Raw genomic sequence first — 69,345 nt, 5'->3', positions numbered from 1 at the left:
GAGTTACAGAGAAAGAGAAAATATCCACATCAACACATCATTGGTGTTTAGGAGTACTACACGCAAGTGCATCACAGCAAAAGAGGTAAACAAATGGGTACACATACATGACATTTAATGAAGTTTCCCTGTGGCTTTCTGTGAAGGGATGACTTGCAAACAACAACTTTCAGGGCTGAAAAATAAAGCAATAGCTGAATTGCAAGAAAACCAGTTGCATTTAGGAATGGCTCTAAGCTCATTTCCTCCCTTTTGTAACAACACAGTATGGGGTCACTGAACTGGACCCTCTTATACAATCACTGGTTTTTGTTAGTTCCTTTTTTTCAGTTATTTGTCAAACAATGTGACTCATGTGCAGTTAATTGTACTAACAGACCGTACAAATAGTTTGTGCTCCAGTGAATGAAATTTCAGCTGCAGTAATTAGCAGGTATCTGTGAATGTACAATACAAATCTGAGTGGTTGTTAACTTTCAGTGAGAGGTGAGTAATAGTTAAGAAATACATAATGTAGTTTGAGTCCTGTGTCAGATTGGCAATCTCTCCAGGGTGTAACCAGCCTCTCGCCCCAAGGTAGCAAGGATAGGCTCCAGCCTCCCTGCGACCCTAATCGGGAGAAAGCGGAAGAGAACGGATGGATAAACTGACGATGTCGTTTGCACCTCACAGTGCTAAGAGGACATCCGCTTTCATTTAAATGTAGGCTGGGAGAAAATAAATGTCTCACCATTTTCTCTTCTCTGCACAGGATTCCTTGTGCTCTGAGTGATTTTCCAAGAGAGAGTGTTTTTCCCTGTGAGGACGAGACCCTGTGGATTTGTATATATTAGACCCCTGGACGTGCTATTCACAATTCCTTTAGTGGTCACTTTGAAATTTGCTTCACTGTAATTAACCCACTGCTACTGAATCTGTCCCTCATCCCGAGTCCATCTGGAAAATCACTGACTATGAGAGCCACAAACAAAAAAAGTAAGACATGATGTCTGTTGCCAATGTGCAGTAGCATGCACACAGGACATGCAATTACATCTGTTTGCTGACTGTCCCTGTGAGCGTTTTTAAATCATTTTTGTCTTCATAAAGCCCACAGATCTGACAAACAAAAAAAATGCTTTTTGTCTAACATTCACATACATTCACTATCTGACAAAACGCATCAGGAGAAACTCTGAGTTCAGTATCTTGCCTAAGGATACTTTGGCATGCAGACTGGAGCAGCCAGGGATTGAGCCACCAACCTTCTGTAGCAGATGACCTGCTCTACTTCCTGAGCCCAGGGGCTGTCATTAAAATCCTGCAGAATCCATTTTCTTCATTTTTCAAACACAAAAGGACATAAGTTGATTTCTTGCATATTGTTACAGAATGGCACGTCTACTAATGGAGGACTGGACTGAGCAATTATAAATAAAAATCAGCTTAACTTTACTGTCAGGAAAACAGTATGAGACAGATAGGTGCAGTGTGTCTTGTATTGCCATCTAGTGCCTGGTCAGTAAATGGCTTAAGAGCAGTGCACATCACTGACATAATTGTTTAAAAATGTAAACAGGAAACAATGAAAATACAAGAAAAATTATTAAATAGAAAATACTAGAATCATCTTTATTCACAAAGCACTTTTCAAAAAACAATTTGGTGAAAAACAAGGTGGGGCTTGCCCAGCTTTAAAGTGATTCACTTCTAGAGTTGATCCATGTGTGGATTGGTTGATTATTTTTTTTTTAAATGATTCTTCACCATTCGAAGATATCATAGCTTCACAAACAAAAACCTCGACTGAAATCAGAAACATTCAGGGTTATGCTCTTGATGTTCTCAAGATAAACATCGCAAAGTAAAATGCTTTCAGGTAATTAGCACATGGCTGGTGCAGAGAAGGTTTTTCAGATTGGATTGCTTTTGTTTTTCTGATCATTCACGTTTAACTTTTTTTCCAGTAAAGATCATTCTCCACACTAGCCTTAGACATGAAACACAAATGAGCATCATAAGCAAAACGACGGTCAACAAAAATGCAATGACATCAAGAGACTTGTACACAAACCACGACATTTTGTACGACTGTGTCTGCAGATGACGGGTCCCTTTATGTCTTATAACATATTCTATCCAAAACACTGCTTGATCCAGAGGTTTCATGGGCTGATCTCTGTGCAGCCTGGAGAGCATCTGCATGTTTTCCCTGTAAGTGGAATTGTAAAGAGCTGTCATCAGTGCCTCTGCAAAGCTATCTCTTTCGAGCATAGCGATATCCACAATCACAGCTCCTCCTTTTGCTTTGATCCTGGAGAGATTATCGGGCTGATCAAAGAATAAGGGAAGTCCAACGATAGGCACCCCGTGGTAAATTGCTTCCTGAACTCCATTGGTGCCTCCATGGGTCACAAACACTCTAGTTTTGGGATGTCCTAAGAGGTCATTTTGTGGGAGCCAGTTGACTAGTAACGTGTTGTTTCCCAGGTTGGTTGGCCTTTGTCCTATATACCTCCATATAACCTTCTGAGGAAGTCGGGCAAAGGCTGCAGCAATTTCCTCAGTAACATGTTGAGGAAGCTTTGCAACTAAAGTCCCGAGGGTCATCACAATGACTCCGTGGTCTCCAGAGCTCTGGACAAATGTCTCCAGGTCATCAGGAAGCGCTTTTGAGGGTTTACATTGAAATCCACCCATGTAGACAATATTTGGCAATGTTGGACGTGGGAATTCAAAGACAAAATCATTTCTCATAAGCCATATATCAGCGTCCAGGAAAAACGTTGAGTAATCCACATCAGGCCCAAAGTACTTCATAACAACCGGTTTGTAGTTTGTTTCTGCCATGTAAAACAATGTGTACATGCCAATAATGTAACTCAACATATTCTTTATTCTCTCAGGGAAGGTCATCTTATCTGTTAACTCTGTTCCAGTAAAAGGAATGTATGCCAGAGGTGAGGGAGCAACAAGGAAGTGAGCCTCGCCTTGAATGGTCCATCTTACATTGAAAACCAGAGGAACCTGGAGCCGGCGTGCCAGCATGGCCCCGCAACCGATGCCAGGGTCAGTCAAAAGCACATCGTATTTAGCAGCATGTAAAGACTGCATCAGCTCTTTGTCTTCAAACATCTGAACGACTGTTTCACTCATTCCTTTGTGAAACTGAGTGAACTGTTCTACAACCACATTCCGGATCTGAATTTGAGTCCAGATGCGGGACCAAGAGGACGTAGGTTTTCCCCGAAGCCGGATTTCCAGCTGTTGAAACAAATATGTTTCAAAGTTTTCCTCAAATCCACTAGAGTAGGGAAGTGTGACAGAGGTATAGAGTGGCGATTTCTCACTGATGTACCAACTATCAGATGGCCGAATGACAGTGATCTCATGACCTTTGGCATGCAGTTCCTCTATGAGCACTTTCATGTTTATCCAATGGCTTCCATCCAGTGGGAACACCAGAATTTTGCCCCCAAATGAACCGGGTGGTTGAAATGACAGTAGTGTAAACAGGATCAAAGGTAAATAAAGCATTTTCATGACGACCCTCAGATACCTTAAAAAAATACACAAAAACAAGTCAGTAACATAGTACTGCCTGATCATTTTTGTATAATTTGATATTTCTACTTGATCTCTTGACTATATATGTCTACTCCACTGCAATAAAGAGACAAACAGTGTTTATTTCATTGCAATATTTGAAACCTAAAGTTTCTTTTTACCTATTAGAGATTATAGAAGGATGCTGTGCCCTAGGATTGGGGCTCCCTGTCGTGTTTCTGATGTTTAAGAGTTGTTAGGTGTGTGGGGATTCCTCTACTAATCTTCTCACAGGAATTCACTGAAATAATTTATGTAGATTTAAAGAGTTCAAATTATTTAGTGCATCACAAAAATCAAACATCCTCTAGAAGACTAAAGAAACATGGCAAATATGGCAAAAAGAAACATATGAGTACTGTCTTTTTTTGTTTATTTTTTATTTTTTAATTTATTGTTGGAGCACCCAAACCTTAGAAACCTATGGATTAAGATATTTTGTTGTATTTAAAGCCGTTTTTAAAAAGTAGCTCAGTTTAAACTCATAAAACAGGGCTTCTTATACCTCACTGCATCAGTACTAACAGTATTATAGCATTAGACATTAACATAAATTTTATGTAGGCATTTTAACTTTGGATACTTTGAATATATTTGCTTATAATCTTTGGGTTCTGTGAGAAGCTGGACACATATGTCCATGTTATGGACCAGGCCAGGGTTTGCAACACTCTGTGCTGTGGGGATGTGCAGCTCAGACGGGCAGATGGGCATCAACTGGTCATTCCCCACAGCTCGACCCACAGCTTCCATGTGGGGATGTGCCACACAACCACCGCTGGACTGCTAGTCCACAGTCACACTCCCTTACAGTGAAAAAAAACCCTTTTATACCAGCCTGGGTCTTCATAGTTCCCAGAGAATTAAAAAATACAGAAAGGGATCCAGACACAAAACTTAAATCAAACAGTAAAATTGTAATTATCCACGCTCAGTTTCACAAATAAAAATCTTGCACCAGCCTCACACTTCATAGCCACAGGAGGGAAACATTGAAAACATTCTAGAAATTGAAACTGTAATAACTGAATCAAGTTATAATGAAAAACCGGCTCCGCGTCTTTTTGGAAAGGTCCACAGCCTACATATAATACAATAGAATAGAATACAATAGTCGATCCACAACATGTGATTTGGAGTAGTGGTCTTATAGCAACAGATGTTTTAGGAGAGAGGAAATTCCACAAATGTTTTGGCCACTTTACTCACAGACAACTCCAACTGCAGTTTGCTTGCGAAAGATCACACTGTTTAACAAAACCAAATCCAACAAAGCTAGTCCTGACAGTTAAATCTGCCATTAACATCACAATCTAAAAACAAGTAGGTGTACCACTCCATAATATCTAATTATAGACGTTTGATCATCCAAAATTAAAATAGTAAGACTCACATACGGCTTTGTCAGTTATATACTACTAGTGATATTTCATCATAATGTGCGGATGTTTCTCCAAACATATTTACATTTTAAGCTATAGTAATACTTACCCAAATGCTTCGAGGAGGGAACCCCAGCTTCAAGTTCGCTATCACGGTTATGCAATGTTTGGTGCTGTGTCAAATCCACCTTCTACAGGGTATACTGAGTTGTGTTATACAAGGTGTGTACTGGGCTTTGACCTTCTACTGCCAGAGTTCATGTTAGCTTGTAAACAGAACATATATATGCATGTTTTCTGCCATCTAGTGTCCAATCAGTGCATTACTGTGTGCTGCTTGATTGTTCACCCAGGCCAGAGCATTAAACTGCATGCGTGCATGTAAAAAAAAGTGTGATATAAGTTAGAAATGTCCTTATAAATGCAGTCATATTATGTTGAGATGGTTTATACGTATATAGAAGTAAAAGTTCTGAATGTTTAAACAGGAGCTGTAACTCATATCAGTGGAATAACTTAGTTTATATACACCATAACTAATTCAGTCATTATTTTTTGTACATTTTTTAACATCTTCTTGGCTTCGTAACAATCCCCACACTTAGGTCCATACACGTTCAACACTTAGGTTGAACCAGCATTTGGCCGCTGTTTACTAGAACTCTGAATATGTGGCCCAAAGAGGTGTCAGTGCACATGAAAAACAAAATAAACCTATCAGAGAGACAGCAAAAACTTCTGAAGTGGATAACTCAACAATCTGATAGAGTCTTTAAAAAGTATGTGTCCTGGTCCGTGGGTTGTTGACCCTTGGTTCTGAGTTTTGGGGACTGGTTAGGGGTTTTCTACTTTTGTTTATCCTTATATTATAGTTCTGTATTTTGTATTATAGTTATTCAGGCTTTTGTTATGGTGTTTAGGTTATGGGAGGTTGTTTATTCCCTTTTGTATTCCCATTCTGTTCCCTCAGTCTTGGCTCTGTGTTTTTGGCTTCTGTCTCTGTTTCAAGTTTGTGTCTTTTAGTCTGGGTGGCTTCATTACTTCCTGTTTTATTTTGATAGTCATTCATCCTGTGTGCGTTGTGTTCTGTGTTCTCACCTGTGATCTGTTTTCAGTGTCTTCCTCTGTTCTCTGTTGTGATCGCCTTCATCCCTCCAGCTGTATTTCCTGTCTGTTTGGTGTTCACCAGTTTAGTTCCTAGTGCCTTTCTAGTGTAAGTTGTTGTTCTGTAAATCCAGCAGTAAAACTGAGGTTAAGTTCAATCCTGCTTCTGAGTTCTGTATTTTAGGTCCTGATCCTTCCTGGCTCACACACGGCATTATGACAGAATGAAAATAGCCAAATGCTCCAAACTGAACAGCGCTTCGTAGTGATAATGGGCAATGACCCAAAGCAAACTGCAAGAGTTTCCCAAAGGCAAAGAAATGGGATATTCTCCAGTGACCACATCAGTCACCTGATCAAAGCTCTTGAGCTTAAATCAGGTGTTTTTCTACCATTAAGTACAAGACTGAATGCAGAAACACCCATAAACAAGCAGCAACTGTAAGTGGCTGCAGAGCATCTCACTGGAGGAAAAAATGGCATTTGGTCACTTCGGACACTCACTGACTGCACAGGATTTTGAAAACATAACAGATCTCAATTGGGAAAAAAATTATACTGGATATTCATACTGATATGGACTGGGTAATGCATTAGGAAAATCAGTGAAAATATTATGCAGTAGGCTAGTCCATTTTGCCAAAATTTCACTATAGCAACTCAGAACGATACTCATTAGTTTGTATAGCACCTGCATGGTTGTATGCATGCCTGACATCATCGGTGCACACTCCTAATGAAAGACATGGTGTCCTGGGGGATCTCTTCTCACATCTAGACCACCGAATCACTTAGGTCCTGGAAAGTCTGAGGTGCAACTCAGTGGACCCAAATGTAATGTCCCAGAGGTGCTCTATTGGCCGTAGCGTAGGGGCCGGTCTATGGTTTAGTTTCTTAATGTGAGAAATGCCTGCAGACTCTCACCACATGAGGCCAGGCATTGTTGTGCATCAGGAGGAACCCAGCACCCATTGCACCAGCATAGGGTCTGACAATGGGTTCAGGAATTTCATCCCTGTAGTTAATGACAGCCATAGTGCCATTGGCTACCCTGTAGAGGTCTGTCCCTCCCTACATGATTATGTGCCTTCAATGTAACATTGTTACAGGCAGCATAACATTCTTTTTCACGTGAGTCTTTCACATATGCACAGGGTGAACCTGCTCTCATCTGTGAAAAGCACAGGGTGCCAATGCTGGACCTGTAATTCTATGACAAATTCCAATCTTGCTCCACGTTGCTGGGCAGTGACCACTGTGCCCACTTGAGGATACCAGGCCCTTGAGAAGTCAGTGACTGATTGCTTGGTCAGAGACATTCACACTAGTGTCCTGCTGCTGGAAGTCATCTGGGAGTGCTTATCCTGTCCTTTGATGGCTGAAGGGTTAAGGACCTTCTACAGCTGTGCCCAGCTCTCAAAGTGTAACTGCTTGTCTCCTGGACTCTCCTCCATGCTCTTGAGACTTTGCTGGGAGACAGAACAAACCTTCTGGCAATGGCACAAACAAAGCAAACTGCAAGATTTTCCCAAAGGCAAAGAAATGGGATTTCTTTGCCTTTGTCATACTGAGGAGGAGTCCCACTCTTTAGTATGTCACACTGGAGGAGTGGGACTACTACTACTGGAAACCTCTGTAGGGTCCAGGTATCGCCTTGTGCTACCAGAAGTGACACTGACCCTATAGTTAAACGCAAAAGTAGTGAAAAAACAGTCTAAAAATATGAGGAGGGAAAAATGTCACTTACCTCCACCTGTAAAACCATTCCTGTCTTGTCATTTGCCTCATTGTTGCCCCTCTAGTCCACCATTGTTAATTTCATTAACACCAAACATTGTTATCAGCCAGCTTTGGCCATTTTAACTGATATCAGCTTATCAGCCAATGAGATAACATTTACAATACGTAGTGGTTTATCTACTGTGTCAGTTACACTGGCTAAATGTTTAAAGACAGTGTGATGATATTCAAGACCTAGAAGACTTTACTAAAATATATTTGCTTTCACTGAAGATTTATATGTTTATAAGGAAATAAAGGAGGGAATAAATAACCACAAAAATAAAAGAAATAAAAATATATGGGCCAAACTGTTGACACTGTGACTATTGGCTCAAAATTTGTTAATCAGTTCTTCTAATCTGTTTGACACAGGACAGATACCTTTACCACTTCATTCGACATTACGTTTTATGTACCGGCTTTTGTGCATTTCTATACTTTGTTTTGTCATATTGTAGATCTTTTATTTAACTATTCTACATTAAACTATGTTGTCGTGTTTTCTCTTATATTATATTATCTTGTAGAAGCCAGGCAATACTCATAAGACCACAGGCTTGAGTATGCCATTAGTTTGTGGTCTTTTCATGATTCACAGGTTTGCTTTGTGTGACACTTAATATGTGCTGTTGTGCCACAAACATTCACAATTCCCAAACAGCTTATGTAGCTACATGTCTGATTTGTATTATACACTGATTGATAAATAGTATCAATACATGTATATACATATCAGGACAAAATTATAACCTGCTGCTGTACGATGATGTGTTTTAACTTTGTGATGCTCAAAACTTGAAAAATTAAGATAAAACTGCAGTTTATCTTTCAATTTACACACAATATAAAAACTTCAATATTTCCAATTGAGGTGATAAATATCACCAGACATTCAAAGAGTACAGTACAAAACAAGATTGGCAGAGGTAGAAAGTAAAACTGGTGAAACGTGTGTCTAAAGGCCCCAAACCAACTGCTAAGATTCTCGTAAATAACTTAAATAGCTGAGCCTGCAATTGTAATTCAGTTCAATTCAATTTTATTTATATAGCACCAAATCAGAACAACAGTCACCTCAAGGTGCTTTATATTGTAAGGTAGACCCTACAATAATACATATACAGAAAAACCCAACAGTCAAATGATCCCCTGTGAGCAAGCACTTTGGCGATAGTGGGAAGGAAAAACTCCCTTTTAACAGGAAGAAACCTCAGGCAGAACCAGGCTCAGAGAGGGGCAGCCATCTACTGCGACTAGTTGGGATATGAGAAGGAAGACAATTGTAGTCTTAAAGAAGAAAATAACTAAATCACTGCACAGGAATGGACCCCAAGGTTTCAGACCAAGAAAAACTCTGCTTTTGCAAAAACGACACCTTCTTGCTAGACTGGAGTATCCCCAGGATGACCTGGAGAAGGATTATACTGGCAGTGTGCCTAAAACTAGAGCTGTTTGGCCACAGAGATGCTGCTTATGTTTAGAGAATAAAGTGAGAGGCCTACAACCCAAAGAACATCATCCCCACAGTAAACACGGTGGTGGGAGTATTATGCTGTGGGGAGACTTCAGTGCATCAAGAACTGGAAATCTTATCAAAGCAGAAGCAATAATTAAGAAAGAATGCTGTGTGAAGATTTTTATTTAAAAAAAAAACCTCAAAGAGGAAAATTGTGTCTGCGTCATCACTTTACCTTCCAACACAACGACCCAAAGCATAGGTCGCTCCTGGTGAAGAACTACCTACAGAAGACCAAAGCGAACATTGCTGACTGGCCCACACAAAGCCCTGAATTGTATCCCATTGAAAATCTGTGGGGTGAACTGAAGACCAGAGTCCCTGCCAGACAGAAGACCATCACATCTGAAGGAGCTTGAGAGATTTGCCAAAGGAGAATTGATTGCTCAAGATGTGCTTGTGAGTCTTGGTGAAAACTACAACAAATGACTCCAGGCTGTTATCCAGCAAAATGATACACAACTGACTGTTGGCATTAGGGAAGCTAATAATTTTGACCCTGGTAGTTTTGTTTTTTTCCGAAATAATTTTATAATTTTATTCTATGTGTAAAGTAGTAATCATCCCAAATAAAACTAGGTTGTCTGTGTTTAAAATTCTTTGCTTTGTTTAACAGCATATAGGAAATACTCTTTTTTTTAAAATAAAAAAAAACATGGGGGTGGGGGGCACTAATTATCTTCTATAACACTGAACCTTTTCATGGTATTAAATGGTTCCTTTAAGCAAAAGTCACAACTATGACTCCATCTGTACTGGTGCGAAAATAAATATAAAACAAGGTAAATATATTTATGTACTTATGTGGTGTCACAGCTGTCAAAATGCTGCTAAGAGTCTATGTGCACCACACAGGTTTATATAAAGCTAACTCTCCAGCCCTTTGTTGTTGTTCTCACGCTAATATGCGAGATCCGTACAGCCGACTCGACTGCGCGGTCGCATTCCGCCCCGACTTCCCCTCTGCCAGCGGCCTGGTGGTTTGAGATGAGTAGAAGATGTCGGTTTCGGGGCTGAAGGCCGAACTGAAGTTTTTGGAGTCAATCTTTGACCCAAACCACGAACGATTCAGAATAATAGACTGGAAACCCGATGAACTCAGTTGCCAATTCAACGTAACAGGGGAGAAGCTGCTGATCATCCACTGCAACATCACGGTGAGTCCAGGCCAGCTCTGCGCACAAGCTAACCCAGCCTCTGACTATCGACTGAAACCAAATCGGTCCGCGGAAGGCACCGTGTTTACAAATTAACTACGAATAAAGTGTTCGCTTTCATTTATAAACTATGTCAGGCCATTAAAATCCGAGTAACCCCGTGGATTAAAGCGGACGACACACGAACAGTGTTATGTTCACTTTGAAAAATTATACAATAAAACGTCATTAGTAACGACGCTGCGGTTGCTTTTGCTAGCTTGTTAACTGAAACTAACATTAATGCTAGCTTGTTTTTGTTTGCCAAATTAACTGCGTTACTGTTGAAAGTAGTACAACGGCTAACTTTATCACTTATGGACTATATCTAGTTCAATTTAAACTTAATTTAGTTCAGTCATACGAGGGCTTTCACTACACCCCAGCTGCTTTCAAGCAGTATTTCACTGTGTACGTGTGTTTTTTAAACAGACATAGCGTCGAGGTCCCGTACATGGCTTTAATTGACGTGAAATAGAAGCGGTTTAATGGAATGCTGTTCGGTCGTCCTTTCTGCCTTTTTCAGTAAGTAGACTGATCCCTCTGACGAACTTACTGGCATACATTAAAGCGGTTACGTTAGTGGCTTCTTTATCTCGACACTAAACCATGACGAAAGCGACACAATGTACATGTGAAATGTACGTGACAATATTGTTTTGGTTTTTTTTTGACCAGCTGTTAACGTCAGCGGAACTGTATATTTTTTAGTAACTCAGTTCCCCCCCCAAGAAAAGAAACACGGGCCTAGTATTTATACGCGTTTCACAGCCCGCTCCAGTACATCAGTGATTAAAATCAAATTCAAACTTGCGCAAAGCAGACATTCCCAGCCATCACAAAATGTAGATGAAGGTAGGTGTAATCTATTAACAACTGAGACTCTTTCTTTTCGCTTGGCACTTGTTTTGCTTGGTTCAGGTAAGCAGATGATGAATCTTCCTGACAACCTGACCACATCCTCCTCTCAGCAGAAGCATGCACACACACAGTTACACTTATGCTCATTTTGAGGACGCGTGAGTGCTTGTTGAAACGTTCCGAATACCTTGCCATATTGAGATTAAACCTCACTGTCTGTGTCCTTTTGAGTCAGCCCATGCTAAAGGAAAGCTAGATTACACTCAGGTATATTGCATTTTTCCTGTTCAGAGGGGTAGCTGTGAGTTAAATGTAGCCCCATGCTGTGAACATGGTCATGTTTGATATCATTGGGTATTATTTGAAGCAGATTTCCACGAAGAGATCAGAGCTATGGAGTGATTTTTTTTTTTTTTTTTTTTTTTTATTATTATTATTTTTTATTTTGGCATAATCCTAGCTATGTAAAAGCCCATTAGGTTTACTGCATTGATCGTGTTGTGCACAAACAGTAATGTCACCAAAAACTGGTCAGGATTTATACCAGTGCTTCATTCTTCTCCTGAACTGCATTCGTCTCTGCTCAGACAGAAACCCCCACATCAGTGCTGGTTTAGGAGTAGAAGAAATCAAAACTGGAGGCATCTCCCTCTGTATAATTTGTGAATCTGTGAGCTCCTATACTGCTGTATCATTGAAAAGGTGGTAAAAGTTATCACAGCCGTACATTCATGTCTACCAGCTTTGCCACCAAAAATGTAGATGTACAAGTAGCCTAAATGACAAAGCATGGCTTGAGGCACCACTGTTTGCAAGGGTGACAATACCAATTATAATTGCCCCTTTAGACTGCAGTCTAGGGCCCAGTTTTCGCCACTTAAGTTTGTTTCCGAAAGATGAGACTTTGAAGGAAAATAACATAACAAAACTGCTTCCTTTGCATCCTCCTCCTATACAAGCATTGATGCAGAGGTTTTGTCTGACCTCCATCAATCAGGACAAGATTTCTAGTCTGATGTACTGCAGTGACATCACAGTAGGTGCGCAATGTGGCTACCAATGTAGTGAGCACAAATAAAGCTTAAGGCTACGTAAGCAGCACATTCACAGTGTTATGCTAGCATCTAAGTTGGCAGACAGCCACAAAATATCTGATTTAAAATAGTTGAAAAATTGGCATGGCTGATACTTAAAAGATATTTAAGCCAAGTCATCCAAGGATTAGAAAAGCAAAGTGACATTTAATTCAGTTTTATTTATACAGTGCCAAATCACGACAACAGTCGCCTCAAGGGGCTGTGTATTTTAAGGTAGACCCTACAATAATACATAGACAGACAAACCCAACAATCGTGTGACTTCCTATGAGAAAGTGTTTTGGTGACAGTGGGAAGGAAAAAGTTTGTTTTAACAGGAAGAAACCTCCAGCAGAACCAGGCTCAGGGAGGGGTAGCAATCTTCCACCACTGGTTGGTATGAAGGGAGGAAGACAAGTCAAAGCATAAACCAAAGGTTCTGTCTCGTGAAACATAGGAGAGCACCCACTGATGCTGTTATTCTCGCTGGTATTATTTAAAGACAAGTGCACATTATTTACCATGTACACGTAGAGCCATCATGTGAACGTAACAGATTTAGACAAATAGACTTCACTTTTCAGACCCACATCAGATGCTACGACCATTTTTTGTACTGTCTATAGTTCCAGCCCTCTCCTGTTGTCATGAGTTCTGGGTTGTGACTGGGAGAACAAGGTCACAAATAAAAGGGGGTTGATCGGTTTCCATCATATGGTGGCTGAGCTCAGTGTTGGAGACGGGGTGAGAACGTTAGATATCCAGTGGGAGCTCAGAGTAGAGTCCCTCTTGCTTCACTTTTAAAGGAGCCAACTGAGATGATTCTGGTATCTGGTCAGAATACCTCCTTGACACCTCCCTGACACCTCTCTTTGGAGGTTTTCTGGGCACTGGCAACTAGGAGGAGACCCTGGGTCAAAACCAGAACACTCAGGTTATTTTTCCCCTGGGTACTGGGATGGAGTGGGTGTCCTCAAGGAGTAACTGGAGTAAAAAGATGTTTGGAATATAATGTTAAGGGTTACAGCTTCTGTGACCTGACCTTAGATAAGCTTGAAATTAGATGGATGAAATTATAGATGGCTTTATCCTAGACAGTCACACATACTGGTACACTTGACTGCTGGAGTTGGAGGCAATGATTTATAGGAAGTTGGAAGTGTCTTACAAACACAAAGGTGTTTTTTCCAGACTTCTCTACAAAAGTCTTTCATTTTCTACTTGATTCAGCAGTCTTCCTCCAAAAATTCCTTGCCATTGTACTCTGTCCTTGATAAATTGTTTAAATACCTGCAGAGACTGACTCTCTAGCTCGCCTATTATGTACCACACACTCCAGCTTTCAAAAAGGGGGGCCACTGTGTGCAAGTATAAAATAAACTTTACAGCATTTTTCTTGAATGAGAGTCAGAGTTCAGTTAGAAGAATAAATGTGAAAATGTGCAACAACAGCACAAATCTCATGACACTTAGTTATCGAAGGTGTAAAATAGGAGCAGGAACTTGTAACTTGATGACATTTTGTGTAAAGGATCAGTTTATCAGCTGAACTCTAGTATGGAGATTACTAAGAAGTTGAAAGGCACATATTATTGAGTTACTCTAACACTGCACTGTGCTGATAATGAAGGCATCGTAATTACCAGTTCACCAGTCTCTGACTTGTAAAGAGCATTCACGTCAGCATCCAAGTCATGGTTACAATTAGATGCCCAGTTTACACAGTGTAGTTTACAGTTTGTGGCACTGTGTGTTTAACTCCTCCCCACGGTGGATGAGAGATTTTATGTCAGGTTTGTTTGTAGGTTGTAAATACTATAATATTTTTCATCTGTGGCGCATGCATGGATTAAACACGAGTTTGGCTTTTTGGCCATCACCATCTTTGTTGTTTGAAAGCAGGCATTATGATTGAGGGATGTTTCTGACTCAGTTAATCAGCATGATTACTCAGACTCTGGAAAGCCAGCAGATTTATTAACCTTTAAAACGAGAAGAAAAATTGGTCTTGAATTTTAATTATCATGTATTTGATTATATTACTTTATTAATCATTGAAATAATAAAATAAACCATAACTTTTTTTTTCTAGTCTGACACGGAACTAAAACTACCAATCGAGACCAAAAACTTTTTTTTTTTTTTTTTTAAACTGGGATCTTGAATCAGTTGAAAAGTAGGGAAGTTTTCTTAGACTTCAGTGCAGTCATTTTAACATGAATACTGCACAGTCATTGCTGTATAAAATATGCAATATGTTTTCTCTCAACATCTTTCTTAACTTTCTGAAAAACACAATAAAAAATAAAACATCTCTTATTAATATATACATGGATCTCTCCTTCTGTGTGCAGTATTTTCTTCTCTTGGTCTTTTTACATTACCAAAACTTTACATATTAGACACCATATGTGTCTAAATGCTTTTTAATCTGTTTGAATACATTTGCTGCTAAGCACAGCAGTTGAAAACTGGATTTTTACTCATGACTTTAAAAACTGTATTAAGACCTAATTGAAATGTCAAAGGAGCACTTAACCACTTCTCTCTCGTGCTCGAGTTGCTTTCGCTCTTCAGCTGGTAAGAGGCTAATTTTGTGCGGTGGGTGGGTGTGTGGGCTAAGGCTTTTGGTTTGAAGTCGCTTGTAACTCTGAAACAAACTTGATAACACTTTATGTTAATCAGATTTCTAACCCAGGGTGCCATTTTTGTTTCTTAAAAGCAGTGGTTTTCACAGTACAATTCTAGTGCATTCTGTTGACTGTAAAGCCATCAGCACTCGAGCACAATCAGCTAAATTTGTATGTGTTCTTGTTGCTGCTGTTGCAGGAATCCTATCCCTCAACGCCACCAATATGGTTTGTCGACTCTGATGATCCCAGTCTGGCTGAAGTGTTGGAGCGCCTAGAAGATGTGAGGAAAGGCAGCACACTGGTAAGATGGTTGATATGGATCTTGCTCCACATAGGATGCTTTGCTACATTTTGAAAATGCAATTTAATATTATTATTAACAGTTTATCTTCTCAATGTTTCTTACAGCTTCTACAGCAGTTGAAGCGCCTAATTTGTGATCTCTGTCGTCTTTACAACCTGCCACAACATCCAGATGTAGAAATGCTGGACCAGCCTCTACCAGCTGGCCCGATCACCCAAGACAGAAAAGTAAGCTCACTAAATAAGAGTAAAGCTCAAGAGTCTTTCGTTGATCTTAGCTACTCACTGTTTTTCAATTTCCAACCTTCCACAGCATGGGTTATCAGATGAGGTGACTTCTGAAGAGGAAGAAGAAGACGAAATGGGAGAGGTAACCAAATATGATCCATTGATTGATCGTCAATTTGCTCAATATCTTTAAGGTTTTTGGGGGGGGGGGTTCTCTCTTTTCTGAACAAATGTATGTGTTCTGCTAGCAGGATATTGATCTGGACCAAGACCTGGACCATTACGAAATGAAAGAAGAGGAGCCGGTGGATGGAAAGAAGTCAGAAGATGAAGGGATAGAAAAAGAAAATCTGGCTATCTTGGAGAAAATCCGTAAAAATCAGAGACAAGATCACTTGAATGTAAGATTTCCATCTGTCACATTTTTAATCAAACCTTAATCTCAGTTAATATTTTTGGCTTTCGGAGATTATGAATACACAATCATGAGATAATTAGTCTTTTGTATGAATTTCTACTAGAAAATAATTTGATTATGATTTGTTTTTTTTGGGCGCGGCATAATTGAGCAGACTCATATTGAGTCTGTCAATTATAAAGGGAAGACGTACATTCTCATGTAACCTACCAGTTAAACAGCAACATCCAACACTCAGTGCAAAAATGCAGCAGTCCAAGAAAATTGTGCAAAATCTGAAAACCTCTGGTATGCTTCCTGTTTGTCCAGTTGTTTAACCGTCAGTTGTTTTATGTTGCAGGGTGCAGTCTCTGGCTCAGTGCAAGCCTCAGACCGCCTAATGAAGGAACTCAGGGAGATCTACAGGTCACAGAGTTACAAGACAGGTGAATAAAAGGAGCCATTACTCAAGGCTTGTGGCTTGCATTGTATTTAATGTTATTTTCAGAAGCTTTAAGTGAAGCTCTTTGTGTGTTTGTGACTCATTTCACAGGTATTTATTCAGTCGAACTAGTCAATGACAGCCTTTATGAATGGCATGTGAAGTTAAGGACGTAAGTTCTTATTCTGAGTGGATTTTGATTCCATTTACATTTCCAACTTTGAAAATGCTGTTTTTATTTGACCTTTTTTGTTGTTTGTTACAGGGTAGACCCAGATAGTCCATTACATAGTGACTTGCAGGTCTTAAAAGAAAAGGAAGGAGTGGATTACATTCTGCTCAATTTCTCTTATAAAGTGAGTCCTATGGAAGTAATTGTCAACAGCTTTATTTTTTTTTTTTCGTAGTATAGGGCTGTCTCAAGGCAGTTTTTTCTTCTTCTCTACAACAGGATAATTTTCCCTTTGACCCACCTTTTGTACGGGTTGTCTCGCCTGTGCTCTCTGGAGGGTGAGTGTGCAGTAGTGTTCCCAGCCCAAATTACATACATCATATGCATCTTATGAATGTTACTGCCCAGAATATGCTTTATAATTTGCTTGACAACTTCAAATGGTGTCTTCTGTTATTAAAAAATAACATCCCATGGTTTAGACTAAAAAAAAAAAAGTAAATTTCTGCAACCTTAAGATTGTTTAAGCCATTTTATAGGTGGTGTTTGAAGAAAAAACTTTTAGAAAAACTAATAATAATAATAACAATAATAATAATAATAATAATAATAATAATAAATTTTATTTATAGGTGCCTTTTAAAGACCCTCAAGGTCGCCTTACATTAGTGCAAGAAAAAAACAAAACATAAGGTAAATGAAAAATAAAGTATAAAAGCTAAACAAGGTAAAAATGGATTAAGACGGAATCATGATGAAGGGTATGAAATTTTGAATAGATGGGTTTTAAGATGCAATTTAAAAGTGGAGAGAGAGTTTGGAATGCACTTCCACCACATCTCTGAACTGCAAAGTCTCTGAGCAAAAGTCCCATGAAAGTCAGGCGAGCAGGTGGAACAGACAGAAGGGAAGCTGAAGAAGAGCAGAGTGTACTAGGGGGTGAGTACGTATGGAAAGGATCAAATAAATATGGGGGAGCAAGTTTATGAAGTGCTTTGAAAGTAAGAAGCAGGCTCTTGAAATTGACATGGAGGTGAACTGGAAGCCAATGGAGCGGTTTAAGAACAGGTGTTCTATGTTCAGTAGATGTAATTTGGAATATAATACGAGCAGCTTTATTTTGAACTAACTGCAATTTATGAATTGATTTATGAGGTAGAACATAGAGAAGAGAATTACACAAATCTAAACGAGATGTGACAAGAGCATTGACAAGTATGGCGATACTGTTTGGAGTGAGTGAAGGACGAAGGCAGTTTATATTAAGAAAATGAAAACTGGAAGACCGAGTGATATTATTTATGTTCTGTGAAGGAAAAAGTGCTGTCGAGGATGACGCCAAGGCTCTTAACCTGAGGGGAAGGTGTGACAACAGAGTTATCAATGGATAATGAAAGACTTCTGGTATGGAAATAATATGGTAAAAACCTGAACAAAAGAACAGAACTTAAACAGGATAAAATAAAGGAAGTCAGAAGTAAAAATTCAAAACAAAATATAGTTGAATTACAGGCGCTTAATAAGGAGTTCAATAATATAATATCTATAATACTGTAAAGGTTGGAGTTAAGTAAAAATAAAAAAAATTATAAAAATATATGTATAATAAAAAATGTGTCAAGTGGTTTAGGATTTAAAAAAAAAAAAAAAAAAAAAGAGACAGTGGTTTTGGTTGCTCTGTGTTAATTAGGTAGAAATGACCTATTATCATAGAAAAGGAGATTCTCAGCTAGAGAGAAATCGTGTTGTAAATAAGTATGGTATGACGTGTGAAGATTCACTGTATCTATGCTTATGGCAGTAGAGGTGAAGCAGTTAAAATTGAATTTAAAAGGAATTATAAAACACACACCATTGCCATACATCACTGTATTATACTTACTTTCAAGACTTCTGATAATTTCAGCAAAAGTAAAAAAAAAAAAAAAAAAAATTCTGGAGGGCAAGAAAAAGACCAATTTTTTTTTGAAAAGGTGAAAACATTTTTGCTTAATGACACATTTGTGAATTTTTTTTCTTTCTTTTTTTTTTCTTAGTTACGTTTTAGGGGGAGGAGCATTGTGCATGGAACTTCTCACAAAACAGGTATGCAAATGGGATTAATAAAATAATAATTATGACTAACAACAGAAACTGATTCATTTCCATTTGTGTTTGTTAGGGCTGGAGCAGTGCCTATTCCATAGAATCTGTCATTATGCAGATAAATGCAACTCTGGTTAAAGGAAAAGCCAGGGTGCAGTTTGGAGCCAATAAGGTAACACATTTCATGAATTAGTGTGATTTTTTTTTTTTTTTTTTTTAAACGAGGATTGTTTCAGTAATGAAAACAAGTAAAAGGCATGGTTCATCCTGTAGAGCAAACTGCTTCTGCATATTAACATGTTGCCTTTTGTCTTTCAGAACCAGTACAATCTTGCCAGAGCACAACAGTCATACAAATCCCTGGTTCAGATTCATGAAAAGAATGGTAAGGAAAGAGTTATGTTTTACTGACGCTCAGTAAACACACAATGGGAATATCATGATCCTTAGCTAACGGTCCCCATGCACTGATGCATGTATACAGTCTACTTTCATATAAATGTAAACATGAATAAGCTTTTCTTACAGGGAAATTAAAATTTATAGGCAAAAACATTAAAAAATGAACCTTTTTACAAAGAAAATTCAGACTAGTCCCACTGTTTATTTGTTTGTTTTTTCACACAAATTACAATTTGAGTATGATGTTTTTACTAATGGCATTTCCATTAGCTTTAACCATACTTTCACATATGTAAAATTCCACTGCATTTTTGTACTGTACTTAAAGGTTATAAGTGCACGTTTCATTTGCATGTAGCACATATACACCCTGTTTCTCTTGGTTTAAAATGGCCTTTTTTTGGTTACTGCATGTAGTATTTAGTATTCATGCATGAACACATTTATGTATGAATATTTTATACATTTGTGTCACGTATCTGAGTCATATTTTGTGCCTAAATAGTTTCTGTATAAAACAATTGATTCACTTCATGACTTACAAAAGTTGAGCCTCTAAAATATTTTAAGTAAAACTATTAAGTAATAAAAGCTATTAGGCAAGAAAGATCTGAGATTGCACCCCTTACTTTCACAACTATTACCAGTTTAAATAGGATTTTACTTGGACACTAATGTTGACCTTTGTTTTTGGTAGCAATGGCATAGACATCGCTTTTTTTTTTTTTTTTTTTTTTTCTTTTCTTTTCTTTTTTTTTTTTGTCCTTTTTTTATTTTTACACACATTGGTCATACCACCTGCTATTAAAGGGTACCAGCCTAGATGTAAAATATTTAAAATAAAATACAAGTTAAAGAGATGCTCATTTAAACGAACAGTTGAACCATGTGACACTTACAGGTTTTAGATAACATTTAAAAATTCATATTTGAAGGCACTACAAATGTATTCGAACTAAAAGTTTTATAAAATAAACTCTAATTCATTTAACAGAAATGATCTGACCTATTTCTGTGCACGAGCGCATCAATGACCCACATACAGGCTGAACTGTGCACTCTTCTTTTACCACATCTGTGTTACAGTTCTAGTTGTTTGAAAAGGCATTTACATCGGGCTTTTGTGTGTTCGTGTACAATATGCACTGTTAATGAATTCCACTTTAACATAGCTTCTTTAAATACCTGTGTTTGTCTTTGTTTCTTCAGGTTGGTACACACCACCTAAAGAGGATGGATAAGGAGCTACTACCACTATGCACCGGGAACATGTCTTTGAGTTGTCTTGCTTTCTTTGGAATATTTTCCCTCTCTGACTTACTGGGAATATATCATCTTTCTCACAGAAACCATATCGTTGGCTCATTTGACAAGTATTCCCGTCACCTCGCTCCAGGAAAGACTTTATTCCGGTCTCACTTTGCTTCTCCCCCTCAGTGTTTTAGTGAGGAGGATTATGTGAGGTTATCACTAGTTCTGTTTTCTAAATATGCTCATTTGTCTTTTGAAAACAAAAAAAAAACAAAAAAAAAACTTTTCTCCCTTGAAATTTGGGGAAATGCTTTTTCTTCAGCTGCTTTGACAAAGCGGGCTTCAGTCCATTACCCCTCATTTAGTGGGAATTTTAAAAGAAGATTGATGCAGAAGCAGAACCTCATCACAACTGCTTTTGTTTCTCTCGTTTCCTTTTTTTTTTTTTTTTCTTTTTTGGAAATTAACTGGTACATAAATGCAAACATTGTTCTAGAAATATTATTTGGCATTTTTTTTATTATTTGGGTATCCTAGACAACAAATGATACGATTTCATATTTTGTAAGCTTATCTTAAATTTGAGATTACCTACTACTCACTGTTTTTTGTTTTGGTTTTTTTGTTTTGTTTTGGGGGTTTTTTTTGTTTGTTTTTGCGCTTGCTTTTTATGTGTGAAGAATATCGGGTCAAGCAGAAACAAAATGCTGCAGTGTTGTGAACAAATCAACTTGCAGTTAATTAGAAAATAAGGCCGATAGGTATGAAATGTATCAGAATCTCCATATTGTATATCTTACAGTGAGAGGATACATAAGATGGGAAGATGGAAGTTCTAACCCCTCTTGGCTCCTCTTGCCTTATTTATGTTAAAGGCTGCAAGTGCTTTTTTTTTTTTCTTTTTTCTTTTTTTTTTTTTTTAAATCGCTGTAGAGGTTGATGGCTAGTTGGATGCTGACAGTGAAGCCCTTTGTGTGTAAAGTTAACAGCAAGTTGTACAGAAACCCCTATTCAGTCGCTGGTCTAAAAGTTGGGTTTGATTGCAGTCATTTCATCCAGCAGATCTGCTGGAGTGGACTTTATTGAGGAAATAAATTGAGGTTTTCTGGATGTTTCTTTGTTCTTCTTCTGTTTTTGTTTTTTTTTTTTTTAAAAGCAAATTTGTCATATCATCCTCTCATAAATTTGTTGTAGTGTTTTTGTTTGTTTGTTTTTCGTTCCCCTCCCTGCCCATTTAAAATTTGCCGCCCTGTCACTCGACATGACTTGGAGCTAAATGTCCATTATCTGTAGGGCTTCCTCTGCCATTACAATATAGCACAGGTGTGTTTCAGTGTTGCTTGTGGAAAAGGATGATTTAGTAGTGTGATTATAAAACTGTACATTTGAACTTTGACCATGCAATATCCTGTAATACACACAGAGTACTGCTGTTCCCCAAATTACAGGACACACGTTGTATCTATCAATCTGTTGGCTCTTTTGCAGTTTATTTGCTAACACTGTCTGCAAAAGTACATTTGAATGGCAACTCAGGTAACAAACAACACTTAGGAGGGGGTTCTGTACATGTCTATGTTGAGCTGCGGGTGACTTTCTGGATTTAATTAGTGCTCAGTTCCAGTAATGTTTTGACATACTTGCCCACTGATCTGATGTCTGAAACAGGAAATGAACTGAACTTTAAAACGCAGGTCGCATGACTTTGTAATAAAGCAATTTACTTAGCGAGTGCTGGATTGCAAGTAGCATGTTGACCAGTTTGTGTAATTGCTCTCACTGATTTTTTTTTTTTTTGTTTGTTTGTTTGTTTGTTTGTTTGTTTGTTTTTTCCCCACCCCCACCCCCCTTCTCCCCAGAAAGGTGTCATATCGTGAATAATTTCTGATCAGAATTTCTTTTTTGTTCTCAGCACACTGCTTACGTCAGACCTGTGACAATAGGATGTATCTGAGGGTGGAGGTCAGGTGTAGAGAGAAGGTGCACATTAAACCCTCTGTTACAGACCCTTTAGCCACATGTGACTGCCTCCCTCCAAAATGCAAATACTCGGGTCACCGCAGATACTGAGATGATTCAAGTGTGACGGTCATGGCGTGGTAATTGGGCGCTTCTCTAACTGGACTGTGTGTCATTTATCTCAATTCATTTTCTGGCACCAACAAGTCTGACACTCTTGGCTCATTTTGGGTTTCTTTCTTTCTTCTTTTTTTTTTTTTTTTTTTTTTTTTTTTTTTTCATTTGAAGAAATTTTGACCATGTACAGTAATTTGTAAACTTGCATCAAGTTTATGAATAAAGAATTTTAAGATTATCACTGGTATTCGTGTGTAGTAATGGAGTTGCAAAGTTTTGTTTTGTTTTTTTTTTTTTTTTTTTTTTTAATTTACATCTTATTCAGGTTTTTGTTGTTGTTGTGTTTTTTGTTTTTTTTTTTAAATTATGGAGAAAAATATTTGATATTAAAGTTGATGATTAGGTGGCAATTGTACATTACAGTTGTAATATGTATTATTAAGTAATTTACACAATTATGTAGTAAAATTATTATACTGCATATTAGATATGTATAAATATGTCTGTAGTGCATTTCAGAAGAATAGTTAAAATTAGGTAAAATCTACCTGCACATTCACTAGAATAAGGTAACCATTTTATCCGGTTTTATCAAGTGCAATAATCAGTAGTGATGTTAAAGTTTAGTTTCAGATTTACCTGGTTTTTCATGTTTGTTTTTTGTTTGTTTTTTAATTGCCCAGTGTGGAAAATGTATTCAAATACTTGAATATAACTAAAGTTGTACAAATTGAAAATTTGACTCAAAATTTGGCAAAAGTGTAAATAACTATACAAATACAAAGGCTTTGGGAATTTGTTTCTGTTGCTTATTTAACATATTTGTAGCATTTGTATTGTAGTTTAAAAACATTACTACAAAGGATTGATATCCTTTAAAGCTGTAGTTCATTGGAATAATTGGGCAAATACTTGATCTCTTAGAGTCGTGTTTAGGAATCCATCAATTCTTTTTACACCTCCAGAAAATTAAGGAAACACTTAAATTATACACTGGCTCTTAATGAATGAAATATTCAAGATAAAAAATCTTTACAGGTATGCACGGAGGCAGTATAAATTGCTGAGTATGAAATGATATAACAGTCAGTGTAAACCAAATTCAGCAGCTTGTTGAGGGCTGGATTCAAAACCACCACAAAAAGCAGAGTTAGAAATTCAAATTACAGGCTGATCCAGCTCATTTAGTACTTATTACTGTTTACAGCCCCCACTTGCATGTGCAGTCCCAACATCTGGGAACACTCGTGAAGTGATGGTGGAGGGTGTCCTGGGAATCCTCCCCCAGACCTGGATAAAGTCACAGATGAGTAAATGGACAGTCTGTGGTGAAATCAGGCAGTGTCAGATGCACACCTTCAGGCCTGGGAAACGTGATGGCTGAGGCCACCATCAGATCCGAGGGTTTTAGCCTGGTACTGCTGGCTGGAACATGGAGGTTTATGGTATCCTTCAAGGATATACCTTGAAGGATCATGCTGGGTGATGTTGCCGGTAGCGTAATGTTGACCATGCTGTGTCCAGACTCTTTCACATCTGTCACATGTGCCCAGGGCTCACATGGAGCTTTACTGGCAGACCTCAACGAGTGTTTCTGACAAAACATTTACACGAGTAGCCTGCTGCAGGTCACTTTGTAGAGCTCCTCCTGTTCCTCCTCGCACAAAGGAGCAGTTGCTGGTCCTGATGCCTGGTTGATGCCCTCTCCATTTCTGTGCTGGACTGTGCAGGAAGACCCAGTAAATTTTCTTGTGGCAGCATGTAAGGATATGCAACCTGAATAGGCTGCAAGTACCATCTTATGCTACCAGCAGGGACAACGGCACTAGCAAAAAGCAAAGCTACAGAAACATGAGTCAGGAGGGATATGAAGAAAGCAATGGGCTTCCTCTTGTGTTTTTTTTATTGCCACCCTCATTACCCTGCTCTCTTCCCTCTCTGATTCAATCTTAGTTGCTGATTGGCTGCTGATGGCAGGTTGAACAAATATAAACTGGGAGATTGTCTAGCATAGTGATCAGCATCTGGGATATTTATATTAGAGCTATTTGTATCTATTAGAACCATTTTGTTATATTTTAAAACTCTAATTTATTATAGGTTAGTTAGTTACTACTCTTACTATCATGGCGCTATGGTGACCACATAATTTCCAGTTGTAATAATCGGATACAGTGTGCTGAGGTATGAAATGCATGATATATACGAATGCCCCTGATTCATTTGGAGTATTCAAACCATCAACCTCAAAAGTAAAGCATCCATAAAAGTGTTTATAATTGTCATTTATGATGTAAAAAGAAACCTCGAAAAGAATGAAAATTCAATTATGTTGGAGGGGAGATGAATATTAGAATATTTAAGGTTTGCATTTGGACAGAAGAAAGTGAAGGTTAGCTACTCGAGGCAGCTATTTACACCTAAAAGTCAATATTTCATTTAAAAAAAAGTTACATTTTCCATATCTACAACTGTATAATACCCATATGCAAACTCATCACATAACAGACCAGGATGCAACAAGAACTATTTAATATCTATTAGGGTAAGACCAAATAATACAAAAGTAATACACAAAATGTTTTCCTCGTTCACTCGTGGAGACGCAGCGCCCTCAAACGACTCATTCGACTATTTAGGGCCTACTGAATTTGTTGATCCATGGCAAATATTTACCGCACCTCAAGTAATTATATATTCATATATACTTATGATATAGTACATGTTAATACATTTTACACAACATACAGAACATGTGGGAATAAGATGGGAAATGGCTTTCAGAAGCTTTGATACAGTGGCATTAAGTGTATTAGCGGCTCCTGCTACACAATAACTACACAGCTGTAATTTCCATAAACACATGAATTGTGTTGTATGTACATATGGCGGAAAGTTTGGACTGATCCAAAGTTCACCATGAGAACTTACTACATACACAGGGAAAGTAGCTTATTTGTTCAACTTTGTGCAAAAAAATTCACATTTACGTTATAGAAATGGCCAGCTGTGCATTTACTAACAGATGAGCAGATGTATGGTACTTTTTACAGGGTTACACCTCCTTACTTCTGTGTGTGCATGTGCTGGTGAAAATGCTATGAAACTGTAAAATTATACAAGTGATGTCCAACTCAAAAACAGGCTAGCTATTCATTTTATGACATTTTAGGTTGGGGTTGGTAACATTTTTCTTCCTGTATTTAAAGGCTGCACAACAGGACCCCAGCTGATTGTAATAACTCTACTGTTAGTATTGCTCCACTCTGAATGAAGTTGCACCGATGCCAAGAGGAAAACCGGCGCAAACATTACTTACATTTTTTTTTTTCCAAAAACAAAAAGCATAGTGAAAAAAAACAGAAAGACACAACAAACCATGTGCTTCACACGCATCCACACGTCATTCAAATACACAGGGAAAAAAAGAGAGATAATCAAAACAACTAAAAGGTAGTACAACAAACAGCCTACTGGATACCACATCATCACAATCAGACAAGACGACTCACAGATTTTAAAGTAACGAGCATTCAGATAACTTCACTGTTTTAAATCTATTACTGTTCGACTGTACGAACCATCTACTGTATGCTGAAGCTTTCAAAGACTCGAAGAAACCAGAACGACACCGTCTCTGACTGAACACATCAGGCCTCACCGGGGCTACGCACGAATGTCCTTTTGTGAAATTTCACTCCATAAAGAAATAACTGGATTGAATTTAATTTTTTTTTTCTTTTATGTAGATTTCTTATTACACTGACTCATGGAATAACACCAACATCCACGAAATAACACACTAAGGCCTGAAATCCAGATGTTCAGAAACAAGTCATTGAAGCATTTACACGTAGGGGTAAGCGGGAGAATTTGCCAAAGGGAGAGTAAACATCCATCACTCCATACAATGTTATGACCACCTTACAACAATTATTACTATTACTTACCATAACCTGCAAGTGTTTTGGTTTTCTTTCACTTTGACCTTTATAATAACATCGATTTGGAATGTCTGACCAATAAACTCCAACCTTTAAACACTGCGTGTGCTTCACTTTAACATGAAAAAAAAAGAAATATTTGAACTAAACTCAGCCTGCTCAACATAAAACTAGTATGTAACGACAAAACCAAACATGGTCAATAGGGGCGATATAAGGAGACAAAAGCCCAACATGTTGAAGCTCTACAGGCTTTACAGGTACAATTTAAAAACAGCTATTAGACTTTTCCTGAGAATGTAAATAAATCGAGTTATACTGTCAAAAAGATCACCAAAACAAAAACTCCATATTTCTGTTTTTAAAATATTCACTTTACATGGTTTAACTTTCTTTTTCAATTAAAAAAAAAGGAAAGAAAAAAAAGCAGATAAAGATGATGAGTTTCTTTACTGGTATTTAAGCATTTTCTTTTTTTAACTACCAAAAGGTTACTTAAAATGTACCATAACCTTTAAGAAATAGGTAGTTTGATCTAATTAATTTCTTGCTGTAAGTTAAAAAGCAACCCCTGTCATATCTGTATGTAAATATGAAATAGCTTTGGTAGCTAACAGATTGCCAGTAGTGTGCAAGGAAGATGCTAATTTGTCTACAAACACTGTCTAACTGCTATCTGAGCTGTAGTGAAACGGAAAACATTAGCCTTTAAAATAAAAGTTGTGCCTCAGTGGTGCAGCCAACATGTTTCAAAAGGCGGAACGTTCCTGGTTAAGTTGCACTTTTTCAAGTTTTACTGCTGCTAAGTCAATAGTTAGCGAGCATTTGCATACAAGGCAGCATCTTCAATGCAAACTAAAGGTGACCGTGGAAACCTGCTAGCAACCAAAGCAACCACAAGGGAGGTTTTTGGTGTTGCACCCTTTTTTTGAGTGATTTCACCTGGTGACTACTGGCAATCTCCATGAACCACTCGCCAGCCCGTTGGAGAGTACATATTTTCCCCTTGCGATCTGTGGCTCTTTCACATCCAGTGAGAAACAGCTAGCATGACTTTGTCAAAATGAAATAAAATCTGCCTCTAAGAGCTCTTAAGTGACATATAACCAGCTAGTCAGATCACTAGAGCTATACTGCTAGCTATAATTGCTAAGAAGATTTTAATATCCTTGGATAAAGCCAAGCTATCTGTTTCTAACTGGCTGCTAGCAAAGATTAATTTTATAATACCCTATATATAACCCTGAAGCATAAGAGTGAATTTAGGTGTTTCCCAAGATGGTCAAACTATTCCTTTAATGGGAAATAAAAATTTCTTGATATTTATATACAAGAATTCAGCTGTTAGCCAAACAGCTAGTCCACTACATCAGCTGAGAAATAACTGTTTCAGCATTGGTGATCTTCAAGGCAAATAAAAGTAAAGACCCTTAACAATATAGCTGTTTCAGTCCCTTAAATATCACATTAAAGGTCATTAGAAAATTTACAGAGTGACATTGGAGACCACCTACTCGAATAAACTTAAGATACTCAGGGGACTGGGTCTACCTATTTTAGGCTATGTGTCTCTGTTGGAAAGCAACACCGACCGGCTACAACTGAGCAGCATAAAACAACAGCAACATTTTTTGTTTTTTAAAATAACTGTTGATTTAAATGTGAACCGAGTAAAATAATGAAATCCCAGTACATTTGCACCAAAAACATGACTTTTACATTGTTCTGTTTGAGTTCAGCTTTACAGTGTTATAGTGACGGGCACCTAATTCTGAATTGTGTTCTTAATTGATCCCTTTTTAGTTCTCCCACTCAGCCACCTGGCCCACTCCTCTGTCCTACATGGGTTCGTCGTAGTTGTAGGTGGGAGCTGCTGAGTACTGGTTCTGCTGCATGGCGCCTTGAGCAGCCCCCATGGCGGCCTGCTGGGCTGCCTGCTGGACATGGGGGTTCTTCCAGGCACCCGTAGCCCACTCCTCCTGGGCTTTACCCAGGCTGCCACCACTGCCGCGGTAGAAGTTATGCACCTAAAAAAGACAGAAAGGAGAAATGGGATACAACATGCCTTTTACTCTCTATCAAGTATGACTTTTATTTTTTTCAATTTGTAAAATTGACCAAATTACCATAAAGACAAGGTAAATTTTATTATTTCTCTGTAGTGGCACCTCATTTTTTGTGTCATGAACACAGTATTGGCAACATTTACTTTCCAAAGAGCTGTTCCTAAGCAATTCTAGACCCAAAAAGATATATTTGAGACTTACAATCCCAATGCTTGTCATGTTTAAATAATGTTATACCTGCTGTAACACAAGAAATTCCCAGCTTATAATAATAAATGATATCATCCTATATCTCAATGACGTTCTTGATGAAGTTGACAGACCCTGTAGTAGTGATAAGTATGATAAGTATGTGACAATTCTGCAGTGGGATATTTATGATTATTTACTACTTTAATGTTGCATTTTAAATATACTAATACCTTGTTTTTGTTGAATTTATGGAATCACAGAACTAATGTAAGTACAAATGTTTAGTTATTATTTCATAACTTTTATTACCAATATGAAAAAACAATAATGAAGTGGATGAAAAATTATCAGTATGCTGCGGCCCACTTAAAAACCAGAAAATCCCATGAAGCCCACCCGATCTTAAATCTTCTAATTGAAACACAAGGCAAACTGATGTATTTCTCTGAAGAATGTATTAAAAAACATAAACAACACACACTGTTGGCTATTCATTGCTAATCCTACCCAGTCTTAAGCAAAGTGTTAAGGCCAATCTGTGACCCACCTGCCTGGGACACAAACTTTAATACAGGAGCGGTAAATTCAGGTCAGAGTAATGAGCACTATCACAACATAACCAACTGCTATTACCATTTTTACTTCACTTTTTATACGAATAATACATTTATATAAATATGTAATGGTACTTACTTGCAAGTAATTTCAAACTGAATTTCTGCCGTTCCCGGGGCCCCTCTTGTAATATCTTTGCTGCCCACCAGGGGGGGGGGCCAGGCCCACACTTTGTGAATCACTATTAGTATATTTAGACCTACTTTGAAACAGGGTTTGTATAAAGCTCTGCAGTTACTTTGAGTTATGCTGGAGTTTGTGTGAATGAATAAAATTAAAAGGAGGTTACTTGGATAATAAAGTAAAAAAATAGCAGCCTAATGGCTTTAAATACATCAAAACTAAACAAAAAATAGATAACTTTCAATTTTATTTTGACAAAAGTCTACCAACAATTTATGCTTACTGCTTAAATATCAGTGCTGGTGGTGAAATAAAACATTTGTCCATGCACTGTTAAATTCTTCTTTTTCTTCCATTACTTTTTCAAAAAAATTCAGACTCCATAGATACGCAAAGTACTCAATACTAGCCATTTATCTGTGCTTCCACCACAACAGAGGTTTACTAAAATCAAAAAGACAGTTTTCACAATCATCACCGTTTTTGGGAGATGGACAAAAGAGCTGAGTGCAGATCCAGAGCTGTGTGTTTATGTCACCTAGTCATGACTACCGATTGATTTATGTAATATCCATGTGGGCAGGCACAACCAAAGGGGCATCGGACCCTCAATGACAATAAGTGACATCAAGACCAAATAACTCCTGGCGTTGTTATTTTGGGACCCGTTAACTTGGGATGTGAAGCAACTACCAATAAGAGGAAAGAATACCGCTGATTGATATATGAGGGTGTGGTGATAGATGGACAGCATTCCCATGGTAAGAATTTGCCACAATGACTTAGCAGGTATAGTTAAAAAACTAGAATTATAGCCTTAAAGAAACAACAGATTCTAAAAGATGGATGCTTCACACGCATCTTTAATCCTGCAGCACAAAACAGTCACACTTTGACCAAAGCTTTAACGTAAGAACTCGAGATTAGCATCATCAACTTAGATGCCACCAGTCATGAAATATGGCCACAATCCCCTCTTCTTTTCCAGAGTTGTGGCTTCAAATGTTTTTGCAGAACACTCTGATGTCACAGTAAAGTCATCCTTTGACATTTTGGATAGAAAAAGTCGTAATGTTATCCTATTAAACCTTAATGTAATATGTTCTCAAACACAGCATATGAACTATAGAGTTATAGCAAAAAACAAACCAAAAAACCCCCCAAAAAACAGCCACAATAACCTCTGATCACCAAATTCTAATAAGTACTTGGGTCCCTCAAGGCTTCCTTGCATTCACCAAAAAGGGATTTTAACAGCCTGAAATAAATAATACCTCTGCTCCAAACATTTCTGTTGCTAGTGCAAATGAATCAAATGTCATGTTATCACTGCTTCCCTTTAAGTGGGAAAGAGTGCTGGCATTATAATACAAGCTAATTATTCAATGCTACTTGGATTGGATTGCTCTCTTTCACTTGTTAATACCAGCAATAATCGATCTAATTTCTGTGACCAGGTCGAAATCAGTCACTCACCTTTGAGAGGGCGATGAAGGATAAAACAGCCACTGCAGTGAACATGATGGTGGGAATCAGCATGACCACAGCTGAGCCAATGTTGGTGCTGAAGAAGGTGATGGTGGCCAGCCAACCGCTGAAGAAGAAGCACAGAAGAATCATCATATGCTCACAATACATTCAGCTTGATAATGCTAGATAATTCTGATATAGGATTTTTAATACTGATACCAAAATATTTAGAGACTATTGTTACAAGCTGTGAATTACTCATTGATGCTGTGCCTAAAGCCTGATTTAGACTTCTGCAGAAAATCTACATCCTAACTTTACAACCTGAAACCAGAAACCCCTCTTAACCCTACATCGCAACCTTCCATGCCATTGAGCCAACATATAAAAGCTGAATGTCAGGTTACAGTGTAGAGTTAAAAAGAGTTTTCAGTTACATCGAAAGCTACGACATAGATTTCCTGCCGAAGAATAATTCAGGCATGATTCTGTTCAGGTCAGCTGGTTGTTGTGTTTGTGGAGTTCAAAACAGCCTGATCAAAATGGAAGTTGCAGAGAGCCTTCTGCTGGACAAACTCTGTGTTTGCCTGAAGGGTGTTTCTCCTGGGGTTGCTGTAGCTCAGGAGGTATAGCAGGCCATCTGCTAATGGTGGCTCGAACCCTGGCTACTCCAGTCTGGATGCCAAATGTCCTTGGGCATCCAATGCATCCATTGTAGTATGAATGTTAAATAGAAAGAACCTTTACATAGAAAAAGCTTAGAAAAAGGTGCTTGTATGAATGGGTGTGAATTGGTGAATGAGGGAAGTTGTTTAAAGCCCTTTGAGTATTCAGATAGAATAGAAAAGTGCTATGGAAGAATCAGTCCATTTACCATCTGTCTCTTCTTAGAAATATACATACAAATATATTGGTCATTTGCTCATGCCAGTGTATGGGCTGTATTCTTGTTTTCACACTGCTCATATTTAATAATCATTTTGTTGTTAATATTATTATTAGTGTGAAACAAAAAGGACTTAAAAGGGGAAAAAACTGCTTGTATACCTGCTTTTTAATATTTCCCGTTTCTCTTCAGTACATCAATGTTAAACATAATACAAATACAGGTCAAGCTGCTCAGTTTTAACACAGATGAGAGAAAAAGCTGAAATTGTAATGAATAAGTGGAGAAATGCAACAAACAGAAATGATGGGATGTCATTCGTAGGCTTCACGACCGCCAGATAAACACCCGTGACAATTTTAGATGTTTAGTCTGAAAACGCTTCTCTACATTATTAAATGAAAGAAGAAAAAACATGTTATGTTATGCTCTGGATGTCTCCTGTAGTTCCTGTAGTCATCACTGGGGAAAACCCTAACACTAACTATAAACCTAGGTGATGGGAATATAGAATTTTTTCATTTATTAAATTCTTCTCCCACATCTCGGCAATCAGGGAAGAAAACAACCATGCATCAAAGTTAATCATATTTTATCACCAAAAAAAATATTTAAGAATTAGGAATTAAAGTTTGATGGCTTAGACCTCAGAAGGATAATGAACCTCTTTAAAGCCTCATTGGTTTAGAAAAAAATTATTTTTTGAACCAAAGTGTATGCTTTAGATTAGATCACTAAGTATACCCCTTGATTCAGGTGCTTCTAGAATCATCTTTAGCAACAATAAGACAAGAAAAATAAACAACATAAATGCCAGTTAATTTCCATTTCATCTGTATACATCACTTTTAATAAACCAGTACAAACTCTTACCACACTCCCCAGCCTGGAATGCCAACAGTCTGGATAATACTGATCACCACCTGGGCCATGAAGACGAAGAAGAAAGCCATGAAGTTGAATGAGCTGTCGGTCCTGCATGGGGAGAGTAATCGTCAGAAATGATCTGATTCAGCGGAACAGCAGGAAGAAGTGTAACTCAGAGGGAAACGCACTTACTTCAAGGCCTTGTAGATGGGCCTGAACCAGCACACGTAGGAACAAGGGGTGAAGAGGATGAGCCACAGGATAGCCATGCCAAAGTTGGTAGCTCCACCTCCTCCACACATCCATGCCAGGCAACCAATCAGATTAACAGCTAGCGTGGCACTATGCACTATCAGCGTCACAGAGAGGAAGAACGACAAAAACATAAAAGAGTGAGGAAAGAAACAAACAAAAAACGCTACAGCAAACACCCCACAGGCTCCATCATTACTCATAACTCAGCAGGATTTAATCACTATGAAGACCAACAACTACGCACTGCCATATTTCCAGTTCTACATTCAAGACTTAAACTACAATAATAAAATATGATATAGAGGTACATTTTATTCAGCATACAATTTCCACCAAACATAACGTGTACACTAAACTATCTTTTCACCAGACTTACATTTTTGCTTCAAATAGCAGAACCTATGTGATAATGAAAAACATACCATAATACTCATGTGACTGTAATAACTTGACACTACTACCTACTTTTACAATTTGTGTACAAATTGTGTTTTCCATTAATTAGTTAAGAGTTAGTGGATCTCAAATAATAGTGGGAAATAAATAAAGGGCATAAATGTTTTTGGAAATCATTCCTACCGTTCACTATAAAACTGTACAGTAACTCCTCCTTCTGTGAAATTAAAAAAATATAGTTGAAGGTCCTCATTTTCTGCCCGTGGGACCTCAATTGGGCTTCAGATTTGTGAACAGTTTGTCAGTCAAAACACAAACCACTAAGTAAATGTGTGAGTTAAATCATTTTCAAACTTTAGCCCTCAAAATAAAAACCACAGTAAAATGAAAACAGTGGTTATCTGGCTCTGTGACATAATGTGAGACCGGCCAATCTAGTTTCCCAGCTGCACGGACTGTTTGCACTCTTTAGTTCTCATAATATTTTGGGTAAAACAAAGCAGCACAGCATGAGGAGGAAGAGGAGTAGACAGGTTAACAGGTTACAGCTAGATGCATGCAAATACCGACTGCTTCCAAATGCAAAGCAAATAAAAAGCAGTTCCTGCAGGTACACTCACAGATCCAGAGGTAGTAGAGCCTCTTGCACATAGTGCGGTGTTGGTCTGGGATCTCGTTGAAGTCTTGGTAAAAACATGGCTTAAGGGGGATGAAGCGAGGAAGGGGAGGGAAGTTGTTTTCTAGGACACAGAGACGTGATTCAGTGCTTCACATCAAGAAGAAATCAAGTCAAGAGAGGTGCATGAGCTTTTATTCAACCTTTATAAATGGGGCGATTGTGCATAAAGATGGATAAATGGGGGGAAGCTCACCTGCCATGATTCACTGCTTTCCTCCACTTGTAAACCAGGCACACAGACTTCTTCAATCTCAGCTGCCTTGAAAACCAAACTGCAGAGAAGGAGAGAAGTGCATGATTAAGTGCAACATCACTTACTATCCCGGCCCTGCTTGTAAGCAACAAGCCACAATCACTGCAATATGAGTCTTTGACATCCTGACACGATTTGGAGAGAGGAGGTACCCATGGTGGTACCCAGCCTCCAGAGGAGCATCAGATAGACTGAGATGAACCTGTTTTCTTGGTCACATATTTTAGCAGTGTAATGCGCGCTCCAGGACACAGTGTGGCCTTGTCGTGATCTCGAATGTATATCCTTTGGGATTCACAATAGGCGTTTGAAAGGCCTATTGAGATTAAAGCCTGGATTATATAGACGTTACTCTCTGGTTATCGCATTTTTCTTGCTAATAGGCCATAATCAGCTACCTTCCATATTTAACTGTGTTAGAAAATCATATTTGTAGCGCATGTCATGGTGGACGCATGGTGGATTGAAGGGCATCTTTCTAGCACAGATAAACCAATCTATGCCACGAAAATGCAGTCTGGCTGAAGTTGCTTTTATTCATTGTGAATCTCCGGCTGTCTTAGACGTGTATTTCGTTCGGCTGATGGCAGTGATGCTGCAGTGGGGTAGTGCATTGAGATTACAGGCGATGGAGAAGCGTCCTTCAGCCTGCGCGACAGGCTGCTGCATTGGGGCTTCTTCTTCTTGTTCATCATCCGGACGTCGAGCAAGTCGAGCACAAACTCTTCGCAGTAAACAGCCCGGCCTACAAATTTCGAGGTTTTACCGAAGCTAGAATCCGCTAAAAAAAATAAAATAAAAAAATCCAATATTTTCCCTCCCTCTCTAGCTGAAGACCAATGAATGAAAATGCGGTGTCCTACCTCCAGTTCAGTCCGTGAATGTCGCTAGAATACCTCCGTCCGTTTAAATTGCATCCTACGATTTGATCTGTATTGGCGGAAACAGCTAGATCTAGCGCTAATCACACGAAAATGTCGCGTATTTCCTCAAACGATGGGTTTGGGAGTAAGAGGCGGGCACGTGATGTATGGTCTTTTCATTACGTACATACCGGCCCCCTCCTCACCGCTGGGTTGTGCCCGCCCGGGTAGGACCAGGGCCCTGGCAAAACAATGGATTTGTTGCTGACCTGACCTGACCAATCAGAAAGGAGAAATATTTTAGCTCTTAACCAATAGGTTGACAGTGTTAAAAATCAGAGGCGGCATTACACAACCTGACCTGATTGGCTGCCTGTTATCATATACTTCTATAATAAAGATACCGCTTTACTAGTAGTATAAATACATTTCAATGTACTTTTCCCCCACTAGTGGTAGTAGTAGTAGTAGTAGTTTTTAATATATATACAAGTGCAATAAAATAAATCAAAATAAAACAAAAAATAATAATAAAATAAAACACACTTGATAAGTACAATTACTTTTTTTGTAATTTTGCATCTGTACACAAAGATAATGGATTTCAAATCAAACACTCAAATTTTGATTCAGGAACTTTTTTATATGTACCCCCTATTTTCAGAGGCTCGAAACATGTACAATTATACAACAAGTTATTTGATGATTAGATGAGGTCACTCGTTATTCCGTGACAGGATAGGCAGATAAACTAGTTGGAGCTGCATTTAGTAGCAGTGCACTGGCATGCTCAATATGAGGTCTAAAGAGATGTCACTGCAAGCAAAGGAGACAATCAGTGGCAAATCATCTCAAGGGAGGAAGTGCAGCATTTGGTTATAAATTCTAGACTTCAGGCACCGACTGCAAAATATTTTCATCCAAAAACAATAGTATTATAGTACCTTTTGTCGCGAAATCGATCAATGTAGAGCAGTGAAACAAACCACGGAGGCCCCAGAAAAGTGCAATCAAACGATGAGTTTATTAATACAGAACAAAAAATTACAGCATGAGTCTTCTCTGTCTCTCTGCTAAAACTACATGTGGAGAACACTTTTAAAGCAATGGGGTATCCGCCCCCCCCATGGCGTCAAATACAGGTCAAAAATACATTATGTATAGTCATTGTTTACAGACAAGGGTACATCTTGTACATCTCTAATAACTATAAACAGACATGTAACTTCTCTTTTCTATAACACTTTCCATGCAAAGTCGTAGTCTTAAGCCTTCAGGGTGTCTGAGGGCTGGTTATCGCCTCCAGTCATCTGTTACCAAGTAGGTAAAAGGGCAGCCGGTTACAAAAAGGTCAAAGACACTTGGGCCTTCGCTCAGGCCTGTTGCTAGATTTATGTATTGTAAGCATGCATGCAATCAACCTGCTATGTTCTCATCCTCCCTCAACATGTATCACCTGGACACTCTCACCAGTGAAGCTTAAAACCCTCTTGGATGGAACATCAACTCTAAACAAGCACAGTTATGCAATGTGTATAGAATGAACTCAACCTGTGAATAGAATGAATGTGATGACAAACATATTCAATGCAATATGAACCCTGTAAGGAATATTACTGATAAAATAATACTGTAAACCATGTTATTAATGCAATTATAATAATGCAGGTTATATGGCAGCAATAAAAGAACTTCTGAATCTCCACACTTTACTGAAGGTACATAACAACAGGTTAATATGGACTGGATTGATACTATTGTGCTTTTCTCCTATGCTTGACTACAAATTTGCATCAAAGTAAGTTAAGTTTATTACAAAGAAACCACATAATCACCACGGCTGAAGTTGCTGTATGCAATTAAAATACTGATCAAGCTGAAAAGATTAATAAAGTATAATGAAAATATTGTGTTAATTGTTGGGGAAACAAAAGTTAAAAAGAGAAATTAAAAACCAAATAAGAAGCTCAGTTCAGTCAAAGGGAGATGAGAACAAAAACATGTGCAGTATCACACTCTAATAATTCGCCATTTTAAAGCTTTATTAAGGAGTAGTAAATTATTTATAAATGCTTTATTGATCACTTTTATACCAGGCTGTGAAAAACCTCCCTCATGTGACTTGATCAGTATTATTAGAAACTGAGGAAACCATGAGCACCCAAGGGATTTCTTTATTCAAAGCACATATTCATTATGCTATGTGCTGCTAACTTACAGAACAGGGGTTTCAAACTTAAATGAGCTGTGGGCCACTGCTGGCTCAAGTGAGGACCATTTTAGTCTTCAAGTAGTACAAAAAACAAACAAACAAACAAGAAAAAACACACAAATATTTGTGGGTGTAGTGTTTGTTATATTGTAGTGTTTGTAAATGTAGTGTTTTGTTTGCTTTTTAAAAAATTTAAAATAATTTTAATATATGCAAATATAATAAATATAATAAATATATAATATAATTTTTTATATTATATTTGAATCTACAAAGAGGCAGCAGGTTGAGGGTCACAGATGCCAACAGACTAAGTAAACTGATCCACAAGGCCAGTAATGTGTTGGGGATGGAGCTGGACTCCGTTAGGGTGGTGTCTGAGAGGCAGATGTTGTCCAAGATAAAGACAATGTTGGATAATACCTCCCACCCACTCCATGACATGACATGTTGGCTAGTCATAGGAGCACGTTCAGTGAGAGACTGGGATTACCAAAAAGCAGCACTGAACGACACAGGAAATCATTCCTGCCCGTGGCCATCTAACACACTGTAAACACTGCAATAGTTACATCCTTTTTACACATGCTCTTTTCTACTCTGTAATATTTTTGTCAATTTTTTTGATATTTATTTATAATCCCCGCTGTTAATCCTTGATATTTATAATTGAGTGATCTGTACATATTAGTGCTATTTCTTAAATGTGTAAAATCTGTAACATAGTGTTGTTTGGAGTTTAGTCTGTTACAGTTACTATTTTTTACCATTTCTTCTTGGAGCAACTGTAACCCACATAATTTCCTTAGGGATTAATAAAGTATATTGATTCTGATTCTGATTGTTTCAGGATACATGACCTGCCATTATGCAATGACATATCTGCTTACCTGTATCTTTTTCTCGTTTCTCCTCCTCTTCTTTTCTCTTTTTTCTAAACTGAGGACCTGATGGCTTTGAACTTTTCTTGTCCATCTTCCATTGGTTTTAATTTTGCACTCCAGTATGAACACCCATCCCCCAACCCGAGGATCACCACAACATAACCTAACAGACCTACACCTTAGTTCACAGATTCCCTTTGTCTAGGGTTTATTTCTGGGATTTCACACAACCCAGAATTCAAATCATGAATACATAATAGGCTTGGATTTACAACATTATAAATGAAATGTGCTCTATTTGGAAGCCGCCGGCCCCCTCCCCTTTCGACGGGTTGTGAGTGAGACTTTAAATCATCAAACTGTAAATTATAAATTTTAAATAGTTATTGATCCCTTTAACCCTAGTCCTAAAGTGTATATTTATTTTCTTATTCTTCTTATAGTTAATGTTTGTTTACTTGCACTGCTGTAACTGGAGCCTCGTCGTCTCGTCTCTCTATATACTGTACTGTATATAGCAGAGATGACAGTAAAGTTTACTTTGACTTCAGCACAGCAGCAAGCAGGCGCACCGAGGGCTCTCGCGCTCACTTTTCGCATATAGAATTTCGAAAAAACATCGGTGCAAATTATAAGTCTGTATCATAATGTCTGGTGTTCTCGTGTTTGTTGGTTTGTTTTTATTTTGTTTTATTTTGCGAGTTGGTTATTTGATGCTGCTCCAGCCAGCCAGAGAATCCCCCGCCGCCCCGCCCTCTCCTCCCTGTGCGGCAAGCAGCAGGGGCACCTCGCAAACGGAGAGCGCCCTTACTCCCAGCAAATGGGCGATAGAAAACCGATCGGTGCCTATGCCATTCCCAAAATGCGCTGGCATGACGTCGGGGCAGCATGAGTACGAGCATTTTTTTTTTTTTTTTTTTTTTTGGCCGATGCCCGTGATGCCGCCCCCCTGGGCAACCGCCCATGTCGCCCGTATCAAAAACCGCTACTGAATGGATCACTATTAGTCATAGACTGGCATTCCCAGCGCCTGGACCTCAGCGTTATTGAAGCAGTGTGGGACCATCTTGACAAAGAGTGGAACAAAAGGCAACCAAAGACCTCTGAATGTCCTTCAAGAAACCCGGAGAACTATTTCTCTTAAAGAAATGACAAGAAGCTTACCAAAGAGCGTTCAGGCTGTGTTGAAAAATGGATATGTTTATATCAAATATTGACTTTCAAGCGTATTAGAATGGTACAAAATCTTTTTTTTTCTTTTATACTGTACTTCCATGCACTGTATGTTTGCACATATCTCACTAAATTGGTGTGCCTAATAAAATACAAAGAAATGAATGGCTTAAGACTGACTATCGTGCCACCCCAGCAGTTGAAGCACTCTGTTTAGTTGCTGCTGTCAAACATTAGATGGCTCTCTGAAACATCGGTACAGTTGGTCTCGTGAATGCTGCCTTCGCGTGTCCTGTGCAATTTTAGACTCCAGGTAGAATAAATGTTGTAAAACAGCAGACCGAATACACATTGGCGTTTATGCGGAAATTAATTGTGTGCTCCGTCTTTGTCTCAGACTGCCTCGATAGCACGGCTCACTCGCTTTCTCAGCTGCACATCTGTCAGATGTGTTTCGTATACGGTTTCCAAAAGGCAGAACTGTGCCTGAACGCAGCAGTGCCTGAAGCTACCACTAGCTTTCTCTTCAGTGCTATGAGTTAAGCAAGACTGAAGGTAAGGGCAAAAATTATATTCCTAAACAAGGTCTGTCAAATTTAACTCATACGAGTGCCACAGTGATGTATTCCCAATACATACGGGGACCTGCAGTAGTCTGACAAGGCTTTATTTAGTGAAGAGCGGCAGTTATGCTCTCTTGTAGTGGCTCAGCTAATGTTAGCTACTCAGACGTCGCTTTCTTTGCATAACATTAGTAACCAAATACAGAAAGGTAAGACTAACATTACAAATCAGCACTAGTAACTATAATTGAACTGTCACTTTTGTCCTAATATTGGCTTTATAAAGCTTGTATTAAACTAACACAGGCTAACTTAGCAAAAGCTAAAGTATGTAATTGTTCCAGTAGTAGATGAGCTGAATTTAGCTAGTGTCCTAGTTTAGCAAACTAAGGATGAGGTGTAATGTCAGCTTTCGCATCCCAAGCAGAACGTGTCCCCCTTTCAAAGTAAAAGAAAAAGATGAGAGATGACACAATACTCACCAAAGCTAAATGTTAAATTATAGCATCCTCTTTGATGTGAGGATTTGAGTGAAATAAACTACAAGAGCCTTGATAGTTGAGATCTTTCAATGTGTATAATTATGAGGATTAAAAACTTAGTCATTGTTGACTGCAGACTTACATAAAGCGGAAACCTAGACCTTGGCCATGTGCTATCTTATCTCTTTGTACACAGTGCTGGGAATGCAGCCACCGCTGCCACCTGAAGCAGTCAGAGAGCTGGTGTGCTCTTGCCTGCAAAGAGACCCCGTAGCAGCAGACCTGCGATGCAGCCTCTTCGTTGCTGCCACTCAGAACTACAAGAGAGACTCTTTGCTCAGACCATTCCCTCCTCGTTACTTAAGTGGTGACAATAAGGAGTTTGAGGAGTTGGTGAGTGCTAAAGTGATTGTGAAAACCTCTTGAAGATCCTATATTATAGTCAGTGGTAGCCTTAAGCATTTGGAGACACCATAAAACAGAATATAGCTGGGCACAGAGGAAATTAGGTCGACCCAGTCCTTCCAAGAGGATTCGAGGTATATGCTTGGCTAAGTTCTCAATAACTCCTCAGCACTTATACCCCTGAGGGTCAAGATCACCAAACCAACAGCAGCAGCGCCTCTGTAGTTCAGCCATATATTCATTCACTCAGGTGACTGATCAGAATGATCACCAAGCAGAGGTATCCTAGCACAAGGACACTCATTAACATGAAAAGTGATACAGAGCTTTACATGGCAACTAGAAAAAAGTAACATGCATGCACACATCCACACAAAAGAGGAAGACAGAGGGATGGCAGACTCAACAGTAGAACATAAAGTCTGACCTATGATCCTGTGTTGAACGAGTGGGGGAAAAAAAGAATTAAAAAAGTTTATTTTTATTTGAGATATGGTCTGTTAAGATAATTGAGAGAATTGATCAAATGTAACATGATATATATCCACTCGGTGGCAGTGGTGTGCTTTAATGGTAGCTTCATGCCAATTATTACTCATAGGTGAATTTGTGATCATTTCATGTTTTTGATGTCTTCTGACTTTGAGAGACGTGTGTTCCAAGGAGTAAAAGACACATTTGAATCGGTTTGTGGTAATATGATAAAAGAAAGGAGTTTTTCCTTCTCCAGCTGGCAGATGTGAACTCGTTGCCTGGTGTGAGAGAGCTGGTGAGACTACGACCTGGAGAAGCAGATCATCATTTGGCTCTCGCACACTGGATTCTGTCTTCAAAGAGCTTTGCTGTAAAGACACTACAGAAGGAAGAGGTATGTTACAGGCATAGAGAGATAAACCACGGTCTTGCACCACTTTCTTCTTTGCTCACAGTGTGTTTCTCCGATCTTCACTAGTATGCCAAACTCTGCAGCCTGACGGAAAATGAAGGGATGTCTGCACCCGTGCCAGACTTCCTCTTTGAGCTGGAGTACTCTGATCAGATGAATGCCAGGTTTGAGAGGACGAGGGAAGGACGAGATGTTTTCTATGCTTTCCACGGGAGCCGCTTGGAGAACTTTCATTCGATCATTCATAACGGCCTGCACTGTCACCTCAACAAGGTCAGTGTACCGAAACCTTATTTTAAATGTTTTTTTACAGATCAAATATTTGATCTTGAGGAGCAAGGGGAGTTTAAGAGGATGCTGAAGGGCTGGAGTGTAAATCAGAGCGATACATTATGCTTACATGGACATGTTTCATTGCAGAACTCGGTGTTTGGAGAGGGGACCTACCTCACTAGTGACCTCAGTATGGCTGTCCTCTACAGTCCCCACAGCAGCGGCTGGAGAGAAAGCATCCTAGGTCCACTGCTGAGCTGTGTCGCCTTGTGTGAAGTCATTGATCATCCAGATGTTAAGTGCCAGGTGAAGAAAAAAGGTATGTTTAACAGTCAGGTAAAAGCAGTATGTCTTAAAGCTTTGAGAAGGCAGCAAAAAAGTGACAGTTTAATAAGACATATGGATCATGACACTAAAGAGGTCAAAAATGTGTGCATTTGTACATATATGATGGATCACAGTTTTTAATTAAGAGTGAATCAGAGGGACTGGGAAGAGAAAAGGAACAGAGCAAAGAATGGGAGACATAATTCGGTGGAGTGAGCAGAACCAGAGCAGAAATGGGCAAGGGTCTTGATGAGTGAGTGATGTTAGATAGGGATAACTTCGCATGTGGGTACCAAGCCTGCACTAATGATCATGTAGACGATGCACAATGATGTTTTTAAGTCTCTTTGCGTGCACAAGATCCACCAAGGCTCCTGTCCTAACTTGGTTAAAACAAGGTACTTTTATCGCTTAAATACCTGTATACACTTTTTCCATCGATCGATCGATCCATCCATTTTCTTCTGCTTATCCGGGGCCGGGTCGCGGAGGCAGCAGCCCAAGCAGAGAAGCCCAGACCTCCCTCTCCCCAGCCACCTCCTCCAGCTTGTCCGGGGGACCACCCAGGCGTTCCCAGGCCAGCCGAGATATATAATCTCTGCAGCATGTCCTGGGTCTGCCCTGGAGCCTCCTCCCGGTGGGACATGCCTGGAACACCTCACCCAGGAGGCATCCTTGTCAGATGCCCGAACCACCTCAACTGGCTCCTTTCGATGTGGAGGAGCAGCGGCTCTACTCTGAGCCCCTCCCGAATGGCCGAACTTCTCACCCTATCTTTAAGGGAGAGGCCAGCCACCCTTCGGAGGAAGCCCATTTCTGCCACTTGTATCACCAATCTCGTTCTTTCGGTCACTACCTACAGCTCGTGACCATAGGTGAGGGTAGGGACGTAGATCAACCAGTCTGTTGATCTCCCGTCACTCGTGAACAAGACCCCAAGATACTTAAACTCCACCACTTGGGGCAGGAACTCGTCCCTGACCCGGAATACACTTTTTCCATTTACTCTAACTGAGCCCTCAAAACATTTACAAGTCACTTTTATTCATTCACACACACACACACATTCATGCACATTCTCTTGTCTTTTAAACACTTTTTACCTCTTACAAACACTCACACGTGGATGCACTTCATTCAGTATCTTGGACAGGGACACTTGGACCAGCGCACTGGAGTATGCATGCAATCTGCTTTATTTACTGATTCACAGTTGACCTCCACTTATTAGGAAGAGTGAGGACTTAATGTCCCGACAGGCTGGAGTTAGGGAAATAGAAAAATTCACTGTTGCCAAAAAATGAATTGGGAAAGAAAAAACCCACCAAAAATACAAATTCAGGGAGTCACAAAGTACTGCAGAGAGTACTCATGGTAGCGATAATGCTCTTATATGATGTAATATGACACGTTGTGGGTAAAAAAGTTGCCTACACTTTGTCTTGAATTTATTTCAGACCTTTATGCCTCTCAAAACACTCAGTAACTGCATAAATCTGTTTCCAGGAATGTTCTACCTGCTTATTGCTCTTTAAATCAGAGCCTATTAAAGCCTCCCGCTCATTTTTGATTTCAGATTCTGAAGTTGTAGACCGCCAGCGCTCGAGGGCAAAGAACAGTGAAGGAGGGGATGTACCACATAAATACTTTGTAGTCACCAATAATCAGCTTTTACGAGTCAAGTACCTGCTTGTTTACTCTCAGCGGAGGCACCTGTCCAGGTAAGACCTTTCTGGGACAAATGATGCAGTTTGCTTTTGTGTACTGGTGAATAGGCAACATTAGACATAAAAATGTTTTCATACAGAACAGGATTGGCTGACAAATCAGAAATTCAAAGTGAAAGTTGTGGAAAGGTCACATTTATTTGAATGTCCTCCAGCACACAGTCTCAGTAATCTGATTACAGCCCACTAAGAGCAAAGAAGAGAAACAGAATACAGTTTTTTAAATTGTTTTTATTATTTTTACTCATTACTAATTCAGATTAAATAAAATAAAAGAGAGTATAGTGTTGAGCAGAGACAACTTTCCTCTGAAGAGTATCTGGGCTTGGCCTTAGAGTGAGCTTCAGTGTAGAGCTGCTACTCTTCCACTTTGAAAGGGGTCAGTTGAAGTGGTGGATGCTTCCTGGGTGCCTCCTATATGATGTGTTTCAGGCATGTCAACCCAGGAGGCGAGCCCAGGATGGACCCAGGACATTCTGGCAGTATTATTTATATTGGCTGTCTTGGGAATGCCTCAGGCTACGTCCACACTAATGCGTTTTCAAACGCATTGTTTTCTCTCCGTTTTGGCCTCCCGTCCCCTCCATTTCAAAACGGAGTGGTCCCGTCGCAGTGTGGACACTCCAAAATGCAGACTTTCTAAAACGATGATGCATTTTAGTCATGTGATGCAGTCATGTGACCAATTAAACAAAGATAGGGGAGGGCATTATACAGCAGTTGTTTTGATTGCTCTCAATTTTGACAGCCCTAAAAAAGATTAATATCAGTTTGTACATGCTCCAGATAGCTTTTCTTCAAATTCTTTAATTCTCACTGGCTTTTGCAACTTTGTACTTTTGTGTTACTCGCAGCAACAACTCCACCTCATTGTTAGTCCATTTAAAAAAACTCGGTGCTTTTCCTCGACATTTTGCCACGACGTTTCAAAGAGCCGGAAAGTAAATAAACGGCAGACAGAAATGAGGCAGGCCGAATCTTCTTGCGTTTCACGCATGCGCAGGACTGGAACGTAAGCATTTTCGGCCGTTTCAATGTGGACGCACAACTCTGTGAAAACAACTAAAAACGCTAGTGTGGACGCGGAGCGTTTTCAGATGAAAACACCGTTTTCAAATCTATCCGGGCTGGTGTGGACGTAGCCTCAGTGTCCCCCTGGAAGAGCTAGAGGAGGTGGCTGGAGCAGGAGTGGTGTAGATGTCTCTGCTTAAACTCAGAGCTGGATGGACGCAAGTAGCCATGTTAATTAATGTGCATTGAAATTAAATTAAATAAAATAAGACAGGGTCCAGATCCAAGGTGTACTTTGCCTCTTGCCCAATGTCAGATAGGCTCCAGCTCCGCTGTGACCCTCATTTGATGAGCGGCTAAGAGAACTGACAGATAAATAATCAACAGCATGAAAGAAAATGAAAATGTTTGCTTGTTTTCATCCTGAGGTTTGTTACCTCGCTCTTCTGTCCTGATGGTCACCGTGCTTTTCTGTTTTTCTTCCTCAGACATTCCCGCAGCCGCTCGTGGCTCCTCAGACACCATTTTGCCATCATGATGAGTCTCTACCTTCTGCTGCTCATATTCATCGGTGCCTTAAACTCCAACACCTTTGTATCCTTTTGGAACAGACTATTCAGGTGAAATGACAACAGGACACATGGCATGGATGTTTCTAATCCACAGTGCCTTCCTGACAAGATGTTGGCTGAAGGCATGAGGAAAAAAAATTTTTTATGCACCTTTCTACTGTTTTCTCTTATAGTTCTTTGCTTTGTTTGCAATGTATAATGTAATATAGTCATCATTACTGTAAATGCAAGATAACATATCGTTTCAGATGGGAATCTTGTTATGTATTGATTTTAATGAAATCTGTAAGAAGATCTTTGTTGATTTTAAGACAATTGCAGTGTTCCTCCTTTAGTTTGAATGATTCAGTAAATAATCAGTTTTATAGTTAATCTCTGTTACTGTGTTGTTTCAGTCCTCAGAGGACACAATTCTACCAGCCAAAGGGAAACGATGGAAATCATCCTGTTTAAATAATCAGTGTGTTTTTGTTTTCTCTTTCTGGTTTGATGTGCAGCGAATTCCTCGTTAACTGAGCCATTATTATAACTAATCAGTTTTTCTGGCCTTAATGATAAACTGAAATTCCACTTTTAAATTCTTAAGATTGTCATTGTCTGTATTTTGGAAATTAATAAATTGGGATGTTTTTAAATCTTTTGTTTTTAAGTGTAGATCAAATATAGTGGTTTTTATTTTAATGTATACATTCGGTTTTGGGGATTGCAGCGTTGTAGTATGGATCAGTAGATATTCAGGGTTGTCATTGCCCACATGAACTGTGTAATGGTCTTGAGCCACCTCTTTATGATTTGCTTCCAAGGAGCCAAACTTTCTAGTACATTTTTTAAAGTGGTCTTGAAGAACAGTTGTCCCATCTTTCTGAAGGTCTTTCAAAGTTTCTCTTTCGGCATTTGCTACTTTTTCACTTATTTTCAGTATAATCCTTGTACCTGACCATTTTCAGAGGGATGGGTTTTTTTGTTTGTTTGTTTTGTTTTTTAGTTTTTTAGTTGTTTTTTTTCTTAACACTGATCTCTGAATCATTAAAACATAAAAAAAGGTACCTAACTCATGGAATGACAGTTTCATGTCTACAGTAGCTAAAAACTTGGAATCTTTCGATATATGTTCTTAAAAATTTGAGGAAACTGGAGGTGTGGATGACAAAAGAAGAAGTGGCAGACCTAAAAAAAAAAAAAAAAAACCCTCTAATGCAGATGAACAGTATCTGAGAGTCATGTCCTTAAGAAATGGGAAACAATTCCAGCAAAGACCAGACACAGGATCTGAGAGATGCATCTGGTTGGTTCAAGTCATTGTCAGTATGCATGGAGGTCAGTAGAAAGGTACAACAGTGAGTTTCAGCTATCTGTAAAACACAGCGGAGGCTGTCACGGCTGCATTTCAGCCAGTGTTGTTGGAGGTCTTGTCAAAATTTCTTAAATTGAGATCAGATTTGATCCACCATCTGGAGTGTGTCTGATTAAGTTTCATTTTTTCAGCATGACATTGATCACAAATGCAGTGCCACTGCAGTAAAAGCGCACCTGGATAGAAAAACTCACAATAAAGCATAAAGTCATGGACTGAGCTAGCTATAAAGGTGGCCACAGGAAATAATGATTTTTATTCCATGTGTCTTGGTGCTGTATTTTTATGTATATTTGCACATTTTAATAAATGATTGCACCTATGTCCCATTTTGATAACAAAATATAAAAAAGTGAGGGGTGGCTCAAAATCCTGCACAGTGCACATGCTTTTATTTCCATACAGCATAAAAAAGCATTAAAGCATCAGGTTAAAATGAATTTGAAATACTAACATCTCTAAGTGTTTACAGAGCGACGCACCTCTTTCGTAACAGTGCGTCGTTTCTATTGTTCTCAGCTTTTCGTGTTGCATTCAAACATGGGTTACCTCTGACAGGGGCAAATTTATTACCACTGGCACACAGACAGTCCTCTTTTAACTGTGGTACTTTATCAGCAAGAAAAAAGTGAGAGTGATATATGGGTTTGATAACAGAGGCGGCCTGCTTTGGTGACCGATCCTGTTTTCCTAATAGATACCCGATGTGCTGATGTGTGTGTATTAACAGCCCGAGAAACACTCAAAAGAGAATTTGTTTGTTTGGTTTTGTGGAGCAACGATGTAAAGCGAGACTTTAACTTAAATCGGGGTGCTCATTAAGAAATTAAGACAACCAGGAGAACACTTTGTGTCAATGAGTAATTTCATTTACTCATAAATAACCGATGGCACAGTGCTTTCAGTCTTAGTTTTCTTTTCCTCAGGTGTACTTGTTATGCTGCACAAGTCTCTGTACTTTAATTAAACATCAGATATTATTTCGATATCTCGTTACGTCACGGATGCAGCTTACTAACGAGTTTCAAAGAAGATGAAAGGCATTGCAGGCCATTGTTTTGGTTTAAAAACCATTCCTGTCTTGCGAAATCCTTCAGATAAACTGCTTCTGTTCATCAGAAATGGCTCACATTTGAAGGCCACAGAACAAACTGCCCATTGTTGGTCCACGCTTTATTCCCTTTATGTACAGGCTTCATTATTGCTGCCTCATAAACCGTCTGTTATTCAATAACCATCAACTGTGAGGGGGGGCGGCAGCCGTAGAGGGAGCTCAACTTGTTTATCAGGAAAAAAACTCCCAAAATGAGAAGCAATCAGAAGAGAGGGAATCTGTATTATTCCACTAAATGTTTGTGCCTCACACTTTGTTTTCTTTTTTTTTTTAAAATTCATGCATTCACAATTTAATATTTCCCTGTAAAAGACGTGTATTGTGCAGGACTGAACTCGAGGCAGGTCTGCAGTCAGGTATGATGTTTGTTATCTTTGCCAACATTTGCTCCAAAACTCTGACATACAGATCGAGGCCAGAGCAGGCCTGTCAGAGAGTGCAATCAATCAATCAATCAATCAATCAATCAATCAATCAATCAATCAATCAATCAATCAATCAATCAATCAACCAACCAACCAACCAATCAATCAATATTTTATTTCTATAGCACATTTAAAAAGGACAGTGCCCATCAAAATGCTTCACACAAGGTAGCAAAGCAGATTTCAACAAAAGGCAACAAAAACAGTTAAAAACAATTATAGTTACAGTTACAGTGACAGTTACAGTTGCATAGCACAAATGCAGACCAGGTGGAAGTCCAAACTAATTTGCTTCAAAAACTAAATGGTGAGTTTTTAAGTGTGATTTAAATGTTCAACACAGTCCACTGGATGGTTTTGCAAAGCGGAAAAATTGTGATGTCTTAAAAAGAGAATTTCTCATTATTCCATTGTTTTAATATAAAATGCTTTGCTATATGTGGTGCCTTGCTGCAAGCATTGCTACACACAAGTGAAAAAGTGTGGAAAGCATTCAAACACCTCAGAAACTTGTTTGATAAAGAAGTAAAATCTCTTTTTTTGCTTTTATCTGTTGATTGCAATGTACATTCATTACCTACTTCATTAGGTATACTTGTTCAGCTGCTCGTCAACACCAATATCTAATCACCCAATCACATGACACCAACCATATGAAGCAGGTCGTCTTGACCCTGTTTGGTCAAGATGACCTGCTGAAGTTCAAATCAAGCGTTAGAAGGAGGAAGTGAATTTAAACATGGCTGCTCTGAGTATTTCAGCGCTCATATGGTAGGGTCAAAATTTGGCATAAACAGCACAAATGAATCATGAATCCATCCTGAGTTGGATCAACAGTTGAAGCTGGTGGTGATTTGATGTTTTCTCAGCACACTTTGAGCATTTTTAAATGCCATAGCCTACCAGGTACTGCTGCTCATGTCCATCCCTTTATAATTACAGTGCACCCATCTCCTGGTGGCTCTTTCCAACATAATAAAGCTCCATTTCAGAAACTTCACATCATCTCGAACTGCTTGAGAGCATGACAATGAGTTCAAGAATGATTCCAGCATCTTGTCGAATCTGTGCTATAAAGAATTAAATTAGTATTAATTAAAAGTGGGTCCAAACCAGTATCAGTATAGTGTACCTAATAAAGTGGCTGGTCAGTATGTTTTAGGGCAGTAGACTGACTGATACAGATCTTTCAGATGTTTGTGGGCTCTTTTTATGCAGTGGATTTACTGGTCTGGCCAAAACCTGCAGGTGGTTTGTAAAGTCTTGTGTTAGTTTGTGTTTTATAAATAATGTATTTACTGCATTTTTATTTTACAGCTGACACTGTAAGAATATGGATTAGAATATTCATTCACTGGTAATGAAATCCAGTAATTTGAGATCTAATTAAATAATTGACACACAGGTGACAGAGAGAATCTGACATATGTTTACTTAGCAGGTAGGTTTTCATGTTGTGGTACATGAATTAAACATTTATTGTCACACACAAGTTCATATAAGATACAAGAAAACATGTTAAAAAAAAAAAAAAAAAGCTGTGATAATGCCAACTGTCTAATGTGATATAAAGCAATGCACATCACTTGACAGCATTAATTAACAGCTAGAATAGTGCAGATCCAGCCTGGTAATCCCCATAAATAAATAGACAGAGCAAAGTCAGTACAGAATTTTAAAAAGTAGAAAGTTTTTATCTTGATTTAAATTGCAGGGGGAAAAAGTAATTGTTGATTAAGTAGTTTTAAGATATTCACAGGGTTTAAACATAGCTGCCTTTCTTCACATTTTGCTACAAGTGTTCCTCTTGGTTTCCTCTTAGCTGGATGAGCTCGGACAGTCCGGGATCAAGCACACGAAATGCCCCTCGCAGTTACTCTACAAAGAGGAAAAAGACCGTGTTGGATTCAGAGCACACAGGGAGAAGTTTGGTTTTTATTATTATTATTTTTCCATACCTGGAGGTTGGTGTGACATATGGGACTGTGAGGTGCAGTCAGGTGATTGTGCACACACTTCCCAAAGTGTTGCAGACAGGTGGAATCGGACGGGGCGCAGGTCTGAGAGCACGATGGTCGCTTCAGCAGCAGACAGCTGGAGCAGGACGTGTGCTGGCAGGAGCCCTGGCACTCTTTATTCTGCAGAGACGTAGACCTACAGACGAGGAAATTCTGATTATTGCTAAAAACAACAACAACAACGTGGCATTTAGAGGATGGGGGACGGGGTAAAGCAGTGTTATTAAATGAGCTCACCTGGCAGAGCAGATTGCAGAGGGGTTGGCCTGGCAGTACTCCTTGGTGCACTCTGGTTGGCAGCTCTCTGCATCCAGCTGTTCAATCACTGCACGGATTTAAAGAAACTACGAATGAGAGTCCCGCATTGTGGAGTCAGACTTTATATCGTGAGCAGCAAGAAAAAAAGACAGGAAAACTGTAAAAGGTCTGATATCGTATTGATAACGGTGACACTTCTTTTCATCGGGGATAGATAAGATGAGTAATTATGGCTGAGGAACCTTTGATTCAAAGGAAGCCTTGACCACACTATCAGTCTTCACAGCTCATAAACCAGATTTTACCGCTCCTCCACCATTCCCACTACACAGACTTACAGTAAAAGAATCTCACCAAGTACATTTTTACGCGTTTAGAGAAGATTTTAGCGCCTTTGTAGTTCCCGCCAACTTTATTTCCAGAAGGAGGCGTTAAATATTGCATTTTTGCTTACAGAGCCTTCTTTTAATTAACATGATGGATTTCTGTACATGTGAATAAATCAGAACAACTCGCTATTATTATTTTTTTGTGCTGCTGTAAAACTTTTTTCCCCAGTATCGCATTTCACGAGTGATTAAAACATCACTCGTGGATCTGAGGCGCAGTGACTGCTTGTCATCATTTAAGAGTAACGGTTACAATCTCACCTGCTTTGCAGATCCCTTTGCGCTCTGCGTCTGGTTTGACAGCTGCTGAGTCCTGAAAAACGCACACCAGCCCCTCGTCGCACTTCCCCAGGTAGTCCCACGTGCCCCCGCAGGTCTCCCCCTCCGTCTTGGCGCACACGGGGCAGCAGCCACAGACACCCGTCGTCACGCCCCCTTTACACTGGAGCTTCAGCGCCCGCCGGGAGGAGCAGTGTATCCGCTCGCAGGGCGGGCAGTGAAGGGCCTGAAGCTGCTGGGTGTCCACGGGGGACGCTTTCTCCAACCCGAACACCCCCAACAGCGCACTGAGAAATAGCAGCATCCGCATTGTTGATAGGCGTGATGTTATCCTGAGGGGAGAGCAGCTGTCAGGACCTTTTATATCCCCGGGCACCCCGGCATTGTCACACCACATGCTTCGTAGTTTATGAGCCACAGCCTCCTCCCACCACCAGCAGCCAATAGATGGGTGGATTTAGTCTAAAATATACGGTTAATTATCCCCACGTCTTATCTCCACGCTATCAACAGTGTGATTTTGTTTTGAAACAAGTCTTCCGTCCGAACATTGTTAGATAAACTCTGATGGAGGTGAATTCGGAGTCACATGACCCCTGAAAGGGGCAATTCGGTGTGCACCTGTAATCAGATAATGGCCTATTTCTCAAAAGAACAAAAGGTTTAAGACATCAGCAGGTTATCTCATCCGGACGCCTCACAAGGTTCGTACCTGAATGAAAAATCTGGCAGGTTGTGTGCATGCCAGTAAAATATGGCCGCGCGTTCACTGGGTGTCTGTCAGCTGACATTACAGCTGCTGCATGTCATTTCTTTCCTCTTTATCTTTGAAGAGGGCCCGGTGGCGCCAGTGTCCGGCAGCCTCGCCTCTGTCAGTGCGCCCCAGGGCAGCTGTGGCTACAGTGTAGCTTGCCATCACCAGTGTGTGAATGTGTGTGTGAATGGGTGGATGACTGGATGTGTAAAGCGCTTTGGGGTCCTTAGGGACTAGTAAAGCGCTATACAAATACAGGCCATTTACCATTTACCAAGAGGGAAACTTCTGCTTGGAAGTAGGACAAACTACTGCAGAAACATACTTAGTCCTCGGCGAGTCACAAAAAGGTCGATTATTTTGTGTTATTGTAATTTATGCTGCAGTTAACATATTAAAATTAGCCGCTTTGGATATTAAACCCTTTTTGCATTTGTGCACAAAGGCCCACAATCACCCCAGCCACAAGAGATATTTAATGACTTTACTTTGAGGAAATATTCTGTGTAAAATCCTGGAGGAGAGAAAAGGATTTCTTTTGCTTTGGCTCTTAATATGCTCTACGTTCATTTGGATCCGCACGAACTGTTAGTATGATGGTCCACAGAGGAGAAACATGGCAGATTAAACCAGGGTTTACCAGTCTGGCTGTAAGCGTGCTCTTATGAAGGGGGGCAGCACATGGCCATTTAGAAACACGTCCAGGTTTACTGAGTGCAGAGAAACAATAAAACAAAGGAAGATAAAACTACAATAAAAAACATGAAGAGGCTAGACATAATACACACAAGGTGCATTACATGGGCGATCGTGGCTCAAGAGTTGGCAGTTTGTCTTGTAATCGGAAGGTCCGACAGTCTCGGTCGTTGTGTCCTTGGGCAAGACACTTCACCCGTTGCCTACTGGTGGTGGTCAGAGGGCCCGGTGTGGCGCCAGTGTCCGGCAGCCTCGCCTCTGTCAGTGCGCCCCAGGGCAGCTGTGGCTACACATCACCAGTGTGTGAATGGGTGGATGACTGAATGTAGTGTAAAGCGCTTTGGGGTCCATAGGGACTAAGTAAAGCGCTATACAAATACAGGCCATTTACCAATACATTGGAAGGTAAATACCCTACAGTAATGCAGAGAAAACCCCAGCAATCAGATGACCCCCTATGAGCAAGCATTTGGCGACAGTGGGAAGGAAAAACTCCCTTTTAACAGGAAGAAACCTCTGGCACAACCAGGATCGGGGAGGGGTGACCATCTGAGAGACCAGTTGGGGACGAGGGGAGGAAGACAGGACAAAAGTGGAGGAGAGCCACAGGTTTATTATTTTTTATTAATATTAATAATTTTATGATGTAATTATTCATCTCTGACTTAATTTTAATTATTCAATTAAATCTTTTTACACATTAGTCCTCATGTCTTACTGCTTAGTCCCTGACGGAGCCAAAGGAGAGAAGCCCATATAGGATAAATATGCCCCATCTAGTCCCCATAACCTTCAATGTTTTTGAAGGTTATGTCATATGAGGTCTGGGAGGAAACAAAATGGGAAAAAAAAAAGAAAAAAAAAAGACAGCTTTAAGTATCAAAATGATGCTTTGATCGGAAAAAGCAAACCAGAGAACTCCTACTCATCTTTCCTGTTGCACTGATCCCAGAGGAGCATCTCCACATTCACTCATCCACCTCTGTATCAATTTGCATAATCCTGCACGCTGTCTTCACTTTAAAAATAAAGCTTAAAGTATTGCTGAACAAACTAAAATCTCAGTTACTGCTAGGAAGCCTTGTGTCGTATAAAAATGTATTTATTTTCAAGGAAACCATTGAGTAACACTGAATACACCAGGAGTGATCATTCAATAAGTCAATAAAACTCGTGACTCCTACATCAAAGATCCCACATACAAGACGTCTTGGAAAAGAAGATTCAAAGCAAACATGTTGGCAATTTGCTGGTGCTACAATTTCATTTTTCCCCCACATAACAAATTTAGGCGATACACACCTGTGTAGAAAAGTGACAAGAGTTTACATCAACTTACAAAGGGCTGGATGTCAAAGTGCAAGATGCCTGAACCCCACCCACCCACCCACCCCTCCTGTCAAAGAGGACGATCAAAATGTCGCAACCAGAAGCGGACTCTTAAATACAAATCTCCAAAATTAAGATTCTGCCATTATGGGTTTGTATTCATTTGAGACCCTAGTCTATCTTACATTTCATAGCTTTAAAATATTATTTCAGAAACATCTTCCTCCCAAAGATACTCATTTCTTTTATTCTTCTTCTTCTTTTTTTTTTTTTTTTTTTTTTAAACTGCACCTTATAAGAGACGACTGCATGTAATGGAGTAAAGCATCACAGAAATTATGCAGGCATACAACAGAAAAGCAGCTGCTTATCAACAAGTTCAAACAAAACAACATTTTATCAGTTAAAAAAGAAAAAGAAAAAAGCAACCGAGTCAGAGTACATACTAAAATCTGAAGTGAAACTAAAATGACTTAAAAACCTCAAAAACAAACAAACAAAAAAAACAATTATGTACATATATTTACAGGCAAATAGAGTGAATATTTTACAGGTTTGACTGGCCACTGGAGGTCAGGAGGAAACCAACAAGGTCCATATAATCCAACACTGTGTGACATTCAGTTTTGTCAAATGACAAAATACCTTCCAGGAGGCCGTCTGCAAGGTCGCACTGAAAACAAGTGAGCTAAGAAACCTCTGCTCTGAGTCTGCCTTCACTGTGTGTGTGCGCATGTGTGTGTAGAAAAACATCCAGGACTTTTTTTTTTTTTGTGGACTCAAACATAATTTTCATTTTTTCTTTTTTTTGCATGACTTTAAAAAAAAATTATAATAATGGCAATGTTGTGTATGCAAACAGAACTCCACTGAATACATCCTTCTATGAGTCCGTTTGTTTTTTTCCTTCTTCCGCTGCGATCTTGTAAATGAACATTAGCACCTCAGTCTGGAGGGAGGAGGTCGTGCAAACGAAACCGCTCTCGGATGTGCGGTCTGACGTCTTCATTCTGGGATGAGACAGAAAAGGTGGGACTGATTTTCAAAACTTTAAATTATTAAAATGTCATTTTGATCACACATTCAGGATGTCTTCTTCTCTGCAGGAGAAACAAGTAAAGACAAACTTTCACTAAATGCACCGCGTTTAGAGCTGGGCTGATATGGGGGGGGGGGAATCTAAGAAAAATCTACAATATTTTCTTCTCAAATCAGTCGATACTGATATCACGTTAAAATTCAAATCTGTACTTCCGTAAAGCTCAAAGGTTCCTTTTTACACCTAAATGAGATGTTAAAATTTACAGTTGAACCGTTGAACATGATAAATGGACTGCAACATTGTGAAACTGTATTTTAAATATGTAACATGGGTTTTCTGACTGGGAAAAAGCTTCAAGTGTTACAGAAGAACAAAAATGAACTGCAACACTAAACTAAAAAATACTAAAAATATCAGTACAAATTTTTAAAAACTTTCAAATGTACATAAAAGGAGAACATAAACAAAACTAACACTCAATTGTGTTCTGCTTTTGTATCACTGGGAGTCTCAGTCATGGATCAGATGTGCGACTGGTTCCACCACTAATCCGCTGTGGTAGTAAAAAGCTGTTCAGCTCTCCCTCTACTCTCCAGGTGTAGCAGGATAAAGTCGTCTGAGAGAAGCATTTATGGCCACAGAGCTGGTAATGGCTCAGTTTCTTTAACCAGCTTCTTAAATCGGACATTTTCGACTGTGCTTACTGGCATCATGCCTCGTTACCTGCCTTTGTGGAAACCTGCTTTCAACACAGTTTGCAGTGTTGCAGTGCATGCTGCTCTGCTCTGAGTTTTCATTTTCTGTTGCCATGTCGGCTTTTACCTTGCCCGAGCTTTTAGCGTATTGCTACGTCAACCCAACCTGTGTGGCGTTGACATTATTCCACCCACATGACTGTGTTGGCGCTACTTATTGTCAATGGCCTTTTGTGTTGTCCGTCAAAACATGGATGGAGTGAGCTCTATCAATTTTATACCGACCATGATTGATATCGCTATTGAGTAAACCTTTTGCATGATAATGTTATCGTTTTATTGCCCAGCTCTAATCATGATATTACTGAGCATTTCAATCCAGCAGAGTTAATGTTACACAGTGCTGTGTTAACACATATTCGCCTCTCACCGTCCGTCTTCCTCTCCTTTACTCACATTACCAAAAACTTCTCTGCACGGTTTTATTTTCTGCTCTTTTTTGGTTGCACTTCCTCTCAGACCACCTTCTCTTTGCTGATTTGTAAGTGTAGAAACCCAAGCTATTTTAAAAAAATCTAATATTAAAATGTGAGCATTGTTGACTGAGGCGACACTTCCCTTTTTTGTTGTTAAATGCATTGGTTACAAAACTAAACCTGGCACCAAATCAAGACAGCGACAGCTGACTGACAGCTGTTATCTTACCAAGAGTTAGACTACAGCTTTCTAGCCAATCAAAATTTACGATTTCAGCAGCCATACGCAGCATTTTGTTGGTACAGTGCAGTGGTTTTCAAACCATGTGGAGCAGGAACCACTGCAGATATACAGACTGAAACTCAGTTGAATGAATCACTAGGAAAGTAAGAAACTGGTTTGTTTAAATAATTTATACATGTATGTATGATCTCTATTAGCAACACTAAATATAAAACTGTTAGGTGTAATACACAGCTAAATCTGTGTGTGGTGAAGAGTGGGTTGAACACTGACAGTAGACTGCCAGCTGGGGTTATTTTCCACTGGTGTGCATGCACAGATGCAAATATTTAAAAGTCAAAGTACGTACCAGCTCCACAAGTTTCTCAAGGAAGGGAATAAGCTTTAGAAGCTCATTGTCATTTCTATCCACAAACCAGCTCTCAATGGGGATTCCATTGGAAAGCTGAAAGAAACAAAAATCTGTGTTTAGATCAATGTGACACAAAATCATGGATAAAAGTGCAGTTTAAAGTAAATTCATTCATTTGAGAAAAAAAACAAACTAATAATAAAAGGATTCTGGTGTAAGAACTTCACCTGATAAGCAAAGGCTTGGGGTGAGTTGTCGATTATTACAGTCTTGGAAAGATCCCGCCCGAGAATGTTTAGGTCTTTAATGTAATTTCCTTGAACGCACACACAGTGCTCACGAAATAGTCTATGTCTGAAAGAAAGAAAGCAAAAAAGAAAAACGCAGCAAGACAGATTTATTCTGAGAAAATAACACCAACGGAAGAAGAGCTCTGGTGAAGTTAATGATGCTTACAGAAAAGCAAAAAGTACACAAAGATTTACACTGTGCATTTGTCCAGAGGTTGGCGGTTAGGTGACAGAAGGAAAAGAAATTAATAAATGTTTCAGGAAAAAAAAACAAAAAACAAATGCAAGCGGCCCAACAGGTATTTCAGATCTGTTTGTTAGAAACAATGAAAAGGGAGTGAATGGTGCTTTTAGAATAATATATTCATGAAACTCTGGACACACCCTGACTGAATGTTAGAGGACCAAATCATTAATGCTGGTTGTGCTTGAACGAGTGAGAAAAATCATATAAACAGCATGTTTATGTGCAAGTGATGAGGTTCAAATATTAATCATTAATAAATAAATGAATGACACCCACCATCAGTTTGCCAAAATACCAATGCGAGGCAGGTATGACTGGGAAACTGCATGCTTACTGGCCAATTGTAAGCATGCTAATTGTAAGCAACTCGTGATTGACAAGACACTATTTTCATACATAATATTTGCAAAAAGAGACTTAGTCCAAGCAAGTCCAGCAATAGCAAAATGGTGAAAAGTGCGACACTAACTGGAATTGGAGAGTTTGTCTTTAAAATATGAGTTGTGGCTCAGTGCTGCAGGCAACATTGCCTTCAAACTTTTATTTTGAAGGCAAATGATCTCAATTTCTGGTTTGCGTTACACTTTTCACAGCTTCACTACAGCCAGCAGAGCTGCTGAACAGCATTTGTAGAGAGGTCCATGACCTCCATGCAAACTACAACTGCAGCAATATGCTAGCTGCCAAAGCAAATCACAAAGAGGGTTTTGCCAATCAGTTGGGGAAATCCTAGCAACAGGTTGTTGCCAGGGTCTTCTTATTAACCACTCTGCAAACCTGTGTGACTGGACCTTTAGCAACAGGTTTTCCAGCGACTGCCAGCAACCCCAATAATCACTTGCAACTAGTTGGCGAATACTTAGTTTGATGTTATAATTTCTCACAGTTGAGCAGTGAAGTATGTTTTCAGCAACTGAATTGCGTTCACAACAGTAGTCTTGGTCTGTTGGGCGCTAGCTTCTTCCATCTTCTCGGTTTCAAGTTCATTGCTAGCATCGTCGTCTGATCCATCCTTTCTGGCTTTTTTAGGTTCAGGTCTGTGTTTAATCGGCATCCTGACTGGCTGGGTCGGAGCAAGTGCCAATGAAAGGGTGGCTTTAGCTGCGACGTAGGTGCAATTAGAGGATGTAAAGATTGGAGCTCAAAGTTTTGCTGCCGTCAGATAGACGCCATAACCGGAAGCCTTACTCGTTGGGGAATACTGATTTTTCCCCTCATGACTCTCCAGAGCTGTGCATAGGCTTTGCTTAGGAGCAACACACAACCAAGCTGGTCACCTGATTAACTGAACCTCTTCTAACAGAGGGCATAAACAACAACAATAACAAATACAACGCAGCTTGCTGAGAAGTCTGAACATGAATCTTCAAAGGATTTGTTTACAAAATCAACACTATCAGGAAGGGGGAGGAGCTTTATGGCTTTTCCAGTAAAGCAAACCTGCTGTTAGTCTTAGTGGAAAAGGAAACATGAAGAACTTAAATATTGGAAAGTACACCTGGTTTCTTTTTATTTGGTGTCAAGAACGAAGAAAGATTTAAAACACAAGAAAGCAGCAAACAGCTACTTTAACACCCTCTGTGGAATTTTAAACGTTTATCTTCTCCTGAGGATGACTACAGAATAAAGCTGGTAAATTCTAATGAATAAATACAGGTTTGTATCCTGATCATTTCCCCTCTTACTCTACAGCTAACAGACATCTTACAAAGCAGAGTTCATCTTCGGATGCACGTTCCCACTGACCTTACTAACTGTTTTTTCGGATCCAGGATGTTGAGCAACTTGTCGGCGTAGACCTTCTTTGAAGCAGTGAAGAGAATAATCTGAAATTTTAATGGACAGCAATAAATGACTAATATTTAATCTGAGAGGAGGCCAGACTAAACAAACATCGTTTGCACTCTAACAAAAGATCGCTCTTACCTCGTACAACTGAGACATGCGCTCGAGAAACTCTCTGAAAAAGGGCCTCAACCGAACATACACCTGCAGGTTTAAAAAAAATGAAAAAATAGATCAAGAGACAGAAGGTTTAGGAACAGCCATAAAAAGTTAGTCTCTTAAACTGGGGAATGATGCTGAAGCTGTACCTGGTATATTACATCTTGAAAAAGCACAGGGAATGTCAGAGCTGCATCTTCGAGCTCATTCAAACTACAATGAACCAGAGTTTCATCCTGGAAGCAAGAGAAGAAAAAACAACCATAAAAAAAGGGAAAATAATTTGTCTTTAATTTGAGTCCTTTTTTAAAATTTTGAGATGAAAGCATAAGAGACATTTCGCTGCTTACCAGATCAAGGACAAGAGAAAACTCCGGTGTGCTGCGTGTTTTTAAAGGCAGCGCCGGTTTGCGTGTTAACTGCTCTTCTGTCAGCGGAGGCACGTGCTTGATGAAGAAGTACCTTGAATTTAGAGAAACCAAAAGGAAATACATCAACAGTCAAAAATCACAATCACTTAAATGTCCCAGTTGAACCTTTGATAGTAATATAACTCATTCACTGTTAATTCTATAGATGTTTGATTAAAAAAAAAAATAAAGTAAAACAAGAGAATATTTAATCTTCACTGGGGGAATTGGGGAAGAGCAAACAGTATCCTCCAGTGAAGTAAGTGGCACACAGACTTAAAAGTGTAGTTTTGCTGCCACCTGGTGGCTGAAAGTTTCACAACAAGCTCGACACCAGCATGCAAAGTCACCTTGAATGTGATTTCAAGTGGAATCACACCACAAAACTCAACAAAGACAGGGTTTGCTGCCCAAAGTGCAAGCTCAAATTCAAAAACAATGCAGCACTTATTCATTTAAGTCTATTAATGTTTACTTAATTAATGCTGGAAGGAATTATATTAAATTTAGTTTGCTTTAAAAAAAAAAAAAAAAAAAAAAAAAGGAGGGGACAAATTAGATTAAACTTACGGGTCGAAAACTTCCCAGTCCTCATCATATGAGGGTTCTGCTGGAACTGAAGGTAATGAGTGTGGGTAGCTGCCATCTGGCATACACCCGGGAGCTGAAAGAGAAACATAAGATGTAAGGGAAATTCAAATGCAATGATTCTGAGAAATAACAAGCCTCTACTGTGAAATTGTCCTTGTTTATGTGAATAAAGTTTTAAATTCAAAGAGGACTAGGCCTATCGTGAGTGGTCGCACCTGTTAACGGGGGCATGTCAGTTTCAGTGACGATCTCTCCTTCTTCTATGGTTGTATCGGAGGTAATGTGGAGCCTCTGTGGTAACATCGGAGCGGTGTGACATGGAGTGATGCCCTCGGTGGATGTGAGAGTGCTGCTCGGCATCTCTTCAGCCTGCTCGATGTCCAGCTGTTTCATGATTTCCTCTGCCTCCATGGCTTGGCCGGGAGAATCGGAGCCAGGAGTGGCTTAACAGAGGGAATACAAATAAGAGATGTGGGTTTCAGTCACATATCGCAGCTTCTTCAGAAAAAAACCAAACTAAACCCCTTCAATTTATATTTCAGCATGATTGCTTTGTTATTATTTATTTATAGTTTTTTAATTCAGCCTAAATTACCTGTGGATTGGCTACCAAATACCTGTGGACTTTCTTACCAGTTTTAGTTGCTGGTGAGAAAAAGTTGAAGACTGGGGAGAAGATGGTTCCAAGCAGGGTGGTGCGTGGTGGGCTGCTCGTTGAGTCGACGGGGGCCTCCAGTTTACCGTTTGGTTTAATTGGTTTACTATGGCAGGTCATGGTGTCTTTTGAAGAAAAAAAAAAAAAAAAAAGGGAGAACAAATCCTTTCTTATAAGTTACAAACAAAATACTTATGTTGCTTTCTCTATATATGCATTTTACTACAGCAGTGGTTTTGTGACTGTAGGGCGTGGGACCACAGCAGGTTTGGCGCAGGTGACGAGCAGAAAAACATGGTTTTAGTTTGGTAACACTATTGTAAAATTTTCAGGGTTCTGAAGACTGAGAGCTATAAAACAGCAGTATATACATAAAGGCATATGATTTGCTACGGTCCACTTCTACAGACTGGTCTGTCATACCTTTATTTGGACTTTTCCGGCAAACTCTGGATACGGATTTGTTAGAGAGACCTCTAGTCTGTGGTGTTGAAGTAATGAGATCACCGTCGGGATTACAATCAATACGACTCCGCTTGGCAGGAATATCCTGCTCCACCTAAAAAGAAATGACACACACAGTTACAAATTTACATAATTTAAATTTTTCCACAGCTTTAACTTCTTCAGTGCGGAAATCGCTAACACATCACTAACACACAAATATATTTAGCAGCACTGAAAGCAGTTGCCATGACATCACCACAGAAAACACATTTACTTTCTCACTGTGCATGTTTTGCATATATGTGATGACATTTGTTTAAAAATGTGAGTTCTGTTAAAAGGGGCGGAACAGTGCTCAGTGGTTAGCACTGCCACCTCGTAACAAGAAGGTTCTAGGTTTGAATCCACTGGCCGGCCGGGGCCTTTCTGTGTCTGCGTGGGCTCTCTCAGGGTACTCCAGCCTCCTCCCACAATCCAAACACATTCATGTTAGGTTAAATGGTGATTCTAAATTGGTTGCAGGTTTGAATGTGACTGTCAACAGTTGTCTGGGTCAACCCTGCAATAGACAGGCAACATGTCAAGGGTACACTCCGTCTCTACCCCATGACCTCTAGGACAGGCTCAAGTCCATCTCACCACCATTAATTAGATAAGTGGAAGAAAACTGATGGATGATCTGGTAAAAGTCAGTGCACTGACATAGCTCGCTAACCCACTAAACTTGCTCTGTAGTACCCCTTTAAAGACATAACAACAATAACAATACTGGCAGCTGCTAGTGCTACCCCTCAGCCTCCTAGTAGATGCACGTATAATACAAACTCCCTTCTTGAGTTATTACATTCACATTTCAGAAAACTTGGCCTCTGACCTTGTGGTCGAGGTCACTTAAATTCAAACATAGTAGATGCACCTACTGTATGAATGGCACGTTATCAAGTTATCACTTTCACAAACTAGTGTGTGTGCATGCCACACACACACACACACACACACACACTAGTTTGTCTGCAAGGTACGGAGGCAACAAAACCCCATGGACCTTTTATGGCTGAGGGGTAAAAACAGAGCGTGCAAAGTGCTTTGTCTGACAGGCAAAAGGAGAGCACTCAACTCAATGCAACTTGTTAAGTCAAACTGTCCCAACACCACTAAATGAAGCCCTCCTTTGAAATGAATGTGTCACATTGTCACTGTATTTGCATGCAGCTGGTGATGCAGAAAATGTCTACATGTTTTTTTACATTCTGTTCTACCTGTTTTACACTGCTGGAACTTCAGCTACTAGAACACAGACCAGAAAACTGATTATGGTTACATTATTAGGCCGTTTATCAAACAGGATATCTATTCAATCAATAAAATTGATTTCACTTTAATCTGGTGGCAAACTAAACTGATTTCCACGTCTCCTTTATTAGGTTGTGAGACAGAGTCAGAGCTGAACACACAGAGTAACCTCTAATGTTTTAATAGATGCATTTTAAAGGTTTCAAAAGCTCTAATGTGTGGCTGCTAGGTCGGAAATAAAAAAAAAAAAACCCAGCACACATATTAACATATTTACTTTACCTCTCAGTATGCTAATAATGATCATGAACTGAGATCTGGGGATTTTCTGCAGCATTGCATTTTCTTGTATTTCTGTAAGCGACAGTGTTGCATTTTACTGTGATATTTTCATGCTTTTTACAGACTAAAATGTCTCTGATTGGAACGAGTGGTGCTAAATTGAACCATTTTTGTGCAGAAGAGTCAAACGACGTGGGCAAATGTCGCCAATTTTAGGTGAGCATGCAAGCAGAAAGCTTAAGTTTTATCTCTGACTGGGGTTTAAGGTATTGTTAAGCCAGCAGACACAAAGAAAACCTGGCTGTGTTGAACTAATATACGCCTCAGGATGCATTAGAGTATGTGTTTATTAAGGCTGACATACCTGCATAGCATGAATGCTGTGCTTGTATTATAATCCCTATTCTGAACTTTTTAGATCTTGCCCCTGACATTCATCATCTGTGTCACATTAACAAAAATTTAAAATGAAAACTAAAAAAAACAAGACAAATAAAAAACAAGCAAACTAACACTATGTGGAAACTATGTGAAACAAAACTCAAAAAAAAATAAACGAACCCACTGAAGCCTATAGGAGGTTTCGGCAGTCTAAGATAAAAATATCTAACTTTTGTGTGGCCATCAGTAATATGAGTCAGACTTAAAATAATTTTAAACCTGCTGTTTCGATCTCTAAAAACACTAGTAACAGTTACACGTGAGACACAGCTTCACTTTATCAGCTTTTTGGTTTGTTTTTTAAGTAGGTGCGTGTGTTCTTGTGGCGTACTATTAGAAAGAAGCACATAAAACAAAACAAAAAAGCTGTGCCTACCTTGACTGCATTTCCACGGATGAATTTCTTGATAGTGGAGAACAGGCCTGTCTCATTCTTCTGCATTTTGCCTCGACCTCTCACTGGCGATGGCTCCACTTCACAGTGTTTCCTTTTGGCCTGGGACGGGTGGGTTCGATGGCCTACGTTCGGCTGCTGAGGAGCTTTACGCACTCTCAGCTTCATCATGCACCAACGTCACATAGAAAAATCTGACAAGGAAGGAAAACATGAAGGAAAGTCAACTGAGCGTTTCTGACACTGCACTTGGAGCACAAAGGCTAGACACTCAACCCTTTGTGTTATATTATCAGATTTTCTCTTAACTTTTCACATTTATAAATGTAAATAACATATTTAAAGGAACAGTTTTTCTCTGTTGAGTGTAAGGGAGTGGATAATAAAAATCAGAATAAAGAAATTTCTAAAAAATGTGTGCATTTCAATACCTCCTGCAAAAGGTCTACTACTACAAGACATCAGGATTTGCAGATAACAGTAAGCACAATCCATCCATAAATGGTAAAAAAAAAAAAAGGTGTGCTTTACCGCTCTGACAGGAATTGTTGCATTTCCCCATTACTTATGACCAAAAATGCAAGTTACACTTAAGTACATGAAACTCTCACGCCCCCCCTCAAGAAAAACCCCTCAAAAAACCTGGACTGTGATAAAAACGTTAAAAATTACTTTGTTCTTTGTTAAAGAAAAGTGTTTTAATTTACTTGAGTATCAAAAAGGCTTTTGTTTACCAAAGGTCAGAAACAGCAGGAAATTACACAAGTTTCTCTCCAACCATTTGCCTAAAAATCCTGGTAACTTTTCAGATCTGCTGGGCAGCCAATATCAAACAAGAATGACATTTTTACATAAACACAAAGCAAACGTTTCTTGTCCTGACAAAGACTTGTGCTGAGCAGGATATAGCAACTTCTCTCTTCGGCAGACAAACTGTGTCAGGGTTTTTCCTGGCTTAAAAATGAGCCTTTGGGCGTTACTGTGCAAGCACAGCAAGGGCTAGGACTCTTGAGTTACCCATCTATGCACTTTCTTGCTTATTTTATAAACAAAATAATATTAAAACACCCTAGTTAAAAAATAAAAATACACCACAAAGCTAACCATCTTTTGTTTTTTAGCTCTACCTAAAAACCTCTTTAATGCGTTTCAGGTTTTTTTAATGCCAGAAAAACACTGATGCAGTTTCTAAATTACCTCAGTTGCTAATGCAAATTTTTGTTTTATGAAATACGTGTAAATACAGGTCACATACGTTGACATGACAGTGTGTGGTTCTAGTTTACTTTAGCAAAGAAGCAAGTTCCTAAAGTTGTATTTATTTATGTTTACAGTTTCCACATCCTCTTTCTGCCTCCCTTCGTAGATACAGTCAAATGCGTTTTTATTTGCGTGCTAAAGCTGTACAACGAAAACCCACGATTTATGGACACTTCACTACCAATCTAGTCAAAATGTGTGCAGGCAATTGAGTAACTGTGTTTAGGAAGCTCAACAAATCAGTTAAGATGAAACGCATACCTTTGCCTTTTCTTTTTTTTTGTTTAGCTGTCACGGCCACTTGACTCCGGTATAAATGAAAGAAAAGTTATCAAAACAAAAATGCGCGTAAGCCGGACCGTTCAGCGGAGTGGGTGGTAAACACCAGAAGTTAGCAAAAATTTGAAGCTTTCGGGTTATCCGAAGTCAGCTGCTGCTTAGAGGATAGGCTTTGTGTTTATATATGTTTGCTCAGTTGTTGCTGAATGAGATCTGACAGCAAACAGCACCGCTGTCTGTCGTTATGTAACATCAGACGGGCTGTCTTAACGCCAACGACGTCAGCTACCGCTAACGTTAGCCAACCGCTGACATTTAGCATCAATACTACACAGACAACACCGCTCTGACGCTGATGCCCCGCATTTTTTGGCGCACCGCCGACTTTACGTAGTCAGAACTGACACCTGTAGGCTTAACAGAGTTACTGTTAATGCTAGCATAAAACAGGCGCGGTCTGTCAGTGGGTTCTGTAGCTAACGTTAACCAAACTACAGTTAGCTTGCAAGCTAACAAAACGCCAAAGGCAGCAAAAGCCATTTCGTGACATTACTCCCTCCGCTTCCAAAAACTCCTCTAGCGTTTCCTCCGACAGCATATCTATACGTAATATGGAAATTACCCTTTAATTCTTCAGTGAAATAAAGGTAATTAAAGCAAACTTCGCTGTGGCTAACGCGTCATTTTGTTCGCTCCCGTAACCATCTTTAGCGATTGAGACTACGCCCCCTTCGGTAGCCAACGTTAGCCGCTAGCTAGCAGGAGTCAGGCTTTCACAGGGGGACAAGCCTTTTTGTTTACATGTTGACGTTGTTCGATGCTTACCGATGATCTAGGAAGCTCTTCAAAACGTGCCGCAGCGTTGTCAGCTCTCGGCCGCGACCGTGGCGGCCACGGACAAAGATCGGGCCGTGGTTGTTGCCGCCAGCTGTGTCCGTCGCTCGGTAGCTAGTCACACATCGACCATGTCTGCGGACGCCATTTCCCGCCTCATCACAAACATAACGTTGCGGTGCGCAGAAGAATGTGACACACACGTAGGGGAACCAACGTGGCGAGCGCAGTCAACAGGAAAATGGCTTTAGTATGTGCGCAGCTGGACCCGGGCTCTCTGTCACACTTTATCCCTGCTGGTGCTGTTGTGTGACTGCAAGAATCCGCAAACAGCTCAGTGTTTCTGTATTAGTTTAGCAGAATCTGAAGGGTTGGACTGGAAATTGGCATTTTTTGTAAGACATTGGCCAGGATGGTTCAGAGGTTTTAATACTTTCAAAAATCTTGCAAGCAAAAAACAAAAAAAACAAAACCCAAAACAAAACAAAAAGCAGCTGCTCCACATTATACTGTATAATTTGACTGAAAGCAGGCTCAGCTTTTAGTCAAATTTAGATACTCTCTTGTTGGGAAAAAAAAAAAAAAAAAAATCAAAGAAGTGGGAAAGGAGCAAAAATGAAAGTGAATTAAACTTGGCATTTAACCAAACTCTGGACATCCATGAAATCCAAGACAGTCATTCAAATATCCCTGCAAGTTTCCAACATTTATTGATGTTTTTAACGTTGACATTAAACTGCTGCTGGGAAGTTGATCACGAACTGACATATTCTGCCAGTTTGCAATAAGAAGTGTTGTCCTGCTGATGACCTTTAACATGCAGAGAGAAGAATAAAGAGTAGTCTGTCTGAATCCAGTGACCCAGGTCTCTGGATTTTGCAAATTAAATCCAATTTTTATACTAGTACACATCAAAGTCTATTGATAGTGATCAGGTAAAACAGATGATTCAGATTATGCAAAAGTGCTATCAAAAGTGTCTTCATCTGAGAGCCTATTATATTCTTATTTCAGAGGACATACGGGGAATTTTACACAACTGTGCCATTAAATTTTGGCCTCCCTCCCGTATCTGAAAACCGCTTGTGTAAAAGGTGCAATAGAGTCTGGATAATGATCCACACATCTAAATTGGAGCATGGCAGTTGCACAGAAGAACCCTAAAGTTATAACATAATTCCAAGACGTCAACACATTTAACCATTTCAAATCAAAGCTGCTCATTAAAGTCCAATATTGTAGTTTATATAGTAGTAATAATTAATGCAATAACAAAATTCATTTGATGTTTCATATTCTCCTGCAATAACAGTCTGACATGAGGTTTCATAAGCTTCAGTCATTTTAATGATTATAGGGTAATCTTTTTTTGTTTTAATACAATGAAACTAGCGTTGACTGTACAGCCACCAAGATGTTTCCGCCTCAGTTGAGAACTGATACAAAAAATAATCACTATGTACAAAACTCTACTTCAGACACTGACGTCTAAATGTAAGAAAAAGCACTTGTAGCCTGCGTATTAATGTTCAAACACCCCAAATGGCAAATCCTACACATTGTGTGGTACCATGATTAGTTTAAAACTCTAAATAAAGCCAAAGACTTAAACACATCTCACGCACAATGACTAAATTGCACATGCGCACGGTTTTAAATGTAGCAATCTGGGGAAAGAGTAATATTTATATGCTGTGTTTAATGGCTACCCTGAAATAACCTCAATTTAGAGTTGGTTTTTTAATGTCACTATATAAATTTTGGCAATGCCGACCAACTATAACTGAAAAACAAAAACAAAAAAAACAAAACAAACAACTGAAATGATCCAACTTACATTTGCATGTGAGGTTTTAATTTTATATTCTTCCACACCAGAGGTGATGCAAACAGCATGGAGTATTCTACAAACTTTTGTTCTCGGTCCCTATAAAAACCCATCTCTGGCTTATGAAAGCATCTCGACTGGCCATTCATTGTGCTGTCAAAAGCACCCAAAAAACAAAAACAGCTGATCTATGAGCAGTTTAGACCCACTCCATCATTCCAGTCGTTTAATTCCACAGTAATATCAAAAACGCTACTTAAATGAGCTTTTCTGTGAGACTGATTAATCATGATGTTCAAAACATTCACATTACTCCTTTATCCATATGCGTGTCCACCCTTTGGTAGATGATTACACAATGAATTTCCTTTCAGATTCAAACTGAAGATGAGGTTTCATTTCATCCCAAGATGCATGATTTTCCTGTAAGGTCCCGGTCCGCCCCACAGCCCCCTGTCGTGAGACAAATAAAGACAAAGCTGTTGTTATCGCGGATTAACTGCTGCTAATTAGCTGCTGTTAATTAACTGTAAAGATACCTAAGAAGGCCATGCCAATAGAGGTGAGGCATCACATCTGCTTTCATGTGGTACATTAGTCGCCTCTCCTTGGCTTGGTTGAAGGGGAACGTTTCCAGCGGTTGTCCGTTGTAGTCGAACTCTGCCAGGATTACTGTGTTGTAGCTTGTGACCAAGGGACATGAAGTGTACCCATCGTACTAAATAAACAAGAAAAGGACAGATTATCAGTTTGTGTGATTTTCAGTAGACGTATTTCCTAAGAAGCAGCTTTACCATATAGAAAATTAAACACATGAATCATAGCTGTCACACTTACCTTCTTATCTGGTTTCTCTTTTTTCAATACTTTGCTGATAGTTCGGCTCAAGACGGCAGACTGTGCAGCTAAAAACAAACAAACAACCAAAAAGAGTTTAAATTCTGCTCATATCCAATGAGTCGTTATTCGATAAACTGAATTACACCAGCATGTTTATCTTGGTCAAGTTTGCTGGAAGCTGTTGTAGGTCCTAAAATGCCCACCATCATTGAGGTGGCCTGCACATACTGACAATTACAAAGCTCAACCAAAAACAAAAGTCACGTTTTG

The 69,345-nt window shown here is 39.3% G+C and overlaps 7 protein-coding genes across 13 annotated transcripts in view; 2 read left to right on the top strand and 5 right to left on the bottom strand.

Annotated features, from left to right (window-relative positions):
- Window positions 1–1,604: 1,604 nt before the first annotated feature.
- On the bottom strand, window positions 1,605–5,214 carry LOC116332665 (UDP-glucuronosyltransferase 2C1-like). Of its 2 annotated transcripts, XM_039614430.1 has the most exons (3): window positions 5,077–5,214; window positions 3,708–3,826; window positions 1,605–3,538 (listed from the first exon to the last, which is right to left on the bottom strand). In XM_039614430.1, exon 3 carries the CDS (start codon window positions 3,520–3,522, stop codon window positions 1,921–1,923), a length of 1,602 nt encoding a protein of 533 aa, XP_039470364.1. In that variant the 5' UTR covers window positions 3,523–3,538; window positions 3,708–3,826; window positions 5,077–5,214; the 3' UTR covers window positions 1,605–1,920. The 2 variants fall into 2 exon arrangements, with proteins under 2 accessions (XP_039470364.1, XP_039470363.1); XM_039614429.1 differs by lacking the exon at window positions 3,708–3,826 and having other exon boundaries at window positions 5,077–5,205.
- A 5,034-nt stretch (window positions 5,215–10,248) lies between these two features.
- LOC116332672 (ubiquitin-conjugating enzyme E2 Q2-like) lies at window positions 10,249–22,729 on the top strand. Of its 2 annotated transcripts, none has more exons than XM_031755708.2 (13): window positions 10,249–10,526; window positions 15,332–15,436; window positions 15,544–15,666; window positions 15,752–15,808; window positions 15,918–16,067; window positions 16,425–16,509; window positions 16,617–16,677; window positions 16,771–16,861; window positions 16,957–17,015; window positions 18,714–18,762; window positions 18,839–18,934; window positions 19,081–19,147; window positions 20,374–22,729. In XM_031755708.2, the coding sequence occupies exons 1-13, from the start codon at window positions 10,368–10,370 to the stop codon at window positions 20,403–20,405; spliced, it is 1,134 nt and encodes a 377-aa protein (XP_031611568.1). In that variant the 5' UTR covers window positions 10,249–10,367; the 3' UTR covers window positions 20,406–22,729. The 2 variants fall into 2 exon arrangements, with proteins under 2 accessions (XP_031611568.1, XP_031611567.1); XM_031755707.2 differs by having other exon boundaries at window positions 15,915–16,067.
- Window positions 22,730–25,006: 2,277 nt separating this feature from the next.
- Window positions 25,007–35,371, bottom strand: scamp5a (secretory carrier membrane protein 5a). Of its 2 annotated transcripts, none has more exons than XM_031755619.2 (7): window positions 35,101–35,285; window positions 34,178–34,256; window positions 33,926–34,045; window positions 32,847–33,003; window positions 32,661–32,762; window positions 30,908–31,025; window positions 25,007–28,462 (listed from the first exon to the last, which is right to left on the bottom strand). In XM_031755619.2, the coding sequence occupies exons 2-7, from the start codon at window positions 34,182–34,184 to the stop codon at window positions 28,274–28,276; spliced, it is 693 nt and encodes a 230-aa protein (XP_031611479.1). In that variant the 5' UTR covers window positions 34,185–34,256; window positions 35,101–35,285; the 3' UTR covers window positions 25,007–28,273. The 2 variants fall into 2 exon arrangements, with proteins under 2 accessions (XP_031611479.1, XP_039471703.1); XM_039615769.1 differs by lacking the exon at window positions 35,101–35,285 and adding an exon at window positions 35,292–35,371 and having other exon boundaries at window positions 28,274–28,462.
- Window positions 35,372–39,712: 4,341 nt separating this feature from the next.
- On the top strand, window positions 39,713–46,250 carry parp16 (poly (ADP-ribose) polymerase family, member 16). 2 transcript variants are annotated; one of them, XM_031755690.2, is made up of 7 exons: window positions 39,713–39,924; window positions 40,611–40,807; window positions 41,550–41,687; window positions 41,772–41,978; window positions 42,126–42,297; window positions 43,882–44,026; window positions 45,532–46,250. In XM_031755690.2, exons 2-7 carry the CDS (start codon window positions 40,619–40,621, stop codon window positions 45,665–45,667), a joined length of 987 nt encoding a protein of 328 aa, XP_031611550.1. In that variant the 5' UTR covers window positions 39,713–39,924; window positions 40,611–40,618; the 3' UTR covers window positions 45,668–46,250. The 2 variants fall into 2 exon arrangements, with proteins under 2 accessions (XP_031611550.1, XP_039470134.1); XM_039614200.1 differs by lacking the exon at window positions 39,713–39,924 and adding an exon at window positions 39,984–40,141.
- Window positions 46,251–49,785: 3,535 nt separating this feature from the next.
- si:ch73-330k17.3 (IGFBP domain-containing protein) lies at window positions 49,786–51,768 on the bottom strand. The gene is made up of 4 exons (XM_039615718.1): window positions 51,435–51,768; window positions 50,764–50,851; window positions 50,467–50,662; window positions 49,786–50,386 (listed from the first exon to the last, which is right to left on the bottom strand). The coding sequence occupies exons 1-4, from the start codon at window positions 51,760–51,762 to the stop codon at window positions 50,327–50,329; spliced, it is 672 nt and encodes a 223-aa protein (XP_039471652.1). The 5' UTR covers window positions 51,763–51,768; the 3' UTR covers window positions 49,786–50,326.
- A 2,215-nt stretch (window positions 51,769–53,983) lies between these two features.
- ctdspl2a (CTD (carboxy-terminal domain, RNA polymerase II, polypeptide A) small phosphatase like 2a) lies at window positions 53,984–66,708 on the bottom strand. Of its 3 annotated transcripts, none has more exons than XM_031755657.2 (13): window positions 66,399–66,708; window positions 64,017–64,228; window positions 61,601–61,736; window positions 61,156–61,302; window positions 60,738–60,965; window positions 60,502–60,595; window positions 59,872–59,983; window positions 59,671–59,757; window positions 59,504–59,566; window positions 59,324–59,403; window positions 57,268–57,394; window positions 57,038–57,133; window positions 53,984–55,241 (listed from the first exon to the last, which is right to left on the bottom strand). In XM_031755657.2, the coding sequence occupies exons 2-13, from the start codon at window positions 64,203–64,205 to the stop codon at window positions 55,176–55,178; spliced, it is 1,425 nt and encodes a 474-aa protein (XP_031611517.1). In that variant the 5' UTR covers window positions 64,206–64,228; window positions 66,399–66,708; the 3' UTR covers window positions 53,984–55,175. The 3 variants fall into 3 exon arrangements, with proteins under 3 accessions (XP_031611517.1, XP_031611519.1, XP_031611518.1); XM_031755659.2 differs by lacking the exon at window positions 66,399–66,708 and adding an exon at window positions 66,196–66,254; XM_031755658.2 differs by lacking the exon at window positions 66,399–66,708 and adding an exon at window positions 65,556–66,149.
- A 392-nt stretch (window positions 66,709–67,100) lies between these two features.
- Window positions 67,101–69,345, bottom strand: part of sqor (sulfide quinone oxidoreductase) — an 8,139-nt gene continuing 5,894 nt past the window's right edge. Inside the window, exons 8-10 of the mRNA XM_031755654.2 lie at window positions 69,073–69,140; window positions 68,775–68,953; window positions 67,101–68,688 (exon numbers count right to left, since the gene is read on the bottom strand). Coding sequence (XP_031611514.1) covers window positions 68,631–68,688; window positions 68,775–68,953; window positions 69,073–69,140 — 305 coding nt within the window. The 3' untranslated portion in view covers window positions 67,101–68,630. The remainder of the gene's footprint in view (window positions 68,689–68,774; window positions 68,954–69,072; window positions 69,141–69,345) is intronic.

The sequence above is a fragment of the Oreochromis aureus genome, linkage group 7 (genome assembly GCF_013358895.1).
Source record: "Oreochromis aureus strain Israel breed Guangdong linkage group 7, ZZ_aureus, whole genome shotgun sequence".
Lineage (NCBI taxonomy): Eukaryota > Metazoa > Chordata > Actinopteri > Cichliformes > Cichlidae > Oreochromis > Oreochromis aureus.
Note: the sequence above shows the minus strand (reverse complement) of the source record. Positions and strands in the feature narration are given on the sequence as shown.

Excerpts from the sequence above, each read along its gene's own strand:
- LOC116332665 (XM_039614430.1), bottom strand. The coding sequence starts at position 3,522 with ATGAAAATGCTTTATTTACCTTTGATCCTGTTTACACTACTGTCATTT.
- LOC116332672 (XM_031755707.2), top strand. The coding sequence starts at position 10,368 with ATGTCGGTTTCGGGGCTGAAGGCCGAACTGAAGTTTTTGGAGTCAATC. Across the intron at positions 15,437-15,543 it reads TGAGGAAAGGCAGCACACTG|CTTCTACAGCAGTTGAAGCG; the intron begins GTAAGATGGTTG and ends TGTTTCTTACAG. Across the intron at positions 15,667-15,751 it reads CGATCACCCAAGACAGAAAA|CATGGGTTATCAGATGAGGT; the intron begins GTAAGCTCACTA and ends AACCTTCCACAG.
- scamp5a (XM_039615769.1), bottom strand. Across the intron at positions 32,763-32,846 it reads CCCATCTACAAGGCCTTGAA|GACCGACAGCTCATTCAACT; the intron begins GTAAGTGCGTTT and ends CTCCCCATGCAG. Across the intron at positions 28,463-30,907 it reads CCTTCATCGCCCTCTCAAAG|GTGCATAACTTCTACCGCGG; the intron begins GTGAGTGACTGA and ends TGTCTTTTTTAG.
- parp16 (XM_039614200.1), top strand. The coding sequence starts at position 40,084 with ATGTTAGCTACTCAGACGTCGCTTTCTTTGCATAACATTAGTAACCAA. Across the intron at positions 42,298-43,881 it reads GTGCCAGGTGAAGAAAAAAG|ATTCTGAAGTTGTAGACCGC; the intron begins GTATGTTTAACA and ends TTTTGATTTCAG. Across the intron at positions 44,027-45,531 it reads CAGCGGAGGCACCTGTCCAG|ACATTCCCGCAGCCGCTCGT; the intron begins GTAAGACCTTTC and ends TTTCTTCCTCAG.
- si:ch73-330k17.3 (XM_039615718.1), bottom strand. The coding sequence starts at position 51,762 with ATGCGGATGCTGCTATTTCTCAGTGCGCTGTTGGGGGTGTTCGGGTTG. Across the intron at positions 50,852-51,434 it reads CAAAGGGATCTGCAAAGCAG|TGATTGAACAGCTGGATGCA; the intron begins GTGAGATTGTAA and ends AAATCCGTGCAG. Across the intron at positions 50,387-50,466 it reads TATGTCACACCAACCTCCAG|AGTAACTGCGAGGGGCATTT; the intron begins GTATGGAAAAAT and ends TCCTCTTTGTAG.
- ctdspl2a (XM_031755657.2), bottom strand. The coding sequence starts at position 64,205 with ATGATGAAGCTGAGAGTGCGTAAAGCTCCTCAGCAGCCGAACGTAGGC. Across the intron at positions 60,596-60,737 it reads TGACATGCCCCCGTTAACAG|CTCCCGGGTGTATGCCAGAT; the intron begins GTGCGACCACTC and ends TTTCTCTTTCAG. Across the intron at positions 59,758-59,871 it reads TTTCTCTTGTCCTTGATCTG|GATGAAACTCTGGTTCATTG; the intron begins GTAAGCAGCGAA and ends TCTTGCTTCCAG.